The following is a 71,598-nucleotide window of genomic DNA, read 5'->3' as shown; positions in this document are numbered from 1 at the left end:
TTAGCTCAGTCCTCCCTTTCGAACCTCACGAGGGCTTGGTGCTCTGCGCCGACAGGTCCCAGTCCCAAGGCGGCTTCAGCCGTCGCTGGTATGCCAGGTCGCGATGCCGTGGTCAAGGCCAGGAGGTGAGCGACCCGGAGTCCGGTAAGAGCCCCTGAGTCGCGATGCTCAGAAGGTCCCCTTTGGCGCCCAAGCAGCCGTCGTTCGGTGAGAAAGGAGAGCGGCGTCGCTAACATGGGATAGCATTAGGTGCGGGGATGGTGCCACGGTAGCTGGCGCTTCCGGGCGATGACTTATCTCGAGGATCAGGGGCCGCTCCCTGGTGTGTCGCCGGGTCCGTGCATCGGCAGGCGCGAGGTTGCTTGGCGAGGTCCTCGTGTATCTCTCCCCTCTCGCTTTTGCTCCCCTTTATGCTCTACGTCCTCGGGTCCCGGCCCTCGAGCGAGTCTCAGCCGTCGCTGGTATGCCAGGTCGCGATGCCGTGGTCAAGGCCAGAGGGTGAGGGCTGGAGAGCCAGTAGGAGCCCTGAGTCGCGATGCTCAGGCACCCCCCTTTAACGTGCAAGCGGTTCGCGCGGACGAGAGCGAAGGAGACACCGCAAGGGCCTCACCTGACGCAGCTCCTTCTGAAGGTCCTGCAGGTCCATCATAGAAAAAGCAAAGGGTTGCCATGACAATTGACGGTCAGCCGTGGGTTGCTTCCGAGGGGTAGTGAGGCGCTGAAGGCTTGATGAGGTGACGCTATGCGGGGCTGCCGCGGCCAGAGCTCAGCCATCCAGGTTTGTCGGTGTTGCAGGGACGGACCCATGCGCAAGCGTCGTGCCGTTTGGGAGCAGCTTCGTTAGTTGGCGTCAGCTGAGCAGGCAACTGGGTAAAACACATTAGCCGCGAAGGAGTGGATTCGTTCAAAGAGATGTTGGGAATGCGGACATCACTGGGTCAGGCCCGAGCGACTTGGGGGGGGGGTCATGCAGCCCGAGGGGCGCCCCCAACAAGGTAAGCTAACAACATGGAATAAAGGGATACATGCCGCAGGGAGGCACCCACGCGGCCTGGGAATAATGCAGCCCTGGGGGCGCTCCCAGCTGGAAGTAAAACTCGAAAGATGTCACCTGATGATGTTGAGGACGAAGGGGTGTTGGTGTAGCAGGTGCGGGAGCCGATCCTCACGAGCCCCCAGGCCCAGGGGCCTCGGGAGGCTCCGGAGGCGCTGGCGGCTCCTCGCGGGCCATCTCCATCTCTGCCAGGGCTGCGGAACGCCTGGCCTCTTGTGCCTCCATGATGCCCCTCATGAGGCGCTGGTACGCGTCAGCCGCGTTCGGCAAGCCGTAAGGCATGCGAACGTAGCTGTGGGGTGGACCTCCGCAGCGCCCCACTCGCGAGGGCCAGAGGCGCTCCAGAGAGGCGACTCGGTTGAGCCCTGGTATGTCGATGCAGACGCGCAGCCCACCATCCTCGCCTGGATGGGGGGCCACTGCTGGCAAGCGGCGGCCGCCTTTCATGACTCTTGACTCCTGTAGCTCCTGAATGGCCTTGCTGACGAACTCCTGAGGATCTGGATCTCCTTGCCTTGCTCCTTCTCGAGGGAAACGTGCTTCAAAACACGCCTCCATGTGGTGCCCAAGCGCCTCCCTCGTGACCCTAGCCAGGTCGGTGGCCCTCCAGGGGAGAGCCCCCGAGCCCTGCCTGAGGAGGGCGCCGGGCGCGCTTTCCTATGCGATGGAGGGAGGCTCCCCCTGGGCAGGCGCGGGCCCAGAGGGGCCTGCCTCCTGAGTGGTCGGGCCGGACGATGTCTTCTTCTTCTTGGGGGTGGTCTCGGGAGGCCTCCTGCTTCCACGATCCGGGTCTTCCAGTGACGCGGCCTGAAAGGCTCGTTCCAGGGAACACACCGCGTCCTTCTCTTCACAGGGCACCGTGATGACTCCGCCGCTTCCTGGCATCTTGAGGACGTTGTAGCCGTGGTGAGTTACGGCCATGAACTTGGCCAGCGCTGGGTACCCAAGGATGGCGTTGTACGGCAGGTGAATGTGAGCGATGTCGAAGTCGATGAGCTCGGTGCGGTAGTTGTCGCGTGCCCCGAAGGTGACAGGGAGGCGGACCTGCCCAATCGGGACTATGGAGCCGTCAGTGATACCGGAGAAGGGGTTGGTTGGCTGAAGCTGGCTGTAGGGCACTTGGAGGTTGTTGAACGTCTCCACGGACAGGACGTTGAGCCCTGCCCCTCCATCGATGAGGGTCTTGGTGACCACCATGTTGCTGATGATTGGGGAACAAAGCATCGGGAGGACTCCGGCTGTAGCCGCACACTTGAGTTGATCTGCTGAGCTGAACGTGATGGCGCACGCCGACCACCTGAGGGGGCGCGTGGCTTCGAGCCTGGGGAGGACTGCATTCACCTCGCGGGTGAACTGCTTGAAGATGCGCTGAGAGGCTGGGGCTTGTGCTCCGCCCAAGATGCAGGCGATCGCGCGCGGCTCCTGGAAGCCCCCAGCCTCCTCGTCCTGGTGGCGGTCCTCGTTTCTCCTTGGCTGCGGCGGCAGCGGTGGGAGGCCTGTGTTGCCTAGCGGGCGATCCTCGCGAGGCTGATCCCTCCATCCTCTCTTGCGAGGTGGGTCTTGCCAGCGATCCTCGCGAGGTTGGTCGCGCCACCCTTGGCGCGGCCCATGGTCTTCCCAGCGTCCTGCGTTTCTTCCTCCTCCTCGGTCGTAGCCCCGGTCACTGCGGTCGGGGCGACGGCCGATCCTTCCTTCTCGCACGGCTCGGAGTTCTTGACATTCGTTGGTGTTGTGGGTGTGGAGGTCGTGGTACACACAGTACCGGCTGCCCTTGGAGGGTTCGGGCTGATCTCTGCCCCATTTGGTGTCTGGTTCTGTCGCGAGCACGGCTGCCCCCTTGCGCTTCACGTCCTTGGCCTTGGGCTTCTTCTCTTCTAGGTTCGCGGCAGGCAGCTCGAGGAGGGAGAGACGCCCTTCCTCAGCCCTGGCGCACTTGTTTGCCAAGTTGAACAGCTCCAAGGAAGTGCACAGGTCTTCATGCATCGCCAGCTCCTCCTTCATCTTGACGTCGCGCACGCCGTCGGAGAAGGCCGAGATGATGGCCTCCTCAGTCACCTTGGGAATCTTGAGGCGTGCATTGTTGAAGCGGTGGATGTACTTCTGCAGTGTTTCCCCTGGTTGTTGCTTGATGCGGCGCATGTCGCTCACGGCGGGTGGCCGGTCGCGAGTGCCTTGGAAGTTGGCGATGAAGCGGGTGCGCATCTCCTCCCAGGAGGAGATTGTGCCTGGAGCCAGGTTCAGGAGCCAGTTCGCCATGACCTTCTCGTCTCCGTTGGCAGCTTCGATGCCTAGCTCGTAGAGCTGGAGGAACTCTGCAGGGTCAGCCGTGCCGTCGTAGCGAGGAGGCAGGTCTGGCTTGAACTTGCCGGGCCACGCTATGCTGCGTAGTTCGGTGGTGAAGGCGCGGCAACCTGCTATGGCCACGGGAGGCCTTGGGTGACGGAGAGCCTGGTCTTGCATGTCCCCATGCGCTGCAGCTGGGAGCAGTGCAGGGTCTTGACACGCGGGAGCAGGAGCATGGTCGCGACGTGCTGGAGCAGGGAGCGCCCGGGCAGCTTCTTGCGGGCGAGGGACTTCCTGGCAGCTCTGCTCTTGCCGCGCTGGCGCCTGACGGAGCGGGTTCCGCCCAGGGGCCACGCGCCTTGGGGCCATGGCGTCTTCTTGAGGAGGAGGAGGCCGGGGCGCCGCCGGGGCCTCGTCGCCCGCGCGGGGCGGGGTGCGGTGCAGTGGAACGGACGGCGCAGGAGAGCCCCCTGCGGTGCGGACGAGCTCGGCGACGCGGTCGAGCCATTCTTCATAGACGTCGTCAACGGGACGGTAGCGCAGGAGCTCGTTTGCCGCGATGAGTGCAGCTCGAGCCTCCATGGGCGCGCGGAGCGCGCGGGACGAAGAACCAGCTGGGGTGAGCGAGGGAGTTGCGGTGCGGCCGTCTTGCCGCACGGACGGATGCTGGGATGATGCTTGCCGCTCGTCCCCCGCCGGGCCGGTGGTGGCGTTGACGGCAGGTGACGGGGAACGGCGTGGATGCCCGCCGACAAGGGCCGTCTGGGCGACGCGGGAAGCGAGTGCGGCCCGGCGCTCGACGCGGGCCCGACGAGCGTCAGACATGGGCGTGACGGTCGGAGGAGAACGGGGCGGTGGAAGACGAATTCCGGCGCACCCCTACCTGGCGCGCCAAATGTCGGATTTCGAGTTCCGGCAGACCCTTGAGGTTCGAACACTGGGGTGCATGCGGAGATTTCGCCTCCTACCTATCTGCACCCCTCCGCCATGCTAGGATCTAAACTAAGGAAAGAACAACACAAGAGACACAGGGTTTATACTGGTTCGGGCCACCGTTGTGGTGTAATACCCTACTCCAGTGTGTGACGTGGTGGATTGCCTCTTGGGCTGATGATGATGAACAATACAAGGAGAACAGCCTCGCGAGGGTCTGTTCTTGGCTGGGACGATGAACTGCTTGGAGGAGTTCAGTCACCTTTCTCTCTCTCTCTCTCTCTCTCTCTCTCTGCATTCTCTAGCTAACCGACCGAACGACCGAACCCCCTCCGAGAGTCCCTTGCTTTTCGGGTGGCTGGCTCTCAGTCCCTTCTCCTTCTCTCCCTCCATGGGGGTCGCTATTCCTATTTATAGAGGCCCTGGTCCTCTTCCCAAATATTGAGCGGGAAGGGAGCCAACAATGGCGGGCTAATTTGAAGGGGGACAGCAAGTATCAGCTATCCTGACAAAAGCAGTCTTCGCCTGTGCAAAGCTCTGGTGATGACGCCGTCTTGGGCTCCATGGTGACCTCCATCTTGTAGTCCTCCTGGTCTTGGTCTCGTTGCACCGAAATGGCAACCTTTGCCTGATGCCTCGGTACTCCGCGGCTGCGCTTGCCCCCTTTGCACCAAAGAGGGAACGAGGATGCTGCGCGGGCTGGCACCCGCCTGGCACCCTGAGTCGTCATGGCTTGCGTCACGGGCACCTCATGAGGTACCCCGCCTTGGTCTCTCCGCCTCCTCGTGAGCCAGCCTGACAAGGCCGTGCCTGAGGAAGCTCCGCGTCGTGCGCCCCGCGAGGCTTGGCCCCTCGCGAGGGTCTTGGGTTTGTGTTGGTGAAGATGGGCCGTGCTGGGCCCCCCTTTGAGCCACGCCGCAGGCCGCAGGCAGGCAAGTCTGGGGACCCCCGTTCCTAGAACGCCGACAGTGCCCCCCTCCCTGCCTGTGCCCATGGTATTTTTAATGCGTAATTATATACATGTGGCACGAATTTTGCCGTTTGGCTGGGACTGGGGTGGGGGCCGCATTGCTACGCGAGCTCAGATCGTGCCAGGCGGTCTAGTTGCCGATTACTCCGAGCGCGCTTGAAGGTGTGCGGGTCTTGAAACACCGAACTGGTGGATTGCCTTGAGAGGCTGCTTTGCGCTTCTGCTGCGAGGGCCGTAGTGTGCTCCTCCATGCGGAGAGAGCGCTCTGTGTTTCCGTTAACTGTGATGACCCCCCGAGGTCCTGGCGTCTTGAGCTTGAGGTATGCATAATGCGGTACTGCATTGAATCTTGCAAATGCGGTTCGCCCGAGCAGTGCATGATAGCCACTGCGGAACGGGACTATATCGAAGATTAATTCTTTGCTTCCGAAGTTATCCGGGGATCCGAAGACCACTTCCAGTGTAATTGAGCCTGTGCAATGGGCCTCTACACCTGGAATGACGCCTTTAAAGGTCGTTTTTGTGGGTTTGATCCTTGAGGGGTCTATACCCATTTTGTGCACTGTGTCCTGATAAAGCAGGTTCAGGCTGCTGCCTCCATCCATAAGGACTCGAGTGAGGTGAAATCCGTCAATGATTGGGTCTAGGACTAGTGCGGCAAATCCGCCATGATGGATACTAGTGGGGTGGTCCCTGCGATCGAAGGTGATCGGACAGGAGGACCATGGGTTGAACTTTGGGGCGACTGGCTCCAACGCATATACGTCCCTGAGCGCACGCTTCCGCTCCCTCTTGGGGATGTGGGTTGCGTATATCATGTTCACCGTCCGCACTTGTGGGGGAACCTCTTCTGTCCTCTGGTGTTCAGCTGTCGGGGCTCTTCCTCGTCATCGCTATGTGGCCCCTTATCTTTGTTTTCGGCAATTAACTTGTCGGCCTGCTTGAATACCCAACAATCCCTGTTGGTGTGGTTGGCTGGCTTGTCGGGGGTACCGTGTATTTGACACGAGCGATCGAGTATACATTCCAAACTGGACAGGCCCGGGGTGCTTCTTTTGAATGCCTTTTTCCGTTGACCAGGTTTAGAGCCTTTGAATCCGGCATTGACTGTCGTATCCTTGGTATTATTGTTGTTAATGCGGCGCTTATGTTTGTTGCGATGTGACCTGCTATTGCCGTCCTTGGTATCCGAAGTACCATGGTTCTTTGATATGTTATTACTACGAGCCAGCCAGCTATCTTCTCCCGCACAAAAGCGGGTCATGAGTGTCGTGAGGGCTGCCATAGATTTTGGCTTTTCCTGACCAAGGTGCCGGGCTAGCCACTCGTCGCGGATGTTGTGTTTGAAAGCTGCTAGGGCCTCTGCATCCAGACAGTCGGCAATTTGATTTGTCTTTGTTAGGAACCGAGTCCAGAATTGCCTGGCCGGTTCTCCTGGCTGCTGAATTATGTGGCTCAAGTCGTCGACATCTGGTGGTCGCACATAAGTGCCCTGAAAGTTGTCGAGGAATGCGGTCTCTAGATCTTCCCAACAGCTAATGGACTTTGCTGGCAGGCTGTTAAGCCAATGCCGTGCTGGTCCTTTGAGCTTTAGTGGGAGGTATTTGATGGCGTGTAAGTCATCACCGCGGGCCATGTGGATGTGGAGGAGGAAATCCTCGATCCATACCACATGATCTGTTGTGCCGTCGTATGATTCTATATTTACGGGTTTGAAACCCTCTGGGATTTGATGATCCATGACTTCGTCTGTGAAGCATAAGGGGTGTGCGGCGCCTCTGTATTGGGCTATATCACGATGCAACTCGAATGGGTCTTGCCTGTTGTGTTCGGCTCGGCCGGATTTACTTTTATTGTATCCGGCGTGATGTTTATCGTCTTGCATAGTGGTGTGCCCTCATGATCCGTAGATCAATCTTGCATGTTTTGCTTTGTCCTCCAATATGTCTCGCAGGTCTGGCGTATTTCCCCATGCCTTTTTATTTGAATGGCGTCGGGGTGCAGGCTGAGTTTTTGGCTGGAATGCCTCTCTATCGCGGCCACGAGGTGGCCGATCAGACACGCCATACGCTTCTTCCTCCAGTCAGGGTAGCAACCTGCATTTTGGGTAACTCTTGGAGGGGTGCTCGAGTTTATATTCCTCGGCCGCGAGGACTTCAGTCCATCTTTTAGCTACCAGATCTTGATCAGCTTGAAGCTGTTGCTGCTTTTTCTTAAGGCTATTTGTCGTGGCTATAAGCCGGCGCTTAAAGCGCTCTTGGTCGACGGGATCCTCTGGCATGACGAATTCGTCATCGTCGAGGCTTGCCTCGTCTTCGGAGGGGGCATGTAATTATCATCCTCCGCCTCTCCACCTGCCGCTCTCTCTGGAGGGCTGGCTCCTCCATCCTCCTGCTCTAAATCTTGCTGGAGGGGATTGTTGTTGTCTTCGGCACTATCGGGAGTGTTATTATCTCCTGTGCCGAGCGGCGCGATTGGGTTGCTTCTTGGAGGGGTCATCCTCCGCTGTCTCATCTCCATTGCCTTCTTTGGGTGTGTCCACCATGTATATGTCATATGATGAGGTGGCTGTCCAGTGCCCTGTGGGCAGTGGTTCCTCTTCGTCTCCCGCATCGTCGTCCATACCGTCGATGTCTTCGGAGTCGAAGTCGAGCATGTCGGTTAAGTCATCGACAGTGGCTACTAAGTGGGTAGTGGGTGGGCCGCAAATTTCTTCGTCGTCCGCATCCCAATCCTGCCGGACATAGTTCGGCCAGGATCTTCCTGACAAAGAGAGAGACCTTAATGAGTTCAGTACGTCGCCAAAGGGCGAGTGCTGAAAAATATCTGCGGAGGTAACTCCATGATCGACGCCCAATCGGACTCGCTAGGAACGGGCGCAGGCGGTTCGGAGTCTGTGGCCGGAGAAGGATCCAACAGTTTGACAACACGGCTCTCGTGCAGGGCAAGGTCGATGTTCGGCTCGATCGCCGATGAGGATAAGGCTTCCGTGGCGGGGTCCATCCACCCGTCCATGGACAGCGCAACTGGCTCCGAATTGATGGTCGGAGCGGCTGCCGGTGCGATCTCCTGAACACTTTCTGATGGTAGAGCTAAATCATACTCATCGTGACCGCGTGACGCACAAGGAAGAGGCTCGAATCCATTGAAGATCAAGTCTCCGCGGATATCGGCCGTGTAGTTTAAGCTTCCAAACCTGACCTGGTGGCCAGGGGCGTAACTTTCGATCTGCTCCAGATGGCCAAGCGAGTTGGCCCGCAGTGCGAAGCCGCCGAACACAAAGATCTATCCGGGGAGAAAAGTCTCACCCTGGACTACATCGCTATTGATGATAGAAGGAGCCATCAAGCCTAACGGCGACGACACAGAGGAACTCTCAATGAAAGCACCAATGTCGGTGTCAAAACCGGTGGATCTCGGGTAGGGGGTCCCAAACTGTGCGTCTAAGGCGGATGGTAACAGGAGGCAGGGGACATGATGTTTTACCCAGGTTTGGGCCCTCTTGATGGAGGTAAAACCCTACGTCCTGCTTGATTAATATTGATGATATGGGTAGTACAAGAGTAGATCTACCACGAGATCAGAGAGGCTAAACCCTAGAAGCTAGCCTATGGTATGATTGTATGTTGTCCTGCGAACTAAAACCCTCCAGTTTATATAGACACCGGAAAGGGCTAGGGTTACACAAGGTCGGTTACAAAGGAGGAGATATACATATCCGTATTGCCTAGCTTGCCTTCCACGCCAAGTAGAGTCCCATCCGGACACGAAACGAAGTCTTCAATCTTGTATCTTCATAGTCCAACAGTCCGGCCAAAGGATATAGTCTGGCTGTCCGGAGACCCCCTAATCCAGGACTCCCTCAGTGTCCCCTTATTACGGGATCCTTATCAATACGGGCATGGATAACCCAACCATTCCGTTGGCATGATCCCTTGGGAATAGGCAGGATTTAAGGCCCACGAGGAGGCGTTTGATATTCATCGCCTTTATAAAGGGGCACGGGCCCGTCTTTCTCCTCTACGCCTACCTCTTCTTCAACCTTTCCAACCTCGAGTCCCAGCACCCAGGTCTCAACTTAATTGCTCCTAGCCTCCCAGTCATGTCCGGACCCAGCCTTCAAGGCCGGTGGGTGGCCTCCTCTGTCACAGAGGAGGATATCACGAAGCTCCGGGCGACAAGATACCTGACCGCAGAAATCCCCCATAGGTTACCTGCTAAAGGATAGGTTATTCCTACTCCCAGACCTGGCAAGAGGGTCGTTTTCATCTCTCACGTCCTCCGGGGGCTAGGGTTCGCTCTCCATCCCTTCGTTCGCGGACTCATATTCTATTACGGGCTAGATTTTCACGATCTAGCTCTGGACTCCTTTCTTCACATCTCGGCATTTATTGTCATGTGCGAGGCCTTTCTCTGTATTACCCCTCACTTCGGGTTATGGCTCAAGACCTTTAATGTGAAGCCGAAGGTAATCAAGGGGAAGCAAATAGAGTGTGGTGGTGCTACGGTGTACAAGCTCACCAATGCTTTTTGGCCCAAAGGCTCTTTCACGGAAGCTTACAACCTATGGCAGCAGGAGTGGTTTTACATCACCGAACCCCGTGGTACCAAGTGGGCAGCTACACCCACGTTCCGATCTGGCCCTCCATTACAGCTTGCATCATGGATTAATAAGGGGCTGCACTGGGAATCAATTGATGAAGTGTAGATGCTACAAAGCCGCATCTAGAGCCTCCTCGAAAAGGACACCGGCCTCATCAATGTAATCCAGGTAATGCTAGTCTGCCAGGTCCTGCCGTGCCAGCGACGGCCTCTCCGCATGTGGGAGTTCAATCTGAAAGGACCACGGACCCTTCATCACTTCTTCGGCACTATGCACAAAGTAATGTGGAAGTTATTCTTCGGGACACGAAATTAGTGGCCGGATACCACGGAAGACATCGGCCTCGACTGCAACCATCCGGATACCTCGATAAGCACTCGACTCCTAAACACAGCTTAGTTAAATATCCCATAGCACTGAGAAAACCATCTTCGAACAGGGCTGGGTAAAGAAGGTGGAATGAATTAGGTGTTCGGCCCCTCTTCTCGGAGACTCGGCCGATCCTGTGTTAACAAGGATGCTGGCTCCGGCGCCATGTCAAGTGTCGGCGAAGGAGGACAAGGAGGAGAGAAAGAAGGCCAAAGGTGGCCTCCATTCTAAAGGTACACCAGACGCTATGTCCGGGGAGATTGGGAATCCCTCATCCGAAGATAAAAGAGAAGGAGAGGCTGACATCCCTTCCCCGCATGGGAAGAAGAGGACCGCCTCCGAAGATTTGGAGGTAGAGGCTCCTAAGCGAGGGAAGATGTCCTTGCCAGACAGTTCGGGTTCGGAAGACGATGTTGACGCGCAATTCCTCCATAAGGACAAGCCTTTAGCCGAATCGTAAGTGAACAAAGGTGTCTTAAACATATCTCGTTCCTTTCTGCTTACAAGGGTAACATCTGAAATATATGTTTGCAGTCTGGCATGCAATCTTCCTCAACAGTCCTCCTCCTCGGGAGATCTTCTTTCGGAGATGCTGGAAAGCGAGACGCCTCCACAGACCCTCTCGCCCAATAGGGTGGACGACTTTGAGGTGTCGTCTCGGAGGATTTCTCCTCATCAACAAGTGATGCGAGGGACAATGAAGACCACGCCCGAAGGTGATCCTTCGGCAGTCCAGGGTCCGAGGCATGCAGCCCCTTCGGGGACCAACAATAAAGGCCCCGAACTATCTGGTTTACAGTCGGAGACGACTCTAGGGTCGAGTAAACACATCTCTTCGAAGGGATTCCGTACTTCCACCGCCGCTTCTAGGAATTAGGAGGCGTCGGATACATTAATGGACGTCTTGCGACATGCGCCCATCTCAGAGGAACATCGTACCTTGATGGGTACGATAGTTGAGAGGATTCTGTCCGCGAGAAGCGGATTGGATGAAGCCTTCATGGACCTGCTAAGAGGCTTCGAGGTATGCAATGTAATATCTTCAATTGCACTCTACATGCAAAAATGCACCCGATAGTAGCCCCTGAGACTCTGGTTGGCGTCCAAAAGGAGGCGATCAGAGGATCAAAAAGATATGCCTAGGAAATAATCTAACTAATTGGAACAAAAGTTGTTTCATCCATGGCGACCGCCCGTGCTACAGATGTTGCAGATCTGAAGCAGAAACTTGATGTGGCGGATGACGACATTACACTTATTAACAGGCAGCTCGACAAGACACAAGGTATGTTTTGGGGCAGTTAGTATATGTATGTATAATAATATGAGCATGAAGCTGAGAATTATATATTGAGATATGCATAACTACAGATGGTGTTGCCGTGGTTGAGACCCTGCGGGCTGAGCTCGTTCGAGCCAAGGAGCAAGCCAGGATGAGTGATGCGGTTGCCAAGAAGGCAGCCGTTGGGTTAAAAGCCAAACAGGCTACTCGACGCCAATGCGAGGAGAGAATATCTACCATGGCGCGTGAGCTAAAGGATGCCACTTATCGATGTGAATTCCTCAAAAAGGATAGCAAAGTCAAGACGACCGGTCTCGACAAGGCCTTACAAGAGGCGAGAGAAGCACGGTCCGAGTCTATAGCGGCTCGGGAGGAGATCCGGCAAGCTAGGGAGATAGCGGCCGGTAAGCCCTTCTTATTACAGACTAAATTCAGTGATCCGAAGTATGCCCTGCTTAATCAAATGTGAAGTTCTCCACACACATTCTTGGACTTGCCGAAGAGTGTCTCCGATGTGGCGCAGTTTTACCAAGCGCAAGAAGGACATGCAACAGAGAAGCTTTTCTGGTCGCAATTCAGCATGCCAAAGCGTCCGCTGTTGCTGAACGAACAGATGGCCCAATGGGCCGAGCTCCACAGAATATCCAGATCTGCCATGAAGGACGTCGTGGTCCGGCTATGGCCGACAGAGCCAATTCTGAATAGTTATTTCAGTTTGGTACGGAGACTTGTTGATGCGGTGCCGCGTGTCGACGCCGTTAAGAGGTCAACATGCATTGAAGGTGCACGGATGGCCCTTGCCCACGTCAATACGTACTGGGCGAAGATGGAGGCCACCGATATTGCAACAAGGAGTCCACCCGGGGGCAAGGACCATCACACGCCGGAGCATTATTTTGAGGATGTCCTTGAGGGCGCCCGCTTAATAGAGGGCCAGTGCTCGAAGGATATGATATTTGAGTGATTGTACCGAAATTGTAAAAACAATATTATGATATATTATAGGCTATGCTTTTTGCCTGAATATTTTGGTTCCTCCTGTGCGGCCTTTTTTGTATAATCTGAAAGCTTTCCAGTCGTCGGCTTCAGCCCCCTCACATATAATACGGGGGTGTTCGTAAAAGCACTTGATCACTCTTGACACAACGTCTTGGTCCATGCAAGAGGTGTCAATGCAGCGAACTAGGCAATCGGACTATAGGGCTTTAACACTTTCACTTAGCCATAGGAGTTTGACGGTGGGTCTACGATATAGCCCATGGTATGTACGCGGTTATTCGAATATGGTGCGTTACATAGGTGACCAGAAGAATGGTCCTTCGTGTAATACGGAAGGAATCGCGAAAGATTCTGATAAGTCATCGAGTGGTTGACCAGCTCTCGCCGCATCATGACAGTCAGTTTTCGGCTTTCTCTACTGAGGTGCTTCACCAGATGAACCGGAAACACAATCGCAGTAGTTCTCCCTTTACTACCTTAGCCGATAGGGCGGAACGTAAGGTAGTAAGCACAGGAGCCGGGCAACCCAACTATTGACCAAGGACATGATTCGAAGCTGATGCATATAAGGCCAAACTCGTGACGCCGAAGTATGCTATAAAGTTGTTCAGACTTGTCGGAAACTCATATGTTGCCATATCAATCCCCTGGCAATTTGTGCCGAGGTGCGTGTGTGAAACAACCGAAGAAGCAAAATTCAGTTCTTTGAAAAAGCAAATACTGAATACGGACTATGTTCACTAGAATCTGATTGACACGTATCTTTCATATTACAACGCCACTACCCGGACTATTTAACATGTCGGGGGTCGAAGGCTGAGGAAAAAGGCACTTTACAGGTTTGAAGTAAAGAGTGCGGTCTACAAAAAATTATTTGGACCTCCTGTCGTACGTCTGCGTTGCCTTGCCTCGATGAAAGAACTCCTTGACAGGAAGAGCCTTTGGTTATCTGTACGAAGCCGAACTCGGAAAGAGTATGTAGGATGACCAGGCTTTGAATCACCTATGATAAAAGATAGGTGATAGTTAGAAAAAGGGGGAAAAGGCTATGGGAGTGCGGGCCGTATTATAGGCATGTCCGTATTGTGCCTCCGCCAATGACCAGGGTATTTTAAGTGCATAATTATGTATGCACAGTACAAACTTCGCAGCTATATGAGGCGAACGATGGAGGTCGAGCTGCTAATCCAGCTCTAAGATTGATCAGTCCTGTTTAATAGAGACCAGTGGCTTGATTGCCGATGAGATACGCGGCTTGATGGGGCCGCTTTGTACTTCGACTGCAGTAGTCGTAGTATGCTCCTTTGTATGAGGGGAGGGGGGCTTGTGATGACGCCGCATGGACCGAGTATCTTAAGCTTTAGATAAGCATAGTGTGGGACCGCGTAAAACGAGCAAAAGCGGTATGCCCAAGCAGTGCATGGTAGCTACTGTGGAACGGGACAATATCGAAGGTCAAGTCTTTGCTTCGAAAGTTGTTCGGCGAGCCAAAAAAGACTTTCAAATTGAGCCCGTGCAGTGAGCTTCTATGTCGGGTACTGCTCCCTTAAAGGAAGTTGTGGTGGGATTGATTCTTGAATGATCAATGCCATTTTGCGGATAGTGTCCTGGTAGAGTAGATTAAGGTTACAGCCGCCGTCCATAAGGACTTTCATGAGATGGAACCCGTCGATAATTGGGTCGAGGACCAGAGCTGCCGAACCTTCGTGACGGATACTGGCTGGGTGGTCTTTGCGATCAAAAGTGATCGGGCAGGCCGCCCATTGGCTAGATTTTGAGGCGACCGGCTCTATGGCGTAGGCGTCCCGTAGTGCGCATTTGCGCTTCCACGTAGGAATGTGCGTCACGTGTACCATGTTTACTGTTTTTACTTCGGGGGGAAATTGCTTCTGACCCCTGGTGTTCGGTTGGCAAGTCTCTTCATCGTCGCTGTCACTGGGCGGCCCCTTCCCTTGTGTTCGGTATTAAGCTTGCTGGCTTGTTTGAAGACCCAACATCTTCTGTTGGTATGATTGGCTGGTTTATCGGGGTGCCATGAATTTGGCAGGGTCGATCCAGTATCTTGTCTAGATTGGATGGTTCGTCTTTGTTTGCCTTGAATTGCTTTTTCCGTTGACCGGGTTTGGAGCGCTGAATCCGGCGCTGACCGCCGTGTCTTGCGTTCCTTCATTATTATTTCGACGCTTGTGTTTATTGCGTCGTGGCTTGCCGTTGCTGTCTCGAACTTTGGAAGTGCCCGGATCACTGGTGTTGTTGCTTCTACGAGCGAGCCAGCTGTCTTCTCCCGCGCAAAAGCGGGTCATCAGAGCGGTAAGGGCTGCCATGGATTTTGATTTTTCTTGTCCGAGGTGGCGGGCGAGCCATTCGTCTCGGACGCATCATCCGGAGAGTTGTTGTCTCTCGTGTCGGTATTGTTGTCTTTGCTGCGGCGTGATTTAGAGCGGCGCCGTCGGCGCTTTGGTTGTATCTCGGAAGGTTTATCCTCTACTGGATTTTTCTCATTATCGTTGTCATCCTTCATGGGTGTATCCACCATGTACACGTCATACGAAGAGGTGCTCGTCCAACATCGGGTATACGACGGTTTTTCGGCTTGCTCCTCTCCGGCATCATCGTCCATACCGTCTATGTCTTCGGAGCCATAATCGAGCATCTCAGTTAAGTCCTCAACTGTGGCGATGAAGTGGGTGGTGGGAGGGACGTAAAATTCCCCGCTCTTATCCCTTAGTCCGGGTTGGGCTTAGTTCGGACGTTGCTCCTTTGTAATCACGAGGGACCGCATCAAGTCCAAAGCCTCGCTTAAAGGCGGGAAGGGAATTCCTCGGCCGAGCTCACACGATGCTGACTCCGAGAGTTCAGAGCCAGTATCCGGGGAAGGGTCCGGCTTTGTGATCTTTGCGGGCGACACTGCTTCCTCCGGCTCTCCAGTACTGGGCCTAATGGCCACAGATAGTCTGGCGGGTTTAGAAATCCCGTCTTCAGTCCTGACGAGGCGCTCTGGCTCTAAGGCCAGAGCGGAGGTTGGGGTCGTGAATCCTTAGAAGATCAAGTCTCCTCGGATATCAGCGACATGATCCAGGTTTCCAAAACTAATCTGGTGACCTGGGGCGTAGCTGTCGATCTGCTCTAGATGGCCAAGCGAGTTGGCCCGCAGTGCGAAGCCGCCGAATACGAAGATCTGGCAGGGGAGAAAAACCTTCCCTAGGGCAGTATCGTTGCAGATGATGAATGGAGCCATCGAACCTTCTGACGGCGACACAGTGGAACTCTTAATGAAAGCACCAATGTCGGTGTCAAAACCGGCGGATCTCGGGTAGGGGGTCTCAAACTGTGCGTCTAAGGTTGATGGTAACAGGAGACAGGGGACACGAAGTTTTACCCAGGTTCGGGCCCTTTTAATGGACGTAATACCCTACGTCCTACTTGATTGATATTGATGAGTATGGGGGTTACAAGAGTTGATCTACCACGAGATCGTAATGGCTAAAACCTTAGAAGTCTAGCCTATATGATTATGACTGCCTCTACGGACTAAACCCTTTGATTTATATAGACACCGGAGGGGACTAGGGTTGTACAAAGTCGGTTACAGAGAAAGGAATCTTCATATCCGAACGCCAAGCTTGCCATCCATGCCGAGAAGAGTCCCATCCGGACACGGGAAAGAGTCTTATGTCTTGTATCTTCAAGACCCATCAGTCCGGCCCATGTCCAACAAGTCGGATGCCCGAGGACCCCTTAATTCAGGACTCCCTCAGCACCCACGAGACTATTCTCCTATAAATATCACTGCAACGACGTGCGAAACATATTCCAGCCAGTATCAAGATAGTGAGTCCTCTGAAGCAGTTGCACGAAACGCTTTCCTCCTTCCCAAGAAATGACTCCCGGGCATCTAGCGCCCCTCCACCTTATCGGCACCACCGTCGCCAGTCCGCCCTGTCTCAGATGGCCTTTGGGCAATGAAGGTGCGGAGGACCCTGGCCCCTCGCCGGCAGGAGGGACTCCACTCTCACTCTTGCTTGGTTCAATGACTTGATTGACACTATGTGGCGACGGTGATGTCCCCTTGTAGGAATAATGCTTCCCACATCTGATCCCATCTTGATGGTGCGCCCAACATCATCGGAGGGCTTACGGTTGTGTGTCTCCGCCGAATCTTACGGGATTTAGTCGGTGCTGACCTTCGGTGGATCTATTTGGATCCAATCTCCATTCATCTTCGATTGTCTGTTCACGGGTTTGATCACTCAGATCTACGCTTCTCATCATCGACGCCGATTGTTGTTCTGGTGGCCCTGTGGGGGATTATCACGACAACCTTTTGACTTTCTACCACAACAAGGTTTGCATGGCTTCGGCGAGGGTGGATCGAAGGGGCGGTGATAACGACGCGCCTTTGCCTTGCTACAGTGCTTGTCGCCGTTGCTAGGTCATCCACGGACCTGATTGTAATTTTTATTACCTGCGTTCTCTGTACTACACCATGATAAACGATGAATAGATTAAAAGTTCCTTCGCAAAAAAAAGCACCACACCGGTTAAAATAATAAGGACAGTAATATTAGCTAGCATCAAGTCATAAATAAGAGAGCAAGCTGGTGAGACGGGCCGGAATGATGTGTACGCACGCGCGAGCGAACTGATCTCGACCGAACTACCTCCGATGCAACACACACTAGTAGTATTATTACACAACCGCTTGAAATGAGTGGTTAGCCATCTCAAAAACAATCAACAGTGTAGTATTATTACCCACAAACGCCCTTCGGTGGGAGTAATCATCACCCTCTGAGTGGCAAGCATGCCTGCGTCTTGCAAATTCTACCACCAGAGCTCGGTTCACTCGCGACTTTTGCTAGCGTTTCCGGGCAGGCTCCCCACGTCAAGACGCACATGCGCGCGCGCCAAGCTGTGTAGTGTAACGTGCGCGCACTCATGCGCGCAGCTAGGCGACGCCCCAAAGCACCGGCATTTCAGCGCCGCCCTCAGTAATCCGTATGGGGCTCTAGGCCTAATTAGCTAGAATATGATTCTGCGCCGATCTGAGGCGCGAAAATCATACAGTAGAAAATTTTGGGGTCAGAGAACGCCCGGATCTGTGTGTTGCACAGCTAGTGGTAACACCTAGTCTAGTCTTATACTGTGATCAGATTAGTAATCCACCATGCAAGTGGGGAAGAGAGAGAGAGAGAGAAGACTAAGCAAGATCGAATCTGTCCGGCCTCATGTGCAGCAAAAAAGGTTTAATGGATGGGATGAACATGGCATGAGTATCTAGCTAGCATATGTCGATGCATTGCTTTTGACGCATGTTCTGCAATACTTGGCTTTTCCATCCAGCTTTAGCTCGACCATTTTCACGGTATAAAATGGTGAAGACTTCTCGGAATCCACAGCTATGGTCTATAAATACGTCCTCAGATCCATCTCACCCTGCCCACTGCCCAGCCCAGCAGCCGCTGCTTCACTAGCCAGTGTCTTCTCTTTTGGCAACTCAACTCGCTTGAGCGAAATGGCCCTGGCTGGTAGGCTGCTCGTCCTCCTCGCCGTCGCTCTTCTCGCCGTGTCCATCATCGCCGAGCACAAGGTGAGATCTCTGCTGATCCGCGGTACCCAGGACGACGGAGAAGCCAAACTGTTGGTCTTGCTTGGGATGCTTATTACATCGCATATTTTGTGATCAGGTGTTTGCCTCAGGAACCGAAGAGCATGAGGATAATGTGTACCGAGTGAGCAAGGTATATGTTTCCACGGCATCTGTTGCACATTTTTAAAGATATTTTGGGGATAGATCTGTTACTGATCGTGTGTGTTCTCCTCCTTTCCGAATTCTTTCTTCAGGGAGGACAGGGCAGTCTCAAGATATACCGTGAGTTACCCTTCCCTGCTCATATCTGAATCTGAATCTGCTGGTTTCGCCTGAAATGAAATGAAATGAAATGTAATGTGAGTTGGACTGGTTGTTGATCCTGCGGTGCATGGATTGCAGAGTGCAAGCCGGCGTGCGAGTACCGGTGCAGCGACACCAAGTACAGGAAGCCGTGCCTCTTCTTCTGCAACAAGTGCTGCAACACGTGCCTGTGCGTGCCGTCGGGCCTCTACGGCCACAAGTACGAGTGCGGCTGCTACAACGACTGGAAGACCAAGGAGGGACGCCCCAAGTGCCCCTAGTTACAAGATTTGGTCTTCTGACGGCCCGCCGTTGATGCCGTTGCTCGATCAGCCTAGCCGGTAGTTACATGTAACAGGTGTAAGAAGAACTCGATCGAGATCTGGGTTGTCTGTAGTATGTCGCGTGCGTCCGCCTCTTCTCTGCGACTCCAGAGGGCGGCGCACGCGGTTGTATCGTGGGATTCGCCGCTCGGTTCACGACCTGGAACACGCGTAAATCACAGTTTGTTGCATGTTGGAGGAGGCACGCCGTCGCAGTTGTTGTAGCACCACACCAGAGTGGGGCGCCGGTCGTGTTGGTTGTTCTGCGCTCTGCACTCGAGATGACGCCGGTCCACCGAGCCCCGGCATGAGAGGAAACCAGGGCAACTTGCCGGAACCCCCGCCTCGAAACGAGATGCGCCGGGGGGCACTGCCCTCGAAGAGCGGCCTTTCTACGAAAAAAAATGGTTAAGACCATCGGCCTATGCATCCAATGATGCGTACACCCATCTTTATCGATAAAGTCTGACAAACAAATACATAGATCAATCTAAATTTATCTTTCTGATACTCCCTCCGTTCCGAATTACTTGTCGCAGAAATGGATGTATCTAGAACTAAAATACATCTAGATACATCCATACCCGCGACAAGTAATTCGGAACGGAGGGAGTAGATGTCTGGCGCTACACCTGCAGGTCTGTTGGTGTGACCTGACCTCGTACCAACACACCATCTAATCTCATGACCGCACCAAGCCGTCTTACGGTGAGTCGAGAGCACCAACTGGTCTGACACATCCTTAGCGCGCACCGCATGCTCACGCTCTAGAATCCGATGCTGACATCTTCCGTCGTCCTATCTTCAGGAAGGATCAACGCATTGACCTTACCAGACCCAACTGCAGTCGATGTCGCCACGACGCCAAACAACGCCATCATCCTGCGTGTGTCTATCAACACGCATCCATCGCTGATACTCCACTACATCATTCCACCGAGACCCGTCATCGTTGATGTGGTAGACGCAACATCGCTCCACCTCTTGACCCCTCCAGCCAACATCTACTTTAAAACGATGCACCAGGAGGGAGGACGGCACTGAAGGCACTGCAATCCTCTGATCTGGGACACCCAGATCTAGGGTTTCCCCCTGGAGTAGTCGGAGCTAGGTGACGATGATGCCTTTGACAAGGGAATGACGACTACAACATTGCCAATGTCCGCCATGACCCGAAATTGGCACGGGCAGACGCGCCACTCTAAACCAACACCTGACTGGACCTATATGGAGCTACAACGTGGAGGCGCGTGTGGCCGCCGAAACGTGGGCAAGGAACTCCATCATCCCTCGTCGGCCCCTCTACGATCATCAATGCAGTTACAAGAATTATTAGCCCATAAAATTTAAACTACACTTGCGTTGTTTACCAACTTGTCAACTAGAAAAACAGAAGGATCACCAACCCCGTTACAAGAATAATTATTAGAAGCAAAAATTAGCTAGCTCATGAATCGCACAACTAGTTTCTCGACCACAATGTTTAAACAAGACCCTCCCGTTCATAGTAGCTATATTGATGCATTACGTGAAAAACAGCCGCTGCAGAGTTATCACTGAGTTAGCACCGTGCAAAATCTGATAACTTCCAAGGAATCAAACTCTGCCTCCATGACATGAAATCCAAGTTCTCAAGAAAAAAAGACATGAAATCCCAGAAGTTTCAGCACACATGAAGTTTCGGCTTCCCTAAAAAACATTTCAGCACAGGAAACGTATGTATATTGCTTGTAGCAAGGAATAAACGGCTGGAATTTAGTCTATTTTGGACAGCCCAATAACTATTTCAAAAATTCCTAATAAATCCTAGAGGTCCACTTAGCTCATTTGTGTAAGGCAAGGGATACTACTAAAGCTTAGTCCCACATTGCTAGTTTAGTGGGAGTTGAACCTCCTTATAAGGGAGATTCTTTCCCCACTTGTACGAGCATGAGAACAAGAGGGATATCCACGCGCGCTTCTCCTCCACCGCCCGCCCCGCCGCGCCGCGCCGCGGGTTGCGGGAATGAGCCAATATCTAATTTTTTGCCACGCACTACGGGTATACAAAAGGTCACACGGAAGCTAAAAAGATTTTCGCCTCCCGTCGTTGCCCTCTCGCCTTCTTCTCTTGCGCCTATAAAATGAAGGTCGCTCCTCCCAGAGAGATGCACCAGAACTTCTCCTTTCTCTCGCCATTGGTTCCAATCTCTGAGCTGCTGCTGTCTTCCTCATCCCGGCGGCGTGCAACGCAGGTCGGGACAGTAGGCCTCCGAAACCGCACCTCTTTGAGTCCTGTACGTGAGAAGGGTGATAAGGTTTTTGGGGAGCGCTCTGTGCGACTATTGGCTTCTTCATCACAGACTCCGACGACTACTTCCCCGACGACAACTTCTTCCCCGACGTCGACTACCTCAACAACGACATGGCTAGAGAGGATGTCGACCCCAAGTCCAGTGCTTCTGCTGCTGTTGTCCCGTATGTGTTCTTCTTCTTTCTGTCAGATGTCCTGCCACAGTTTCTCGTACTAGTTCTTGCCCTACATGTGTTAGGTTCTACTCCATATATGCAACATGATCTAGTGTCTGTCCTAGATGTGTTCAGTTCAAGTTCATATATGCAGATGCTATTTACTTTCTCTCTGTCAGATTGCATGACTTGCTTTATCGCAGCTATATTAGTCATGCTTTATCTAATATTTTTTTAATAAAATTATTTGATAAATTGCTCATATTTCCAACAATCCAAAAACCTTATTATAGGCAATTTACCCCAAGTGGTTTTGCTGCTTCCATGAGACCTCCTATGTTTGAGGGTATCCACTATAAGAGGTGGCGCGTGAGAGCAGTCTTACGGTTTCAAACCATGAGTTGCTATGACGCCACTCTTGGCAAACCTGAAGGGGAGCTTGATGCTCAACAGGCACAAGCCTTTCAGAAAATGGATACTCTGTTTAAGGCTGCTCTCTTGAGTATTCTTGGTGAGAACATACTTGATGCTTATGCGTCAATTGATAATGGAAAAGATATGTGGAATGCACTCGAGGCCAAGTTTCGGGTCTCGGATGCTGGCACTGAGCTATACATCATGGAGCAATTCTATGATTACAGGATGACTGAAGAGCGCTCCGTGGTTGAGCAAGCTCATGAGATACAGTCATTTGCTAGAGAACTTGAGCACTTCAGTTGTATGCTACCGGACAAGTTTGTTGTCGAAGGTATCATCACTAAGCTTCCTCCTTCATGGAGGAACTTTGCTACCTTGCTGAAGCATAAGAGGCAGGAGTTTTCCGTCCCGAATCTCATTGGCACTCTTGATGTGGAAGAAAAGGCGAGAGCAAAGGACACACGTGCTCGAGGTATTGAGGGAGGATCTAGTGCCAATGTGGTACAGAAGCAGAACTTCCAGCCCCACAAGTTCAAGAATAAGGGCAAGTTTGATGGAAAAGCAAAGTTTGATGGAAAGAATAAGGATGTGCAACACACGAACTTCAAGAAGAAGAATGGCAAGAAGAAAGGTGCTTGCCATGTGTGTGGGGATCCTGATCATTGGGCTCCTAGTTGCCCTAATCGCTATGGCAAGCGTCATCCTGGGAAAGGCGGCAAGACCGCTAATGTTGTCATTGGAGACACTGACATGAAGGATGCTGGGTATGGTATATTTCTCACTATTTTTTCAGTATGTCATTCTCCTGACTGGTTGATTGACACGGGTGCTAATGTGCATGTATGCGGTGATATTTCCATGTTTTCGTCTTATCAGACCGCAGGGACTTCAACGGTGCTGATGGACAACGGTTCAAGTGCTTCTGTTTGTGGTGTTGGCACGGTCGATCTAAAGTTTACTTCGGGAAAGGTCGTGCGGCTGAAGAACGTGCATTATGTCCCCGCCGTCAATAAAAATCTTGTTAGCGGATCTCTTCTGTGTAGAGATGGTTACAAGCTTGTCTTTGAGTCGAATAAATTTGTAATATCCAAGTATGGAACCTTTGTTGGTAAAGGCTATGAGTCAGGAGGCTTGTTTCGTTTATCCTTATCAGACGTTTGCAATAAAGTTGTTAATCATATTTGCAACAATAGTGAATCCAATGTGTGGCATTCACGTCTTTGTCATGTTAACTTTGGTTGCATGTCGCGACTAGCGAAGTTGAACTTAATCCCTAGTTTCACCACCGTCAAGGGATCTAAGTGTCAAGTGTGTGTGCAAGCTAAGCAACCTCGTAAGTCTCACACGATCGCGGAAATAAGAAATCTTGCACCACTAGAGCTCATACATTCAGATCTATGTGAAATGAATGATGTGTTGACAAAAGGTGGAAAGAAATATTTCATGATGTTAATTGATGACTCCACTAGATATTGTCGTGTGTATCTTCTGAAATCTAAGGATGGGGCTTTGAACTTTTTCAAGATCTATAAAGCTAAAGTGGAAAACCAACTTGATAGAAAAATCAAGAGGCTTAGGTCCGTCCGTGGTGGAGAGTATTTTTCTAATGAATTTGATACTTTTTGTGCGGAACATGGTATAATCCATGAGAGGACGCCTCCCTATTCACCTCAGTCAAATGGGGTAGCCGAAAGAAAGAACCATACTCTAACTGATTTGGTTAACGCCATGTTAGACACATCGGGTCTCTCCAAGGCATGGTGGAGGAGGTGATATTGACGGTATGTCATTCCTAAACCGAGTTCCCACAAAGAACAAAGAGATAACTCCATTCGAGGAATGGGAGAAGAAAAGGTTAAAACTCTCTTATCTACAAACATGGGGTTGTATGGCGAAAGTCAATGTTCCAATTTCAAAGAAGCGGAAGCTTGGACCAAAGACTGTGGATTGTGTTTTCCTGGGATATGCTTTTCATAGCATTGGCTATAGATTCTTGGTTATAAAATCGGAGGTACCCGACATGCATGTCGGTACGATCATGGAGTCCAATGATGCAACTTTCTTTGAAGATGTCTTTCCCATAAAGGATATGGCTACCTCATCTAATCAGGAGATGCCTAATTCATCGAATCAGGAACCAGTTACAATTACCGAACCTACAATTTCGATGGAACACTTTGAAAGTCCTGTGGAGGAGAACAATGAAGTTCCTATTAGGAGTAAGAGACGGAGGACTGCAAAGTCCTTTGGTGATGATTTTCTTGTGTATCTCATAGATGACACTCCCAGTTCTATTTCAGAGGCCTATGCATCTGAAGATGCTGACTACTAGAAGGAAGCGGTTCGTAGCGAGATGGATTCCATCTTGGTGAATGAAACTTGGGAGATAATTGATCGTCCTTATGGGTGCAAATCTATAGGGTGCAAATGGGTATTCAAGAAGAAGCTTAGGCCTAATGGTACTATAGAAAAGTACAAGGCTCGGCTCGTGGCTAAAGGTTATACCCAAAAGGAAGGTGAAGACTTCTTTGATACTTACTCACATGTGGCTCGACTGACCACTATTCGAGTTCTACTTTCACTAGCTGCCTCACATGGTCTTCTCGTTCATCAAATGGATGTTAAGACTGCTTTCCTAAATGGAGAGTTGGACGAGGAAATTTATATGGAACAACCAGATGGGTTTGTAATAGATGGTCAGGAAGGAAAAGTATGCGAGTTGCTGAAGTCTTTGTACGGACTTAAGTAAGCACCCAAACAGTGGCATGAGAAGTTTGAAAGAACTTTAACAGCTGCAGGCTTTGTTGTAAACGAAGCTAACAAATGTGTGTACTATCGTCATGGTGGGGGCGAGGGAGTTATCCTTCGCTTGTATGTTGATGACATACTGATTTCGGAACAAATCTGAATGTTATTAAGGAGGTCAAAAAATTCATATCTCGTTGTTTTGAGATGAAGGATTTAGGAGTGGCTGATGTCATTCTGAACATCAAGTTGTTGAGAGACGATGATGGTGGGATTACATTGTTTCAATCTCACTATGTGGAAAAGATCTTGAGTCGCTTTGGCTACAGTGACTGCAAGCCCTCTCCAATACCTTATGATGCAAGTGTGTTACTTCGAAAGAATCGAAGAATTGCTAGAGACCAATTGAAGTATTCTCAGATTATTGGCTCGCTTATGTACTTAGCCAGTGCTACAAGACCTGACATCTCTTTTGCTGTTAGCAAACTAAGTCGGGTTGTCTCAAAACCAGGAGATGTGCATTGGAAAGCTCTAGAGAGAGTTTTGCGTTATTTGAAAGGCACTGCAAATTATGGAATTCACTACACCGGGCATCCAAAGGTGCTTGAAGGGTATAGTGACTCAAACTGAATCTCAGATGCTGATGAGATAAAGGCCACGAGCGGTTATGTATTCACTCATGGAGGTGGCGCTGTTTGTTGGAAGTCTTGCAAGCAGACCATCTTAACGAGGTCAACAATGGAAGCAGAACTCACAGCACTAGATACAGCTACGGTTGAAGCAGATTGGCTTCGCCGGCTCTTGAATGACTTGCCGGTTGTTGAGAAACCTGCACCGGGTGTCCTTATGAACTGCGACAATCAAACTGTGATCACGAAAGTGAGCAGCTCAAAGGATAACATGAAGTCACCAAGACATGTTCAGAGAAGGTTAAAATCTGTCAGAAAAATGAAAAACTCCGGAGTTATTGCGTTGGATTATATCCAAACGTCTAAAAATCTGGCAGATCCTTTTACCAAGGGTCTATCACATAATGTGATAGATAATGCATCGAGGGAGATGGGTATGAGACCACAATATGAGTTGTTCAGAGTGGTAACCTATTCTTTGTGATCGGAGATCCCGTGAATTAGATGTGGAAGACAAGTTGTTAGTCAACTGAGAGGAGAGTATCCTTACTATTCACAATACGACTCCATGAAGATGCAATACTCTCCTAATCTGCATGGCAGGTTGATGTATATCTTAATATGTTCTAAGTGGCTTATTTAAGCAGAGATGTTATCCTACAGAACATCTTTTGAAGAACACACCTATATGAGTCTGATTGTCAAACGTCGAAATCTATGAGAGTAGGGTTCTCTCTAATAAACTCATGAAAGGTCACGAAGTATGACGCATAAACTCCACCCGCGAGGAAGACCCACGGTAGCCACGTACCGGTCAAGGCTTTATGTGAAGCTAGATTCGCAGAAAACTTGCAGTTCAAGGCCCAGTCCACTGTTCAAGTTGCTTACTAGTGTAGCATAGAGTTCTAGGTGGAAGTTCAATTTAACAGTCTCCACTGCAGTACCGGTATATAAAACAGTGTTTTGGAATGAAAGGCAAATTTATGTGTGCCTTTGGGATCTGGTGGGGGATTGCTGGAATTTAGTCTATTTTGGGCAGCCCAATAACTATTTCAGAAATTCCTAATAAATCCTAGAGGCCCACTTAGCCCATTTGTGCAAGGCAAGGGATACTACTAAAGTTTAGTCCCAGATTGCTAGTTTAGTGGGAGTTGGACCTCCTTATAAGGGAGGTTCTTTCCCACTTGTATGGGCATGAGAACAAGAGGGATATCCACGCGCGCTCCTCCTCCGCCGCCCGCCTCGCCACGCCACGCCTCGTCACGACGCGCCGCGCCGCGCCGCGCCGCGGGTTGCGGGAATGAGCCGAGCCGATATCTTGCGCCTATAAAAGGGAGGTCGCTCCTCCCAAAGAGATGCACCAGAACTTCTCCTTCCTCTCGCCACCGGTTCCAATCTCTGAGCTGCTGCTGTCTTTCTCATCTCGGCTTGCGGCGTGCACCGCAGGTCGGGACAGTAGGCCTCCGAAACCGCACCTCTTTGAGTCCTGTACGGGAGAAGGGTGGTAAGGTTTTTGGGAAGCGCTCTGCGCGACTACTGGCTTCTTCATCACGGACTCCGACGATTACTTCTCCGATGTCGACTACCTCAGCAATGACATGGCTGGAGAGGATGTCGACCCCAAGTCCAGTGCTTCTGTTGCTGCTGTCCCGTATGTGTTCTTCTTCTTTTTGTCAGATGTCCTGCCACAGTTTCTCGTACTAGTTCTTGCCCTACATGTGTTAGGTTCTACTCCACATATGCAACATGATCTAGTGTCTGTCCTAGATGTGTTCAGTTCAAGTTCATATATGCAGATGCTATTTACTTTCTCTCCGTCAGATTGCATGACTTGCTTTATCGCAGCTATATTAGTCATGCTTTATCTAATATTTCTGTTAATAAAATTATTTGGTAAATTGCTCATATTTCCAACATAAACTCGGCTCGTCTATAGGATACATACTAAAAAAATATGCCCATGCATTGCAACAGAAGGAAAACAATCAGATTATGTAGATATGGCAGAGATAATAAAAGTTTGAAACATATGCCAGGATGAGGTAAGGACTTTTGAAAGACTGAAGTTGTGTCAATTTTTTAGGGCTCAACGTTGTACAGAAAAGCGGAAACCATTTTTGCGACCCGCGATGTACTATATAAAATCATAAAACAACGTCCATAGATCCAAAAAAAACTCTATTTAAGCAGGTTCATTTTGTTTGTTATTTACGGATCTGGTTGAATTTTTGTGAACATCTTCTATTTTAAAAAATCCCAATTATGTTTTCAATACACAATAAAAACATGAATATTTTTTATCTGTGAACATTTTTTCCGAAATCATAAATTCTTTTATAATATGCAAAGAGTTTTTTTTAAATACCAGACATTTTATGATTTTCAACTATTTTTTGGATTCGTGAACATTTTATGATTTCTCAAAATATTCCCTAATTATCAATTTTTGGGAATTTAAAATTTTAAATTCTTTTATAATATGCGAAGATTTTTTTTGAAAATACCAGACATTTTATGATTTTTCAACTATTTTTTGAATTCATGAACATTTTATGATTTCTCAAAAAAATCCCAATGTCGCAATTTTTGGAAATTTAAAATTTTGAATTCTTTTATAATATGCGAAGAGCTTTTTTAAATACCAGACATTTTATGATTTTCCAAATATTTTTGAATTCATGAACATTTTATGATTTCTCAAAAAATTCCCATTGTCGCAATTTTAATTTTTTTAGAAATCTAGAATTAATTTAAAGAAGAAAAAACAAAAACATAAATAAGAAAAGAATAAAAAAGGGGTGTCACACCCCGGACATGGGCCAGCCCATCAACACGTCCGGGGGTGGAGGAAGCTCGCTCAAGCCATTGTGGTACTTGTGGGCTTTAATAAATACATTGGTGTCACTGTATAAGAACCGTATCCGACGAAGACGACTTTGAGAAAAAACAAATCTTTTTTTGCCACTTACAGGTGGCATTGATGGGTAATTGTTACCAACTTCGAAGGTAATTTAGATGACGTTGAACGGGCAGAACACTCCGTGCTTTATTATTAGGGAAAGATATTAGGCCGACTCGCAAAGCATGACCATCGTCCAGAATTGTTCCCGTATTTGACAAAATCAAAGTCATGTCAATGTTTTGCACGATTTTTAAGCGTTCCTCAAATTGCAAAAAAATGAAAAAAAGGAGAAAATATAGAAAAACATGCTGGGAAGAAAAGTGAAGAAACCCAAAAAACCCCAATAAAACTATCCTAAAGGAAAATAGTTATTTTTAGGGGTCCTAAAGGAAAATAGCTTAATATACCCTGTCCGAATATTTTTGAGGGAAAACCGTTCCCTATGAGGCTGGCCCAACTAGGGGTTCTCGTAGACAAGCACGGCTTTGTCACTCACAGTGGGCTGGGCTATTCATGGTCTTCCCAGGGGGCGGTGATGTTTGTGGACACATTTGAATGTGTCCGCACACAGTCAGATGGATGGAGGCCATCCAACCGAGTCATAAAAAATTCGGAACCATATGTTTTTCTTTCCAGTTTAAATATTGAAAATAATCAAAAATAAATACCACAGTGCATTGTTAACTCAGAGATAGATATTCTCATGCAATAATAAATAAAATAAAATAATTACAATGCAAATATTAAGTTTTGAATTCAACTTATTCAGACACATGTTCTAGTTGTCTATACGAACGTCGAAAAATGTTCAATCATATTATTCTGAAACTATGTACGAGTTTGTTGACTGCAAATCTGATAATGTAATTCGAGAAATTCCTCGAACGTTGTCGGATCTAGATAAGATCACACATCTATTGAAACTCCAAACTATGGTGAACACCCTCACCCTCATCCTTCGCAATCATGTTATGCATGCTCATACAAGTTGTCATGACATCTCATAGTGTCTCTGGATCCCATTATTTAGCATGTCCACGTACAACTAAAAATGGGCTTGGAGCACTCTAATGCTCTCTTCACATCTTTTCTAACTACTTGTCTTGCAACAAAATGTCACTTTTTTGTTACCTATTGTCTCAGAGGTGGTCTTGATAAAGGTCATCCATGAAGGATAGATACCATCACAAAGATAGTACTCCATATTGTACTCATCCTCATTGATGGTATAGTTACACGCAAGAGCTTAACCCGCACACAACATTAAGAACGATGAGGTCGCTGCAAAATATTGATGTCATTGTGAGACCATCACATCCGAAAGGAAGAGTTCTAAATGCGTATGTCTTGTGATGCAACTGATTCAAGAATGATGATGACCTTTTTATGATGCCCCTGGTATTTGCCTTGTTGAGCATATAGTCAATCCCTCCATTTCATGTGCATGCAATCCAGAGATCCACGCATACCCTAAAACCTTCTTGATTCTCCAATTGCCACGAGCCTTGTCGTGTCTTTTGGTTCTCAATGCAATAGCAAATCTAACCATGGCCTCCAAGCATGCGTTTTCAGACATCCGGAGGTACTCGTCCCACGGATATGAGGTTGTGTCGTATACAAGCATCCTCATAGCAGTTGTGCACTTCTAGAGACTTGAGTACCCAATGCGACCAATGACATCCTTCTTCTGCTTGAAGTAGTCATTTTCAACCCTGTCATCTAAGTAGAGGCACATGAACAATGGTCACTGCATCCAAAATCGATGTCAGAAATAGCTTTTGAATAGTGCAGCGAGTAATTTTAACATGCTCCCTCTTACCCCTTCTTTTCACATTAGAGCTAAGAAGGTACTCCCTCCGTAAAGAAATATAAGAGTGTTTAGGTCACTACTTTAGTGATCTAAACCCTCTTATATTTCTTTACAGAGGGAGTAAGAGTTAATCAGACCACTAGTTAATCAAATCAATGGTTTAGATGTATTATGTACTCTGGCCTCTCATGTGAAAAAGGGAGGTAAGAGGGACCATGCTAAAATTTGCCATAGTGCAGCAAGGGCAACAACACCTGATGTCACTTTGTTGAAGCCTTGAAGCTAAGAACATGCTAAAATTTGCCATAGTGCAGCAAGGGCAACAACACCTGATGTCACTTTGTTGAAGCCTTGAAGCTAAGAACATGCTCTCCGCATGCTCCGTTTCTTCAAGAATCGCCCTCATCATTGCCATTTCATACTCATATTGGTCATCATATGATGAAAACGAATCCATGAACTTAGCATAGAAGTACTCATCATCTGAATCCATTGTGTTTGCCTCAAAGTAAATAATGAGAATGTAACAAAATGCACCACGTCATGTGTTTGGACACTTGCTAGGTGCGGTGTCGTCCATGGGTGGTGTCCATGGGGCGGAGGATACCTGAGCGGTGGCCGAATCCGGGAGAGTACGGCATCCATGTACGGAATACTTGGGGCTTCGTCGGCAAGGTTCCTACAAGACCTGGACGGCGTTCAGGGAAGGGGGGGAGGGTACAAGGACAACTTTGAGAGTGAGAGATAGATAGCGCAGGATGAGAAAAAGGGTTGTGAAAGGCCTCCATATTGGATTTTGAGTGGGACACAGATGTTGGAGTCTGACGTGGTGGCCATCTGAACTCCCTAAGGCTCCCTTGATTTGGAGCCGTTGTAGGCTTTCAGATGTTCGGACTAGTCCCGACCAATTTGATGATCTGCATTGAACGACTAAACGTGTTAGGATAAACTAAACATTTACAAGTGTTTCAATGATCCACATTGGAGATGCCATAAGGAAACTATGGGACCTCCTATTTGCCGATTTTTGCGGCAAATAGAGTAGCAACATAGAGAGGGAAGCCTGACTGGGCTGGACCATCAACAAGCCCAACGCGCGACACTGTAGCGAGTTTTTTTTTTGCATCACGGGCGGTTATTATTTTTAGCATTACAGTGTCGTCTTTACTATAGCAGTCCGGCAACAGTAACGTCTGGTTCACTACAACGGTCCAGCTATTGAACCAATCACAGTAGCAAATCAATTTTTTCCATTTCAGACATTTTTTTACAAACATGAACATTTTTTAAATTCCCAAAAAATTCAAAATCACGAATTTCTTAAATTTGTGAACAAAACTTGGAAAGAAGAACAAAATTTGAAATTCTGAACAATGTTTGAAAACCTGGATAATTTTTGAAATTCTCGAATATATTTTTTAAATGCACATTTTTATATTTCTGAACAAAATATGAGAACATGATTTTTTTTTGAAAAAATCAAACATTTTTTGAATTTCCCAAACAGTTCTCAGAAACAAGAAGATTTTTATCTATGAAACAAAATTGAGAAGATGAATATTTTTTGAAATTCTGAACATTTGTATGAATAAGCCATTTCCCCAAAATATATAAAAAGTCAAGAACACTAATATTTTTTAGAAAAATCACAAATAATTTAAAGTCTTGAATAAATAAATAGAAATAAAATAAAATTGAGAAGGGGGGAAATAAAAATAAACATAAATAGAAAAAAGAAATGGAGAAAAAAAACCCGGAAAACCGGTTCAAGAACCTCGTCGAAGGTTTGCCAAACTGGTGAAAACCCAGACTGTAACCTTTGTTTTTTGAGATAACAGACTGTAACCTTACAGAAGGTTCCAAAAACAGGATGGCAGACCGCTTGGTAGATCTAAACTTGGCCGGCCCATGTACTCGCCGGATGCCCTTGTCCCTGTGCGAAGCGTGGACAATTCCACGCATTGTGCGTCACATAGGATTCGCCGTTCGCGGCAAACGGCAACGTGCTGGCGGAACAGATTCAGGCCCCTGCTTGGACATTTATTTTTTGATAACTTAAAACTTTATTTCTCATATGATAGCCAAGTCATTTACAATAAGGTGAGAAACAAAGTCAGGTATAGAACTTTCCCAAAAATCGGAAAATCTATTTTTGAAAGAGAATTTTGCTAAGCTATCTGCTACTTCATTGGCCTCTCGGAAGCAGTGGACACATTCCACATTTGTAAGATCTGCTGTTAATTGTTTGCATTCTAGTACTATGGCAACATCTGGTCCAAAGAACTCATTGAAAATCTGAACTGCATTTGTACTATCAGACTCAATAACCACTGAGCTGCAACCAATCCGGAGTGCAAGGATTATACCGTTGTATACTGCATGAATTTCTGCTGAGTCCACACTGCTAACATGGGGAATGAACCAGCAAGCAGCAGCAACAACATCACCTTTATCGCCTCGAGCAATAGCTCCCGTAGCCCCTGACATGTTTTCAGAACAAAAGGATGCATCCACATTTATCTTGACCATTCCCGCTGCTGGTTTCCGCCACATATGCTCCCTCTTACGCACCGTAAATTTGGGCGGTGATGCTCGGATAAAATTAGTACATAGTACTTTGATCGATGTGGCTGTACGATCAGGGGATTGTATGCTTACCCCCCTCACAAACTGACGGTGTTGCCACCAAATATACTATGTTGAAACCGCGATCAACTCTGCCTTTGGGAGCTCGTTCGAAACACCTTGAGCCCTGCATAGAATCTCCATGGTTACAGGTCCTGACCGATCTTCAGAAATAGCTCAACAAATGTCGTCTTCAAGGCCAAGTTCTGACCAAACTTCCATCGCTCGAGGACACGCAAAGAGACAATGTTGGATATCTTCCATACCAATCCTACAATGTGGACACTGTGCACTTAACGGAATATGGCGATTAGCTAAGGTTCCAAAGCAGGGGAGGACTCCTTTTAATGTTTTCCAGATGAAATGCTTCACTTTCTCAGGTAAAACAAGGGCCCAAATGGTCTTCCAGATATCATTCAATTGAGAACCACCCTGACCGTCTCCCCAACGCCACTGGTGTCCGAATTGGTGTTCAAATTCAACATGGTAAGCGGATCTAACTGAGAAAGTACCAGACCGCGTAGCATTCCAAGCTACAAAATCATCGAACACCTCAACCCTCAGTGGTATTTGTAAAATTCTTTGTGCATCCACAACTGAAAAAAACTGAACGAATAAGTTCTTCATCCCACAAACCTGAGTGTGGATCTATTAGTTCTTTCACTTTATTCAACATTATCCCTCCTCTAGGCGTAATCACTTTCCTGGATTCACTAGAGGGTATCCAAGGATCTTGCCAAATGTCAATTCTTGAGCCAGTTCCAACACACCATATACAGCCCCTTTTGAATGTTTGAATGCCCGCAACAATGCTCTGCCATGTAAACGAGGAACCCTTCTTGGGGTCCGCACTGAGAATATCACCATCTGGATAGTACTTAGCTTTCAGAACACGTGCACACAAAGAATCTGGATTTTGGAGAAGTCACCAACACTGTTTTGCTAATAAAGCAAGGTTAAAACTGTGAAGGTCTCTAAACCCCATACCACCCTTCCTCTTTGGAATGCACATCTTCCATCATGCAAACCAATGCAATTTCTTTTTCTCCTCATTATCTCCCCACCAAAACCCCGCAATCTCATCAGTTATATTTTTGCAAGTCCCTTTTGGGAGTTTAAACACAGACATGGCATAAGTAGGGATCGCCTGTGCAACTGATTTTAATAAGATCTCTTTCCCTTGTATAGATAGAGTCTTCTCCTTCCACCCTTTCAATCTCTGACAAATTCTATCAATGAGATGCTGGAAGCAGTCACTTCGATCCACTCCAACCATTGTAGGCAAACCTAAATACTTGTCAGAAAGGGCTTCTGTTAAGATATCCAGTTCCCTGCAAATCTCTTCTCTGACATGGACATTGGTGCTTGGACTGAAAAAACACTTGATTTAGCAGTGCTAATCTACTGCCCAGAGCTACTGCAATATGTGGTAAGTATTCTCTTCAAGGTGTGTGCATTATGGGCATTGGCCCTCATCAATATCAAGGAATCATCAGCAAACAAGAGATGGGATATAGATGGAGCATTTCTACATACGAGAATACCTTCAATTCTGCCAATATCCTCCTCATGGGCTAACAAGCAAGATAAGCCCTCTGAGCACAACAAAAATAGATAAGGGGACAGAGGATCCCCCTGTCTCAGTCCCCTAGTAGGTATAAATTCTTCAGTCTCGGTGTCATTAAATCTCACTCTGTAACTTACTGATGTCACACATTCCATGATCAAATCCACCCAAAAAGAGTGGAACCCCAACTTCAGCATCATTTGTTTCAAAAATTCCCATTCTACTCTGTCATAAGCTTTCAACATATCAAGTTTCACTGCACAAACCCCGTTTGAGCCGTGGGTCTTTTTCTTAAGGGAAAACTTTGTTTTTGCCACTCTAGTTTTTGCCTACTTTGCTTATGCCACTCTAGAATTTGACATATCACTTTTGCCACTCTTAGTTTTTGACAATACATCACAAATGCCATTCCGTGGCAAAAGCAATAAATTTTCATTTCACTTTTGCCACTCTTAGATTTTGACAAGTATCACAATTGCCACTATAAAATTATTACTTTTGCCACGGAATGGCAATTGTGATGTATTCTTAAAAACTAAGAGTGGTAGAAGTGAAATGTCAAATTCTAGAGTGGCATAAGCAAAGTGGTCAAAAGATAGAGTGGCAAAAACAAAGTTTTCCCATTTCTTAATTGCATGGAAACACTCATAGGCAACCAACATATTGTCCGTAATTAGCCGACCCGGAACAAAAGCACTTTGGGTTGGTGAAATAACATCTGGTAGGATTTTCTTCAACCTATTTGCCAGCATTTTGGAGATGATTTTGTACACAACATTGCACAGGCTAATATGTCTGTATTGAGTGATTACCTCCGAGTTCTCAACCTTTGGGATCAGGACAATATTTGTTTGGTTCCAACCACTAGGAATTTTTTTATTGTTAATCGCATCAAGAACCTCGTTTGTTAGTTCCTCTTCAAGAATATGCCAAAATCTCTTGAAAAATAGAGCATGCAGGCCGTCCGGACCAGGGGCCTTCATGTCTCCAATCTGAAACAACGCCTTCCGCACGTCCTCCCTTGAGAATGGAGCGATTAGCATTCTGTTCATCTCAGCTGTGATCCGGGGTTTTACTACCTGCAGAATGTCCTGCTGAATGACACCCGAATCAGACTTAAATAAATTACCAAAGTAATCAAGAATGAGAGGGCCGAGGTTAACATTCCCCTCGACCCATCCATTATTATTATTCCTCGGTTTTTTGATCAGGTTTCTACGTCTCCTAACTGACGCGAACTGGTTGAAATATTTAGTGTTGCGATCGCCGCGTCGGAGCCAATTCACATGGCCCCTCTGTGACCAGTATATTTCATTTTGATCAAGTAAGTTCTCAATCAGAACTGAGAGCTCTTTCTGCTTCATTTTGACCTCTTCATTATAAGGTGCTCGCATCAATTCTTCAAGGTCTCTCTGAGCTTTCTTCAGCCTTGCTTTTGGGCCTTTCAAGACTTTACGGTCCCAATCATGCATGTCTTTATGGACAGATTCTAGCTTTTGTTTACTGAATCTTGAATGGTTGCTTTGAGCCAGGCCGTTTTAACTATCTCTTCAAGAGTTTCCTCTGCCAGCCATCTTGCTTCAAATTTGCGTGCGTATTTTGGTCTGCTAGTAGCCACCCCTGCGAGATATTCAGTATCCAAACAGATTGGCCGGTGGTCAGATTTCCCCATGTCCAAATTACTCAGACCCGCCATAAGATGCAAGGCCATCCATCCAGAATTTGAGACGGCCCGATCAAGCCGCTCCTTCAGTCCACCACGGAACCAGGTGAACTTGTCACCGGTATAACCTACATCCTCCAAAGAACAGTATGAGAGCGCGTCTTGGAACGCCTCAAGTCGAGTCTGCTGTCGGGGAGCTCCTCCCTCTTTCTCCGAGGAGAAGAGAATCTCGTTGAAGTCCCCAATAACCGCCCACGGCAGGTTGGACTGATCATGAAGGTCTCTTAGGAGCTGATATGTACGTTCTTTATTATCCCAGCCAGGCTCTCCGTAAATACCAGTCAGCCTCCATGTATCCCCGTTCTGTTCTTGTACCGAAACATCAATGAAATCTAGGGTGAAAGCCCGGGAGTAGATCCTAACCTCCTTCTTCCAGACTAGCAGCAGTCCGCCCCTTCTTCCATCAGGACTTGGTGCCACAATCATCTCATCCACCCCCAATTTCCTTCTCACCGTTTCTGCCTTATCAACATCCAAGTGCGTTTCAGACAGAAAGAACGCATCTGATCAGTGTTGCCGTTGGATGTCTAGCAGCGAGCGAACTGTCGGGGCACCGAGGAGTCCCCGACAATTCCAGCTTATGAGTTTCATGGCTCGTGGCGATCCCCCTTGAGATCAGCACATCATCACATCCAGTCACACATACGCTGAACCATACCTTCACTCTGAACCCATCAAGCCCCGTGCATGCATGTTCCTCAATCCTCACGCAGAGTATGATGGATCAAAAATTCAGATCTACTCACGAACACCTAGGGTGCAAGCACCTGGAGACTCGTAGCAGAGAAACGAAGACCAGCGACAGCACCACCGGGCGCCGACCTGGGAAAGAGAGACCGGCGCACTCGCCGCCGCCACGGAGGCGGCCGGCGGCGGGCCGGCTAAACCCCAGTCGCCTTAGGTATCGCCTCCAGCGAGAAAAACTCTTCAGGCCTCCCCTGCTTGGACATTCTTCGCTAGCTGGACTGACGCACTTCTTCTAAAAAAAAAAGCTGGACCGACGTACTGTTTTTATTTTTCGCGGGTTGACGGACGCACTCACCGGACGTCGGCGCTCGATCAGTTCAAACCCCACCGTGCCCACGAGGCGCGCAGCAAGCTCATGCTCGACAACCAAACCCACTCACTGTCACTGCCTCACTAATCACTCGGTACCCAGTGGGCACGTGACCCCATAAGTGCTGGTCACCGGCCAGGGACCCCACACGATTTAAGTTCGTGCGTTGGCGCGTTTGGTTAGGTCATGGCGCAATCTCATCGTACTGTTGCTGGGTGCTAGTACTACTAGGAGCAGGCAAGTCAAAGCGTATGGGAGTTTTTTCTCACCTCCACGTTATTGGTACGGATGCCGGATCCCTTGTACCCTAGTAAAGAATTGAAAAATTCAAGAAACAAAAAGTAGTAGTACCTCTAGAAACGGAGCGCCGGAGTTGCTCTAAACAAACGCGCGCCCATGCCTGACCCGAACCCGTTACCAAATGCTCTCCCCGTCTCAAAATTCTTGTCTTAAATTGGTCTGATAGGGTGTTCTAACTCTAAACATGACTAACATCCGGTTTTTGGACAAATGTAAGACAAAAAATTTTGAAACGAAGAAAGTATTAGTAAAGATACCTTTTAATTTTATAAGTCAAACTTACCAAAAATTGATCACATTTTATAAGATTTTTGAGTGAATTTCATTTGTTTTACCTCCTAGATTCATGCTTGTGACAACAATCGCCCATTTATCATTTTCTCTCCACATTTTTATCCAATTCAAACAAACTTATGCCATAAAAATATTATATTTGATCTGGTGCTTACTCTGTATGCCACGGTCGTTGATTTAGTTTACCCTTTGCCTTTTTGGTTTGTTTTGGTTTTGGGATGATCGAACGGAACCCAGCCACGTCCGTCTGCACTTAGCCCAACCACACATCCCATCTAGTTGAGCCGCACCCAGCCGAACCGCGCACCCTCACCCAGTGAGCCGCACCCAGCCAAGCCCCCCTCCCCCATGGTTCAACTACGCCCAACCGTTGCTCCAGTTCTTTTTTCCTTCTCTTTTGATCCTTGTATTTTTCCTTTTTCGGCGATGGAGTAGCCGAGGCAATCTTGGCGATGCTGATGGTTTGTGATCACATGCATTGAGTGAGCCTCCAGTATCCTTGTCTCATGCTCCTCTACAACCTCTCAACGCTTGCTCTATTTTGAGACGAAAATGAGATATTTTGGCCGGCCAGGGATGGTTTTTATTGAGAAGTTGATTTTCTTGGGGGAGGGGTTGAGGCACTTGTAAGGTTCAGATCATTCATGGTGCGTGTTGCCGCCTGTCTAATTTGACTCTTAATTATTAGATATACACATTAATTTTCATACATTTGTTTGCATTGTTTTGAATTATTTTCCATCCTGATAGCTTGTGCTTGTCTCCTTCATTTAACTATATGTAACTGAAGAGTGTTATCAAGTTGTTTGCCAAAGAATTAGTGTTTGAGTTTTTTCTTCTTAGGTTTAATAGACTTGTAGTTGGTTCAAGCTGTGGTATCAAGTCCTGGTGCTTGCATTTATTCTGGATTTATTTCAGGATATCCGGTGATGCACGTTCAGTGGGAGATGACGTTCCGTCGACTGCGAGACGTCTACGGTTACTTCGTAAAATCTCAAGATGATATGCCGGCTGAGTCTTTCGGAGGTGCTCATAGGGATAGAGTGTGCATGTACGCGTTCATACCGGGAGGGTATGTGAGTATATATGAGCGCTTCGTCTGTACTGTGATAAAAAAAGTGTTTGGGTTTTAAATTTAAATGGTCAATGCAAAAAGAAAAGTATCTTCCAGTCGTTTTTTTTAATCTTCCAGTCGGGTAAACGGGCGTGCATGATCCGCGAACCCCGTAGGGCGGCAGCAGACAGATCTGTATCCACGAAAGCGACGGCCCCACAGCCCAAGATTTCTACCGCCTTTCCGCTTTATTCTCCCCAGAAATCCAACGGCGAAAAACATACTCCCTCGGTTCTCCCCGACCCGTCGGTGGAGGTGGAGCAGAACTGTCAAGCTCGGGGTTGGGCGAATCCCCACCGCCCTCGGAAAATCGGGGGAAACGCAGCTCTAAAACCCCGAGATTTTGGCCCCGGTTCTCTCCCAGCCGTTGCAGCTGCTGTTCGCCTAGGAGCTGGCGGTAACCCGGGATCCGGCCGGCGAGCCATTCTCCCCCCGCGAGCCATTCTTCCGCAGCTCCGAGCTCCGTCCTTCCTTCCGCCGCGACATCGCAATCCTTCGCCATTGGGTTGTGAGGTATGAGCTTGTTTTGTTTTCATCCCGTGGTTAGTTCGCCCCTCCACTGATCTCGACGCCACCTAGATCCGAGCCTCGCGCTTCACCTCTCCTGCTGCCGACATGGTGTGGGATTTTAGAGATCTGTTGTTTCAACAATTTTGGTAAAGTTTGGTGGTTAGGATACACCTGATGTGATACACGAAAGCCACATGCTTTCTTTCCTGTTTATTATCGTCCGTCTATGATTGCCTCAGGTGAAATTACGGTTCCCCGCAAAAAAAAAAAGACTTGAAATTGCGGTTGCGTCAGATTTAGGAAAAATATATGTAATGGACCATATAATTTAGTAGTATAAAAAAGACAATCTTATTCAGTGTGCAATTCTCAGGATAAACCATAATGGCCGTCAAGGGGGGTCCTGCGGACAACAGGACTAGAAGCACTGTGTCTATATGCATAGTGATTGGCTTGTGCTGCTTCTTCTACATCCTCGGGGCGTGGCAGAAGAGTGGCTTCGGAAAGGGGGACAGCATTGCCCTGGAGATCACGAAGCGGACCGATTGCACTATCTTGCCGAACCTCAGCTTCGACACACACCATTCTAAACAAGGCAGCTCCGGCGATCTTGTTTCGCCGGTGAAGAAGTTTAAACCATGCCCGGACCGCTTCACGGACTATACACCTTGCCAAGATCAAAATAGAGCTATGAAATTTCCTCGGGAGAACATGAATTACAGAGAGCGGCATTGCCCACCGCAGAAAGAAAAGCTGCACTGCCTCGTACCACCGCCTAAGGGATATGTTGCTCCATTCCCATGGCCCAAAAGTCGGGACTATGTTCCTTTCGCGAATTGCCCCTATAAGAGCTTGACGGTCGAGAAAGCCATACAGAACTGGGTGCAGTACGAGGGCAACGTCTTCAGATTCCCCGGTGGAGGGACACAGTTCCCTCAAGGTGCTGATAAGTACATTGATCAACTGGCATCAGTTATACCGATTGCCAACGGGACCGTCAGGACTGCATTGGACACTGGTTGCGGGGTAAGCGGAGATATCAAACTGTATATTGCTTACTGCTACTTCGTGAGCTTCTTCTGACTTTCTTCATGTCCTAAAATTCTGATTTTTTTCAGGTGGCTAGCTGGGGAGCTTACTTGTTAAAGAGGAATGTTTTAGCCATGTCGTTTGCACCCAGAGATTCACACGAAGCCCAAGTACAGTTTGCTCTGGAGAGAGGTGTCCCAGCTGTTATTGGTGTTCTTGGCACAATTAAACTCCCTTATCCAGCAAGAGCCTTTGATATGGCCCATTGTTCTAGGTGCTTGATTCCATGGGGAATGAATGGTGAGCCTCTAACCATGTATCCTTCTATACTGTGCATCCAATATATGGGTTTGATACATTTTGTTATTGCGTAAATACCTTGTGCCATTTTGATGGAGTTCTTGTTCTACTTCTCATTTTTTTCTGTATTTGCTGATATGCAGATGGACTCTATATGATGGAAGTTGATAGGGTTCTAAGACCTGGTGGATACTGGGTGCTGTCAGGTCCTCCAATTAACTGGAAGGCGAACTACAAGGGTTGGCAACGTACAAAGGAGGATCTTGAGGCAGAGCAGAACAAGATAGAGGAAATGGCTGAGCTTCTATGTTGGGAGAAAGTCTCGGAGAAGGGTGAGACGGCAATATGGAGGAAAAGAGTAAATACCGAGTCCTGTCCTTCTAGGCTAGAAGAATCCACTGTGCAGATGTGTGAATCAACAAATGCAGATGATGTCTGGTATGTTTCTACTGTAGTTTTGTGAAACAATCTATTGGACAGAATTGCTAACTTTAGCTTAATATCCTTTAGCAGGATTCAGAGTATATATTACGATAGTCTAGCATCAATAGGTATACTGTCTGGTCAATGCATTATTTTAGCTTTGCCTACTTAGATGTGTTGATGTATTAACATGTTGTTAGAAGTTCTGGGTAATAATTTATATAACCTCTCTCCTATCCTATTTTTCACTTATTCTCGCAACACCAGGTACAAGAAGATGAAGGCATGTGTTACACCTCTTCCTGATGTAGAAAATCCAAGTGAAGTTGCCGGAGGAGCAATCAAGCCCTTCCCAAGCAGGCTCAACGCAATTCCTCCAAGAATTTCTAATGGGTTAATTCCAGGGGTTTCATCTCAAGCATATGAGAAAGACAACAAAATGTGGAAGAAGCATGTGAAGGCTTATAGCAATGTGAACAAGTATCTACTTACTGGTAGGTACAGAAACATCATGGACATGAATGCAGGTTTTGGGGGTTTTGCTGCGGCGATCGAGTCCCCAAAATCTTGGGTGATGAATGTGGTGCCAACCATAGCAAAGATTGCAACCCTGGGGGCTGTTTATGAGAGAGGATTGATTGGCATTTACCATGACTGGTATGGCTTGTTATGCCTGAATCTCGGCTCAGTAAAGTTGTTGTCATGAACTTACTGATATGTCTCACAATTCCATGTCAGGTGTGAAGCGTTCTCTACTTATCCAAGGACCTATGATCTTATCCATGCTAGTGGCCTTTTCACCTTGTATAACAATAAGTAAGCTGCTCCTGTCCCATGGCATCAGTTCTGTCACCTGGTATAACAATAAGTAAGATTGCCACTGCTGATTCATTTTGTATGTTAAAACCAAACAGGTGCAGCATGGAAGACATCCTCCTTGAGATGGACCGCATCTTGAGGCCTGAAGGTGCTGTTATAATGCGTGACGATGTCGATGTCTTGACAAAGGTGAACAAACTCGCTCGGGGCATGAGATGGAACACGAAGCTAGTTGACCACGAGGACGGCCCCCTAGTGCGTGAGAAGGTCTTGTATGCTGTGAAGCAGTATTGGGTTGGCGGAAACCAGACGGCCGCATCGTGAAGAACATATTCTAACACGGGGAATTCTGGGATCCACCTTTGAAGCTGGCTTCCTGGAATTGAGATATGGAGTCATCAGGTGCGAACAAAAATGGCCTACTCTTCTCCGGGGTAGCAATGAAGCAACCAAGGTTGATCGAGAGCAGTATATTGTTGTAGCAGTTTTGTAATTTAATTTCATTCGTCACTCGGCATGAAGTTACTCTGGTTAATTGAAGGATGTATTCTCAAGAAATATTATTGCTTTAGTTTCTGTAATTTTGCTCATGCTGCAACTTCTGAATGTTTGCTTCATTACCGGTAATCCCATCACTTCGTTGTTTCTTAGTTATGTACAGTTATTTCTTATGTAGCTTTACTGTGTTGTTACCTGAATGAACTGAATGTTTTCTACTCAAGAATGTATTTAGAAGAGATTTTTATTTTTTAGCAATTTTAGAAGAGATATTTTCTTCCTGCTTGGATCTTAATGGAACAATGGATGGGAGAACCTCTTGGTGTTGTTCCTGCTCAATCCCATTATGTGCATGCTAAATGTTTGGTATTCCTGCTCCATTCCACCATGTGCAGTTGTGAGTAGTCTAAAGAGTTGATGTATATGTTTTAGTGCAAGATGCTGCATATCTACTGTTACATCCGGAAATAAAATACAGATTGATATGCCGGCTGAGTGCCTATGCTTTAGGTTGCTTTCTTGCTGGATTACATTGCAGATAATGTTACCGTCCTTGTGATTCTTGTCGGAAGGGCCTATTTTGAAGATTATGCTGGCAAGCCTTCATTACCATTCATAGCTTCACACAACAGGCAAGACCAAAGGTTCAGTATGAGTTAACGGTATGTTCCTACTTCCTCCAAAAATTGACCTACTGTTTTTACTTACTTGGAACATAAAATATATCTTAAATTGCTTTACTGCAGTGCATAAATTCTTAGGTAGCTAAGCTTCCTCACAGGCCAATTTCGGCTGTACGTGCAGGAAGAGAGAAATGGTGGATTTAGGAACTGAGTAAATGCAAGACTTTGTTGCTTGTCCTAAACAAGTGTTATGTGGGTGATTTACTCCCTCCAGTTTTCTTCTGCGTGGTGAGGACGTGGTTACACGCTGGCTGTTGCTCCGCCAGCTCACAAAACAAGTAACGTTTTAGACATAACTTCAGTCGTACTTTTAAAACTTTGATTACCAATATAGTTTAAAAAATATTTGGACAGGAAACTTGAAAATCATCGATCAAAAAAGATTTTCAAATTCTGATAGTTTCCGTTGGTCTTATACATACATTATATTAAAATTTAGTAGTCAAATTTACATCTTAAGGACTATGTCGAGATGTTAAAAAGTTGCTTATTTGTGAACTGCAGTACTGTCTCAATCAATAGACAAACTGCTCTCCTACCATTAGTTCATTACCGTTCCCAGATATATATTACTATAACCTCTGTATCAAAATATAAGACGTTTTTGTGGACACGGAGGTATTAGATAAAGCTTTTCTTAGCGTCACTTTGGGAATAATCACAGGTTTTGATTCTAACTGACCTGTTGTATTAGAAAATGATTTCGTACGCACTAAGTCACATGGCAACTGCAAATTGTGGTTATCTGAACTATCATTGGTTTCCACATGATGACTGCTTGGTTTTTCATCATCAATCATTCGGTCACATTTCTTCAGAGTTTTTCTATGAGATAGATTGCCCATATGATTAGTTCTCTGACTCATAGGAAACTGAAATAGTGAAAGTGTCCTTCGAATCCTGAGCTCAAATGCAACCTTATGAACAGTAAAATAAAAAAATAGTTACAAAATTCAAAACATTCCAATTTTGGTCTAGGCAAAAACAACAAAATCTGCTGTCCAAAATGCTTTCAGAAGTAGAATTTTTGGAGCATTTGTTTTATTTTTCCCCGGAGCATTAGGAATATTTTCTCTTCATGGAAAATTGTAGGTGTGTAGAACATTCAACAATGTTGTCAAAAGAAATACAGAAGTTTCTAAATTTATTTACTATTTCTTTTGATTCACAAGGGTGCATTTGAGCTCGGGAGCAGAAACTCCATGTCCCTGAAATAGTAACTTCTTGAGTTCCATGAAAGAAGGTGAATCAGAATATAGGATGAGTCTTTGTTGTAGTAATTTAGTGCTTACTATTTCTATTCAAGTTGACCTTCTACTATGCTACGCATGTGCTTACATTTTAGTTCCTAAGCTTTTGTGGTGTTTTTTCAATATTTTTGAGCTGTTTCGACATTCAGTTGTAGGTCCTGATATTTTATTTTCTGTCTCTGTCTGAGTTAGGTGTAACATTAAGTTCTGTCTTTTGAAGATGGGTCCAGTCGTAGATCGATCAGCAGATGCTAATAAATGTTTCTCGGTGGGTTTCGCTAACAGAACTTGTGTACCCTGCCGACGTGCCCCTGGTAGAACGCACCATCTAACTACAATCTATGACTAATGCCACTTGCTCAGTTTAAAATATCGGCAATCAGTTTGTGCATAACAAAGTTCTTTACCTCGTGGCAACAGCTGATATGAGCTGCTTACTTTTGTATGGTATTACATCAGTGTGATACTAAGAGTATTATTGTGACCGTGACCTATCAGGTCGAATATACAAAGAGCTTTATTACCTTCAGCGACCTATCATGTCCAATATTCCCTCTGTTTCTTTACTCTGCATATAATTTTGTCTTAAGTCAAACTTCATCAAGTTTGACCAAGACTGTAGAAAAAATATATAAACATTCAGAATATCAAACCAGTATCATTATATGCACCATATAATTATTTTTTATGTTGTATATCTTTAGTATTGTAGACGTTGATAATTTTCAATATAAATTTGGTCAAACTTTACAAAGTTTGACTTGAGACAAATCTTATAAGCGGAGTAAAAAGAAATAAGGGGAGTACATACTACTTCTGTTCCAAAATGTAGTGTGTGTTAGGTTTTTTAAATTAAACATGTCAAAGGTTGACCAAATTTGTATCAAAAAACAACATCCACAATACAAAATTAGTATTTTTGGATCCACAATGAAATGCACTTTTATATTTTAACTATTTAATATTGTAGATGTCGACATTTTTAATACTCTCGATGTCGATAGTTTCTTCTATAAAGTTGGTTAAACATAAATATGTTTGACTTATGCAAAACTTTATATGCACCACATTTTGAAATGGAGCGAGTACTATTATATTGTCATTCGTGTTGCTAAAAAGTCATCACACATGATAAAAAAATGTTGTGACAAATGGGGTTTTCAGCCGTCAGCCTTTAATGGTCAATAATAATATGAGGTTTTGCAAACGATCTTGAACTTTTGGGGCATTTTTTACTCATTAATTTTGCAAGACTAAGTAAACATTAACTGGTTTAACAAGGATAAAGGATTAAGAAACAAATGACATTTTGTTATCTTGTTGGCTAGCTTTTTCTTTAAGTTTTTGCTGGCTACAATAGATGATGTCCAGTTCATGGCTCAAAAATCAGAACCTCTTGTAGCGCATTGGTTGCAATTTAATTGTTTTTTATTGTAAAAAGAATCAAGTGAGTGTGATGCTCAACAGATATTGTGAATGTGACCTATCAGGCCCAATACCTATTATCATATTGTTGTTTGTATCGACAAAAAGCCATCATAGATGATTAGAAAATGTTATCAAGTATGATTTTTGAGATGTTGTCCGGCTTTAATAGTCGGTGATAATAGTTTTCGCAGGGATAATATGACGTCATTGCAGACGTTCGTGTGATTTTGGGGCCATTCCATATTCATTACTTTTGAGGTTGAGCAAAACTGCTCTATGTCTAAAGACAAACCTTGCCAGGTTTAGTATATTGGCAATCGGTTTGTGCATAAAATGGTTTTTCACGTCGTGGTGACACCTGATATGAGGTGCTTATTTTGTAGGGTAAAAGAAAACCACGTAGGTGTGATGCTTGTGACTGTGACCTATCAGGTCGAATATATGAAGAGCTTTATTACTTCCACCGGTCTACCAAGTCTTATATGTATTACTGTATTATCCCGCATGTTGATAAAAAAGGCATCCAAGATGGTTGAAAAATCTTGTCCCGGGCGGGTTTTTGAGCCATATGCCCATATCTAGCTTAGATGCCAGTATAAATATGAGGTCATTGCAAACGATCGTGTACTTTTTTGGGCCATTTCTCACTCATTAGCTTTTGAGACCGAACAAATATTACGCGTGTTAGCGGCGACAAATGGCATTTTTTCGGTTGAGAGAAAGACATTCTGTTGCCTCCCTGGCTAATTTCCCCCTTTATTCTTTGTTTTCCGGGAACATGCCAATAGGGCATGAAGCTCAATGCTGGAGCTAAAACTTGGTTTGCTTGCAAGAGCAGCAAGACATGTATGGCATCGTGCCCGAGCACCCACGGAGATGTCCCATTCGAAAGCCTCGGGCATCCGATCTAGATCGCGCTCGTAGCAGCTAGTGCATGCATCTCGCTCACGCCTTTCTCCCAGATAGGACAGACGATGGCAAAGCAAAGGGGATGGATGCTCATTGGACAACGATGCACACGATGCGAATTCCAATAATTCAGTTCCGTTGTCTCGTCAGGATAACAATAATATATCACGACCGTTTGCCATGACCTACTAGCTCACCACCTGCATGCATAGTCCATGGACGAATCATCATTTCATCGTCCGGCACACGCACGAGATCTGCTACGTACGTCAAGATCGTAATCATCGCGGGCGTAAAGGCTCCCCACGAGTGTCCGGGATCCACGACGGGTCACTGGTGGTCCGGTGGACGAACTGTTCTTCTGCCCGAGTGTCCGTCCCACAAACCCGGCCACGCACTCGCTGGCGGAACTTGCCCCGTTGGGGTTTCAGCGGGCTGCATATGCTTCCCCGAAACAGGACTCCGCTCCTCTCAGAAAAGAGAAAGAAACGACAGAACAGGGTTCGTCTGGGAGAAGTGAAGGACGGGACGGCACCTCACCTCACCTCAGCCAGTGCAGCCAAAGCCAGCGCACAATGGGACGTGACACCACGAGGCGTTTTTCTTGCCAGCAACTCAGCATCGCATTATTGGTAACCACACGGTGCGGGACAGCAAAATAGCGTGTGGCTCATCGGAAAATGCGGCTTGGCTCTCGGGTGCATAGTCACCTGAACTCGACCTTATGTTGTACCCTTATATAAAAAAAATTCATGGATGAATAACTGTCGTCCTCTCCACCAACCGACGGTCCTCCTCCGCCTGTGTTGATATCGCCCTAGCCAGCCGCCGCCTACCCAAAAACTAGGGTTTCTCTGCCTCCCGCCGGCGCTGTTGCCGGTCCGCCCCGTCTCCTGTGGCCTTAGTGCCATGGGGGCGGAGTGGATCCCGACCCTTGCCGGTGGGAGGGCTTTGTTTTTAGATCTTTTTTCGAGATTTGTTAGGATTTGTGTTCTATTCAGGAAAACAAGACGGCGGCGGCTCTCTAAAGATGGAATAAAGGTCTCGCGGCCTTAGCCCCCGTTCCGGTGATGCATCTAGCATTGTTGGTGAACGTGTGGAGGTGTGTCTCTGGTGGATTTGTCTTTGATAGATTTGCTCGGATCGGTTCGTCGTTCGTCTCTGTTCGTGCGTCTTTAGGTTGGATCCTTCTTATCTACAATCTTCATCGCCGGCGGTTGCTATTCTGGTGCGTTGGTTCTATGGGGTCTTAGCACGACGATTTCCTGACTGTCTACTACAATAAGGTTTGCCCGGCTCCGGCGAGGAAGGGGCGATGACAGCGGCGCGCCTTCGGCTCGCTTCAGTGTTTGTAGTCGTTGCTAGGTGGTCTACGGATCTGGATGTAATTTTTATTATTTCTAGTGTTTGTTGTATTACCATGATTGAACATGAATAGAATGGAAGTTTATCCCGCAAAAAAAAGAATAATTGCCATCGACTTTTGAGCAAAAAGAAAAGGAAAAAAAGAAAATTTGAAGGACAAAAAGTGTGAATATTAACTTCATTATAGTGTTGCCTTTTTTACCCGCAAAAAAATGTTGCTTTTTTCTTGCCCACATTACCGTCAAAGTCATTTCTCGGTGTTTTTTTTTGCAGAAGAACACTTGATCCCTTTTTGCCAAAAAATAATCATGAATGTTTGACTATTTTGCAATTACTCTTTAAAAAAACAGGCGCATCTACACCCAGGTTACAAACGTCTACCTCCGTGACTCATGCTCAATCACACAGGGTTGTGGATATCGGATGAGTTACAAGGCATGACCAGATGAGCTTCACAGAGTTAAGTGGATGTTAAATTTTTTTTTAAATAGGAGGGTAATCCCTGGCCTCTGCATTGTTACGATGTACACAATCATATATTCTATTTATTAAAGTTCCAGGTAACAAGCTCCAGTAACAAAGTAAAAAAAAATAAAAATAGCCACAACCGGCAAAAATAAGAATATATGTCTACACACAAAGGGGTCGCTATCCAAACTGGTTATACATATTCTGTGCCACCGTCTCTCGTTGGTTGCATTCAGATACCAAACCAGGTTAACTAAATCAGGTTTATCATCCTCTGTGAATCCCTTGTATGATTATCTTTTCAATATTTTCTGTTCCGTATGAGCTTCCGTGGATTCTCAAGACCCATTTGAGAATCAAGGTCTTCTACTGGCTGCTAGCTGGTGATTAGGAATCATATCTGGATCAAAGAATAAGATAACTTAAAGAAATATATGGAAGGAACATAAATCTTTTGATATGATAAAACTCCGGAGCACCTATTTTTTAAAAAAGGGAGGCAAACGCTTTGCCTTCATTCTTTAATTAAGAAGTGTTTTGCAGAGAAGTACACATGCCGTATAGAAACAACACATTCAAGAGTTCACTTTCATGGCATCAATTAACTCAAACATTTGGCCTCCGCCAGCCCCACAAAGTAGCTTTCGACCTAATCTTACCTGCGATGATGCACTAGTAGAAAAAGGACCATTTGTCCCGGTTCATAAGGCCCATCTGTCCCGGTTGGGGAACCTGGACTAAATGGTCGTTACTAATGCCCTAGGCTTTTAGTCCCGGTTCTTATACTAACCGGGACAGATGGGCCTCCACGTGGCCGCTCCGGTGAGCTCAGGCACGAGGGCCTTTGGTCCCGGTTGGTAGCACCAACCGGAACCAATAAACTTCTACGCGTCAGCATTTCAGGGGCTGTTTTTTTTTGAAAGGAGGTGGTTTAGGGGTTTCGGGGGTTAATTTAGGTTGGTATAGATAGCTAATAGAGAGACGTGTCCTCTCTTATCTCCGTGCTACTGCTACTGCTATGCCTAAACATGACTTAGATTGAAGTGAGGCAACATTTGGTGCATGTCAAAAGTAATACTAATCCTAACTTGATCAAATTTAGATTGTACTACTTTTGACATGCACCACATGCATGTTGCCTTCACTTCAATCCAATCCATGTTCATTTCACCCGCTGATATATAATAACTCTTCATGCTCGCATCATGCATCATCATATATAATAACAAGTCTACTAATCATCATCATACAACTTCTACTCGTTATTAATAACAAGTCATACGATCATCATCCTCATAGTCATCGAACCAACCCTACTTAATTGTTCTTAGCACATGATCATCAGTATTAGGTAGGACCTAAATACCCTCTTTAAGATAAAATAGCATAAAACAATATAGACCCCGACTCTCCATTATGGAGAATGGAGATCATCATGTCTCCAATTCTTGCGCTTCGCTTCCTTTTGCTTCCAAGAACCTCCTTACGACTGTCCATACATTTTTTCCATCCTTTGATTTGCATGTCTCCATTTCTTTTAGAAATCTGGTATGGACAGTTGAGATTCATAGGATGACCTGGCTGTATGTTCAAAACATTAAGGCTACCTTTTTGATACATCAAATGAGGCACACAATTCTCTGGGATTATCTGTTGAAAAACATAGTAATAACTTCATAGTTAGCAATGATGTACTAGTTTTAGAAGTATGCAAAAGATGCACGGATGTCGTAATAGTAAAAAATCTTACCAGGGTATCTCCATGGTAGTTACCATAGTTCAACACATGCACTAGTGGCACATATTGACCATAATGTTGAGGAGTTTGATTGTAGATATTGTAATTCTCAATGTCAGTACAAAATCCGACCAGATGATTTTTCTCCTTGTAAGTTAATTCGGAGCCATCCGTGTAGTGAGTTTTGTCTACCATCTCCCGCACATTCTTTGAATAATGAAAATAAGCTGTCAATGGAAATAAGCTGTCAACTATTTTGAAATAAACAATATAAATTAGCTAATAACTATGTTTGAGAAACTCACATAGCGGTAGAATTGGAGGCATATCAACAAGGACCCAAATGTCCATATTGTGTTGCTCGATTTCAAGATCACCAAGATCCATGGTGACAAGCATACCCTCATCAAAACCATACATCTTGCAAAGTGCTTCCCATTTTTTGCAACCAAAATGGGTTACGCTCTCAGAATTGTACAACTTTACTTCAAAATCCACATCATGATGAGTCCTTAGGTGATTTTTCTTTGTTTCGAAACTTTCATGGTCTTCAAAACCCATCCTCTTCAAGACATAGCGCCTTGCATGGCATGGGATAAGCTACTCGAATTGTAAAAGATGAAAATTACACGTTGAAATAGTTGTAGTCATGCTTAATTACGAAGAAACACTTGTTGTCGTTGCGTACCGTTTCAACATCGAAGGTCTCCTCGAGCTTAATGCTGAAGCGCCGATCATCGTCCAGGTGAGGCCTGTCGCACAGACCTCGATCGTCGTGACACCAGCTGCACTCCCCCGGGAGACTTTCGTCGATGACGACATTTCCTACGTTCATAATTCAAAGATTAAACTTGTACAATTAAATATGTGTACTACAAAAACTAAATTAGATCATTATTATTCATCACGGGTTGACTATCGATCTGTCGAATCTTTTCTTGAAAACTCTCATCTCACGTGGTGTATATATTCAACTCTCGGTGATGGTCGCTCTTCACTTTGTCCCCGAGTGCATTACACCAAAATGTCTAGCACACAGGAACGAAGGAGAAGCGACCCCCACGACAACAGTCGAGATTCTTCGTCCTCTCATATATATATATATATATATATATATATATATATATATATATATATATATATATATATATATATATATATATATATGGTGGAACTCTCCCTCACTGATTCCTCTCTGACATTTGCGACCGTCGGTGATGGTCGTTACTCCTTCTTCCCCTAGTGCATAACAAAGGTCTAGCACCCGGAGAAGAAGGAGAAACGACCCCCATGACAACAGTCGGGATTCTTTGTCCTCTCATATATATATATGGTGGAACTCTCCCTCACTGATTCCTCTCTGACATTTGCGACCGTCGGTGATGGTCGTTACTCCTTCTTCCCCTAGTGCATAACAAAGGTCTAGCACCCGAAGAAGAAGGAGAAACAACCCCCACGACAACAGTCGGGTTTCTTCGTCCTCTTATATATGGTGGAGACTCGACGGACTTAAAGTGAACCTGAAATATCATTTAATTATCTTTCTAAAAAGGATTTGGGTGGTCTCACCTCGAGGTCGGAGGGGGTCGGTGACGGGGATGACGGAGGGGATGATGGAGGGGGGCTCCTAGATTTCTGCGAAAACAAAAACCCTATAAGCTATCAACTAATCATATGCATATGCCTTGCATACTGCTCTCCAATTTTAGCATTCAAAGTAGGAGTAGTTTTTCAATTTGAGCATTCAATAAGCAAAATCAAATCGCAAAATAAAGTAGTATTCAAATTAGGATGCATTAAATTATAAGCAAAACTACATCATCTCTTGCGTCCGTACATCGTCTAATATTATCAATACACCTCGAATACTATCATACATATAACATCGCTAGTATAGCTACAACCGTAGCACCCGACGGGTATCGGCACGGGCTGTGGACACCAACAGAGAAGGAACCATCACAGGATCACTCCAGTGAGATCCTCGAAGAACCTGCCCTCCAACGCAACCATGTAGCGATGGACGTGCTCATCCTCCTCGCTGACACGGTGACGTACCACCTCTGTGGTGTCCGGAAGCCTCGGCACCATCACTGGCCCACACGACCGCCACCAAACAAGGATCGGGTCAATGACGGGCTGGCTCCTCACCAACCTACGCCCCCGGAAGGTAGCACATCCCAAAACCATCCCAGCGGAGCCCAGTCCCGGGCATGGCCCCTATGATCAAGCTGGTCTCCTCCGCCGAGTCGACGACAAGGATGCGGGATAGGCATCGTCGACGTCGATGCGGGAATAATTGCTTTAACTAAAAACAATAAAGTAGTTCTATTAATTTTCTTGCTAAAAATAAGCTACTTCTATAGTAAAATAAACTAGTTTTATTAAATCAAGTAGTTCAACTACTAAGCACTTACTATAAATAGAAAAGTAGTACTTACTAAAAATAAAGTACTTCTATATATAGTAAAATAAAGTAGTTTTATTAAATCAACTAGTTCAACTACTAATAAATTAAGCACTTACTATAAATAAAGTAGTTTTATTAAATCAACTAGTTCAACTACTAATAAATTAAGCACTTACTATAAATAAAGTAGTTTTATTAAATCAACTAGTTCAACTACTAATAAATTAAGCACTTATTATAAATAAAGTAGTTTTATTAAATCAACTAGTCCAACTACTAATAAATTAAGCACTTATTATAAATAAAGTAGTTTTATTAAATCAACTAGTTCAACTACTAATTAAGCATTTACTATAAATAAACTAGTTTAATTAGTTCAACTACTAATTAACCACCTCCGTGGTGTCCGAAAAAAGAAAAAATGAGAAGAAGAAATGATTAATAGAGGACAAGATCGAAGAAAAAAAGAACAAAAAAAGAGGAGAAGAAGAAGAAAAAAAATAGAATTCTATTTTTTCTTCTTCTCCTCTTTATTTTTCTTCTTCCTCTCCTCTTCTTCTCCTTCTTCTTCTCCTTCTTCCTCTCCTGCTTCTTTTTCTTTTTCTTCTTACTTCTTTGCTTCTTCATCTTTTCTTCCTTTTCCTTATTTTACTTTTTCCTCTACACTAACCTAAAATGCACTAAACTAAAATCGATATCTACTAACAATCTAAATAAAAAATTAATACATATATGAGAAAAAGGGGGCTCACACCGGGGGCGGCCGGCGAGGGCGACGGCGGGGCGGCGGGCGACGGCGGGGGCGGCGGGGGGCGACGATGACGGCGACGGGGGGCGGCTCGGGGCGGCTAAGGGCGACGGCGACGGGGGGCGGCGGAGGGCGGGGGGCAACTGATTGTGAAATTTTCACAAGCCCTGCTTATATACCCAGAGCATTGGTTCCGGTTCGTGGCAACAACTGGTATGAATGCCCCCCGTTGGTATCGGTTGGTGCCACGAACCGGGACCAAAGGTCAGTTTTCGGCAGCCCAAAAGGCGGGAAGCGGCGGCCTTTGGTCCCGGTTGGTGGCACCAACCGGCACCAAAGGGGGACATTCATACCGGTTGGTGCCACGAACCGGTTCCAATGCCCCCCTTTTAGTCTCGGTTGGTACAACCAACCGGGAACAAAGGCCTCGTTCTGCCCATGCCCAAATGTTTAGTCCCACCTCGCTAGCCGAGAGGGGCGCACAGTGGTTTATAAGCCCCACTGTCGCACCGCTCTCGAGCTTCTCTTTATTGCAGGCTTTCTGGGCCTAATTGTCACTGGTATGCCTGATAGGCCTACTGGGCCTTCTGCGGGCCTGAATCCTGGCCCATGGATGGGTTTCTAGTCGTATTCAGGTCGTTGAGGCCCAGTAGGTGGCATATTTTTTATTTTTTTCCTGTTTTCTTTTTTGCTTTATTTATTTTGTTTTGTTTCTACTTACAACAAAAAACTTATTTATTGTATTTTGTTTCTAATTACTTACTTATTATGTAATTTTGCTATTAAAGTTTTTAACAAAAAAAGTTCTTTATGAAAATTCTTTTTTGCTTTTAATGATTTTGAACAGAAAATACTTTGATAATTTTAGTTGCATCAATTTTATATGTAATTTTAGTTTCAATAATACTAGAGGTTGCTTATAATATTTTGAACAGAAAATACTTTGATAATTTTAGTTTCATAGATTTTATTTATGTTATTAAAGTTTATTTTATTTTGTTTCTACTTATATATTTTATTAAAGTTTATATTATTTTGTTTCTAATTACTAATTTAATTTATTATAATTTTAATTTCAATAATACTAGAGGTTTATAAAATGCAACATTTAAAGCATTTCAACAAAACATTCAAAGCATTTCAACAAAACGGACAATCTGTTTCGAGATATCAGGGTTTCATACGGAAACTCGTCTGTTACAACATGCATTTCAAATGAACTAGGAAAAGGTTGAAAGTTGGATGATATCATCATAATAGTTGTGGAGAGAAAGTCTTCATTTTTTCTTCGCTTGTGTGCTTTGCTTATTGCGCCGTAACCATGGATAATCTTCATCGTTTATCAGGATGCTTGGGTCAGCCTTGACTTTGAAGGGAGGAATTTCATGAAACTTTTCATAATCTTCGGACATGTCTGTCTTGCCCTTCACTCCCACGATGTCCCTTTTTCCTGAAAGAACTATGTGGCGCTTTGGCTCATCGTATGATGTATTCGCTTCCTTATCTTTTCTTTTTCTCAGTTTGATAGACATGTCCTTCACATAGATAACCTGTGCCACATCATTGGCTAGGACGAACGGTTCGTCAGTGTACCCAAGATTGTTCAGATCCACTGTTGTCATTTCGTACTGTGGGTCTATCTGTACCGCGCCTCCCTGACAGATTGACCCATTTGCACTTAAACAAAGGGACCTTAAAATCGTGTCCGTAGTCAAGTTCCCATATGTCCACTATGTAATCATAATATGTGTCATTTCCCCTCTCGGTTGCTGCATCAAAGCGGACACCGCTGTTTTGGTTGGTGCTCTTTTGATCTTGGGCGATCGTGTAAAATGTATTTCCATTTATCTCGTATCCTTTGTAAGTCAATACAGTCGAAGATGGTCCCCTGGACAACGAGTATAACTCATCACAAACAGTGTTGTCACCTCTGAGACGTGTTTGTAACCAACTGCTGAAAGTCATGATGTGTTCACATGTAATCCATTCGTCACACTGCTCCGGGTGTTTGGAGCGCAGACTGTTCTTGTGTTCATCGAAATACGGGGTCACCAAGGTAGAGTTCTGTAGAATTGTGTAGTGTGCTTGAGACCAAGAATGCCCGTCCCTGCATATTATTGAGTCCGCTTCTAGCGTGCCTTTTCTAGCGAGTCTCCCATCATACCGCGATTTAGGGAGACCTATCTTCTTAAGACCAGGAATGAAGTCAACACAAAACCCAATGACATCCTCTGTTTGATGTCCCATGGAGATGCTTCCTTCTGGCCTAGCACGGTTACGGACATATTTCTTTAGGACTCCCATGAACCTCTCAAAGGGGAACATATTGTGTAGAAATACGGGGCCTAGAATGACAATCTCGTCGACTAGATGAACTAGGACGTGCATCATGATATTGAAGAAGGATGGTGGGAACACCAGCTCGAAACTGACAAGACATTGTGCCACACCACTCCTTAGCCTTGGTATGATTTCTGGATCGATCACCTTCTGAGAGATTGCATTGAGGAATGCACATAGCTTCACAATGGCTAATCAGACGTTTTCCGGTAGAAGCTCCCTCAATGCAACCGGAAGCATTTGCGTCATAATCACGTGGTAGTCATGAGACTTTAGGTTCTGAAATTTTTTCTCTGGAATATTTATTATTCCCTTTATATTCGACGAGAAGCCAGTCGGGACCTTCATACTGAGCAGGCATTCAAAAAAGATTTCCTTCTCTTCTTTGGTAAGAGCGTAGCTGGCAGGACCTTCATACTGCTTTGAAGGCATTGCCGTCTTTTTCATGCAAACGTTGCAGGTCCTCCCGTGCCTCAGGTGTATCTTTTGTCTTCCCATACACGCCCAAGAATCCTAACAGGTTAACGCAAAGGTTCTTCGTCACGTGCATCACATTGATTGAAGAGCGTACCTCTAGCTCTTTCCAGTAGGTAGGTCCCAAAATATAGATTTCTTCTTCCACATGGGTGCGCGTCCCTTAGCGTCATTCGGAACAACTAGTCCACCGGGACCCTTTCCAAATATTACGTGTAAATCAGAGACCATATCAAGTACGTGATCACCGGTACGCATGGCGGGCTTCTTCCGGTGATCTGCCTCGCCTTTAAAATGCTTGCCTTTCTTTCGACATCGGTGGTTGGTCGGGAGAAATCGACGATGGCCCAGGTACACATTCTTCCTGCATCTGTCCAGGTATATACTTTCGGTGTCAGCTAAACAGTGCGTGCATGCGTGGTATCCCTTGTTTGTCTGTCCTGAAAGGTTACTGAGAGCGGGCCAATCATTGATGGTTACAAACAACAACACATGGAGGTTAAATTCCACCTGTTTGTGCTCATCCCACGCATGTACACCGTTTCCATTCCATAACTGTAAAAGTTCTTCAACTAATGGCCTTAGGTACACATCAATGTCGTTGCCAGGTTGCTTAGGGCCTTGGATGAGAATTGACATCATAATGAACTTCCGCTTCATGCACATCCAAGGAGGAAGGTTATACATACATAAAGTCACGGGCCAGGTGCTGTGATTGCTGCTCTGCTCCCCGAAAGGATTAATGCCATCCGCGCTTAAATCAACCCATACGTTCCTTGGGTCACCTGCAAACTGAGCCCAGTACTTTGTCTCGATTTTTCTCCACTGCGACCCGTCAGTGGGTGCTCTCAACTTCCTGTCTTTCTTACGGTCCTCACTGTGCCATCGCATCAACTTGGCATGCTCTTTATTTCTGAACAGTCGTTTCAACCGTGGTATTATAGGAGCATACCACATCACCTTCGCAGGAACCCTCATCCTATGAGGATCGCCCTCAACATCACCAGGGTCATCTCGTCTGATCTTATACCGCAATGCTCCGCATAACGGGCATGCGTTCAAATCCTTGTATGCACCGCGGTAGAGGATGCAGTCATTAGGGCATGCATGTATCTTCTCCACCTCCAATCCTAGAGGGCATACGACCTTCTTTGTTGCGTACGTACTATGGGGCAATTCGTTATCCTTTGGAAGCTTCTTCTTCAATATTTTCAGTAGCTTCTCAAATCCTTTGTCAGGCACAACATTCTCTGCCTTCCACTGCAGCAATTCCAGTATGGTACCGAGCTTTGTGTTGCCATCTTCGCAATTGGGGTAAAATCATTTTTTGTGATCCTCTAACATGCGATCGAACTTCAGCTTCTCCTTTTCACTTTCGCACTTTTCCCTTGCATCAACAATGACCCGGCGGAGATCATCATCGGGCACATCGTCTGGTTCCTCTTGATCTTCAGCTTCCCCCGTTGCAGCATCACTATATTAAGGGGGCACATAGTTGTCATCGTCCTCTTCTTCTTCGCTGTCTTCCATCATAACCCCTATTTCTCCGTGCTTCGTCCAAACATTATAGTGTGACATGAAACCCTTATAAAGCAGGTGGATGTGAAGGATTTTCTTGTCAGAGTAAGACCTCGTATTCCCACAATCAGGGCATGGACAATACATAAAACCATTCTGCTTGTTTGCCTCAGCCACTTCGAGAAATTTACGCACGCCCTTAATGTACTCGGAGGTGTGTCTGTCACCGTACATCCATTGCCGGTTCATCTGCGTGCATTATATATAATTATGTGTGTCAAAAGTAAGAAAATTAGACAAGTATCTATCTAAAGTAAGATTTTTTCTTTCAGAAAGAAGATAAGAACAAGAGGCTCACCACGATGGTGCCGGCGACGAGATCGGCACGGGCGATCGACGGTGGTGAAGACGAGGACGGGGCGTGACGGACCGCTAAACCTAGACTAATCTCGGAAAAAATGGAGCTCGGAGGTCGAGCTTCAAGAGGAGAAAGCTTAACTAGTGTGGCTTGGGCATTTCATCGAACACCTCACATGCATAAGAGGTGAGCTAGAGCACCCAAATGCCCTTCCTCGTCGGCCAGCAAAAACAGAGCACTGTGGAGTGCTCTGCTCGCCGGCGATGGGGTATATATAGGCAACTCATTTGTCCCGGTTCGTGGCTGGAACTGGGACTAAAGCCCAGCCTTCTGTCCCGGTTCGAGCCAAGAACCGGGACCAATGTTTGTGGGCCAGGAGTGAGCTCATTGGTCCCGGTTCGTGCCTAGAACCGGGACAAATGGGTCCATACGAATCGGGACCAATGCCCACGAGGCTCCGGCCGGCCCCCTGGGCTCACGAACCGGGACGAACGCATCCATTGGTCCCGGTTCGTGGAAGAACCGGGACTAATGGGCTGGCTAGGCCCGAATGAAAGCCCCTTTTTCTACTAGTGATGGTTGGCATGGTGGATACATTCCGCAAGGTCCTCACATTTCGCTCGTTCATATTTCTCACGAAGTAAGCATAAGGAGGGACGCCATCCCTTTTTGAGCGCTTCCGTTGTTTCTGAACCCCTAACTAAATATTTTGGTGTCATAATAATCTGGAAAACCTAGCTAAATTCATGATGATGGTTGGCATGGTGGATACATTCCGGAAGACCCCCGCATTAATCTTTGAGAAAACTTAGCTAGTGTTTCCTCATGGATTAACAAGAAGGTTAGCAATTTTGCCGATCTTTGTAGCTAGCAGCTAGTTTCCCACTTTCACAGATAGAGATCGCAATGTAGTCATGATAGGGGCTACTATTTTCAAGACTATATTTGAAAAACACAACAAATCATCTGTTCTAGGTGTTAAATCTAGCGACCATACTAATGTAATTCCATTTCCACACCCGTTGTTGAACACTTGGGGCGGAAACTCCCGCAAGGCGACCTACAAAGGCCTTTTTTTCTCTGCGGGAAGTGCTATAAAGGCGCTAGCCGTAGGGGACACCAAAAATGGCCTTGATGTCACATAAGATGTTTGGGTGAATGCATGGCTGGAATCTTGTGTCGAGGAGATTGATGATGTATATATGACTGCATGGCTGAATTTCTTTCTCGCAGAGACTGACAATCTATGATCACATGGCTGAAATCTTGTGTCGAGGAGGATGATGATGTAGCCATCCGCTGAACTCTATTCCCTACCCTAAGAGGTTCCGTGTGAATGTGTATCCATGCTATCATAGCGTGTAGCGACCCCCGGCTCTGAAACAACTATATATAGAGGCTGATTGGTTTGATACCAATATTTGACAAGGCTGCATTATTGAAAAATAAAATAAAAAATCAAACGTTGTCGAAAGTTGACAATATTTTAGAGGTTGACAAAAATCACTTGGTAGCCTATTTTTCATACTTGTCAACATTTGGCATGTCAATTGTTGACAACAACCAATCAGCATCCTAATTCATGCACTTTCCGTTTTTTCTCTCCTGGTTATGGTCTTGCTTTATTAGCGTTCTTGCCGCCCCTGATCGCTATATGGAGCGAAATTCTTTTGGCCTGTACTGGTGGTGGTGGTGGATGCTGTGATGTGCAGCCACTCAATTTTTTGATGAAATTGGGGGCCCGGTGTGGGACTCCTTACATATATATGTACATAATCCAAAAAAAAAGACATCCGGGTGGCAATGTACGTCGACGCGAGGCGCGCAGAGAGCGGCGCCACGTGCACACGCTCCCGCTGAGTGCCTTGATGGCGCGATCGTTGATCGACCGGCGCGAGCTGGCCTAGAGGCCATGTCGGCGTCGTGCGTGTCGCGAACACCTGATGTGATGGCGATGTCACTCGCCCCCGCCACTCCCCACTGCCGTCGCTCCCCTCTGAGGAGCTACAAAAGCTAGCGCCCGCATCGCTTATGCTATGTGTAGAGAGAGCAGTTCCTTCGGCTGAACGTAGGCACACCCCTAGCTTGACTTTAATTCCAGGAGAGGAGAGGAGAGGAGCAGGAGATGGCTGGCAGCATGGCTCCGCTGGGTGTGAAGAAGGAGAGGGCGGCGGAGTACAAGGGCCACATGACGTTCGCCGTCGCCATGGCGTGCATCGTCGCCGCCATCGGGGGTTCCATCTTCGGCTACGACATCGGGATCTCCGGTACGTAACCACCCACCTAGCAGGTGCATGAACAATCATGTCGTTCTATCCTTTTTTTTTATAATCTCGGCTGAGTCACTTGGGGTTGGGTTGTACGAGTGTGGCTGCTTCTCTGCCGTGCCGTAGGCAAAGATGCTTTTTTTTTTCTTTAGCATATCGTGGGCAAAGATGCTAACCTTGCTTAGAGGCCGAAAGCTGCAAACATATGGAGACCTCCTATGGAAGGAAGGAGAGTATTTTGAGGGAGCAAAGGACACTCACAACGCATGCTTTTAGACGACTTGCAGGGGTATCACAACACGCTGCAGTGCCAGTGCGATACCTGAAACTTTGATTTCTGTCCCAAACTCTTCATAATTGCATGGATTTTTTTTCATGAACATCAAGCTATATATTTAAGCGCGAGTGCTAGATCCAGCAATTGACATCACAAGTTGTTATGTCCATGTAAGTCACCATAGACGCGCTCTAGACACAAGGCACGACAACACATGGTGTAAAGAGATCATGTGTATGAGGTTTTTTCCATGCATAAACTAACGTGAAAACCCCAGCTCTCACTCCTATGAGATGGATCCGACAAATGGTTTGAGCTATAAAACAAATTTCCTTTCCTTCTTAATGTGTTGATGTCATTCCGTGTCTCACTCTTATTGCGCATATTGTAACAGGAGTGAACACCATGGACCCGTTCCTCGAGAGGTTCTTCCCGGCGGTGTTCCGGCGAAAGAACTTGGTGACCCTGAATAACTACTGCAAGTACGACAACCAGGCCCTCTCCGCCTTCACCTCCATCCTCTACCTCTCCGGCCAAGTCTCTACGCTTGCAGCCGCACCGGTGACAAGGAACTATGGCCGTCGCGCCAGTATTATCTGCGGCGGCATCAGCTTCCTCATCGGCGCAGCCCTAAACGCCGCGGCTGCGGACCTCACGACGTTGATCCTCGGCCGCGTCATGCTTGGCGTCGGCATCGGTTTCGGTAATCAGGTGTGGTAAGCTCACACATACGGAGAGTGGGTGATTGCATGTGCTTATAGAACTGCCACTTCAACAAAGTTGTTGATGCCATCATAGGCTGTGCCGCTGTACTTGTCGGAGATGGCGCCGGCGCACCTCCGCGGCGGGCTGAACATGATGTTTCAGCTTGCGACGACGCTTGGCATCTTCTCGGCGAACATGATCAACTACGGCACGCAGAAAATCAAGCCGTGGGGGTGGCGACTCTCGCTCGGCCTCGTGGCAGCACCGGCGCTGTTGATGACGGTGGGCGGGTTCCTCCTCCCGGAGACGCCGAATAGCCTCATCGAGCGCGGGCACGATGAGGAGGGCCGGCGCGTGCTGGAGCTGATCCGTGGCACCACGGACGTCGACGCTGAGTTCACGGACATGGCGGAGGCGAGTGAACTGGCCAACACCATCAAGCATCCGTTCCGGAACATCCTCGAGCGGCGCAACCGGCCGCAGCTGGTGATGGCCGTGTGCATGCCGGCGTTTCAGATCCTGACGGGCATCAACTCTATCCTGTTCTACGCGCCGGTGTTGTTCCAGAGCATGGGCTTCGGCGCCAGCTGGTCCCTCTACTCGTCTATGCTCACCGGCGCCGTACTCTTGTTCTCCACGCTCATTTCAATCGCCACCGTCGACCGCCTCGGTAGGAGGAAGCTCCTCATCAGCGGCGGCATCCTAATGATCATCTGCCAGGTGATCGTGGCGGCGATACTGGGGGTGGAGTTCGGCTCAGACAAGCATCTATCGCGGGGCTGCTCGACCGCGGTGGTCTTCGTGATCTGCCTCTTCATGCTCGCGTTCGGGTGGTCGTGGGGTCCGCTAGGGTGGACGGTACCGAGCGAGATCTTTCCGCTGGAGACGCGCTCGGCGGGGCAGAGCATCACGGTGGCCGTCAACCTCTTCTTCACCTTCGTCATCGCGCAGGCGTTCCTGTCGCTGCTATGCGTCTTCAAGTACGCCATCTTCATCTTCTTCGCCGGCTGGATCGCCGTCATGACCGCCTTCGTCTATGTCTTCCTGCCGGAGACCAAGGGCGTGCCGATTGAGGAGATGGTGCTGCTCTGGAGCAAGCATAGATTCTGGAAGAACATCATGCCGGCAATGCCGACGATGCCGCTCGAGGACGGCTGGGGACCCGGTGACGGCCGTGGGGATAGTGCTCTTGCAGGAGCTGATTGCAACGTTCACAAGTGAAGATCATTATCAAAGAACCACGACTGTTTTGATAGGAGCACATGCACGCGTCGTACGTACGCTTATATAGCATGCGCAGGGCGTGATCACCATTTGTCCTAGCGTGCCTAAGGAGACGCACATGCACATATATATAGTGGTACTGGTGTGGTGTTAGTCATCTCCAGTATTTTGTACGGGATGCCAGTTTGTGTATTTGACCTGTGCCCTCTCGGTCTCTTTCGATCGATGGAGGTAAGCACTCCGATCTGTGCATTCTATTAAAACGGATCACTAAGCATGTAATTTAGAGATGACAAAAATGTATGTCTACGATGAGTTATATCTTAATCTTATTTTAATAACTAGCTATTCTTAAAAACATGATGAGATATATTGTCCTAGGAGACCATTTCTTAAATAAGAGAAGACAAGTTTTTTTTTATGATTTCTCTCTCTTTCATCTTAACATTTATTATACGTGGCACTCCTAAAATAGTAACATTATACATTGCCCTAAGGGCATCTAAAACATAGACCTCTAAAAGGACACGGTATTTTATCCGCAGCCAGACCCTTTTTCTCGCTCGTAGAGTTATTTAAACTACTCTTATTTGTGTTGTGATTCAAGGGTTCTGTTTGGGCACGGTTGATATTTTCAGGCTTAACTACGCTGTCATCATCCTCATTCCTAAAGTTAAGGGCGTGGACCTGATCTCTCAATTCAGACCTATTGCCCTTATTAATAACTTTGGGAAGTTCCCCGTCATAGGCTATGCCTCTCGTCTCTCACCTGTTGCACATCGTACTCTTTTCCCTTATCAGTTTGCCTTTGTTAAAGGGCGATTCATCCTGGACGGAGTTCTTTGTCTTCACGAAATTATCCATGACATTCGTAAGAAAGGTAGAAAAGCGGTAATCCTTAAGCTAGACTTTGAGAAAGCTTATGACTCGGTCAGTTGAAAGTTTTTACAGCAAGTCCTACTGGCAAAAGGCTCTGAAGGAGCCTTTGTCTATAGGGTCATGCAATTGGTGTCGGTTGGTCACACATCGGTGTCGGTGAATGGTAGGGTGAGCAATTTCTTCCATAACTCCATGGGCCTCAGACACGGCGATCCGGCTTCCCCTATCTTGTTTAATTTCGTTGCAGATGCTCTCTCCAACATCCTATCTAGGGCGGCTGCGGCCGAGCACATCTCCCCTGTCAGTTCTCACCTCATTCCAGAGGGGATCACTCACCTCCAATATGCTGATGACACGATTATTATGGTCAAATTAAACGACGCTTGCATTACCCACCTTAAGTTCTTACTGCTTTGTTTTGAGACTTGTCGGGGCTCAAGATTAATTCCGTAAAGAGTGAAGTGATTGTTACTGGGGTTTCCGATGCTGAGGCCCTGCATGTCTCTCAACTACTGAACTGTTCTTTAGGCTCCTTTCCTCTAAAATACCTCGGGCTACCTATCTCCTCTGATAATGTTTTGGCAAAAGATTTTGCCCCTGCGATAGCCCAAGTAGGCAATCGTGTCATGCCTTGGAGGGGCAGATACAATACTCAGGCTGGTAAGATTGCCCTAATCAATGTTGGGGAACGTTGCATGGGAAACAAAAAAATTTCTACGCTCACTAAGATCAATCTAGGAGATGAACATCTACGAGAGGAGAGATTGGATCTACATACCCTTGTAGATCGCTGAGCAGAAGCGTTAAGAAACGTGGTTGATGTAGTCAAACGTCTTCACGATCCAATCATGATCCATCCCGCGAACGTCTTCGCGATCCAATCTCGATCCGTCCCGCGAACTCCCGATCCAAGTGCCGAACAGACGGCACCTCCGCGTTCAACACATGTACGACTTGATGACGCTTTCACCTCCTCGATCTAGCGAGCGATGGTGAAGTAGTAGCTCGAGTCCTCCAGCAGCACGATGATACATCTACAACGTATCTATAATTTTTTGATTGTTTCATGCTATTATATTATCCATCTTGGATGTTTTATATGCATTTATATGCTATTTTATATGATTTTTGGGACTAACCTATTAACCTAGAGCCCAGTGCCAGTTTTTATTTTTTTCCTTGTTTTTGAGTATCGCAGAAAAGGAAAACCAAACGGAGTCCAATTGACTTGAAATTTCATGGAGATTATTTCTGGACCAGAAGAAGCCCACGGAGTATCGGAGATGGGCCAGAAGAGTCCCGAGGCACCCACGAGGGTGGGGGGCGCGCCCTACCCCCTGGGTGCGCCCCCTACCTCGTGGCCACCTCAGGGACCCTCTGACTTGTTCCTGACGCCAACATCTCTTATATATACCCAAACTTCCAGAACATAACCTAGATCGGGACTTCCGCCGCTGCAAGCCTATGTAGCCACTGAAAACCAATCTAGACCCGTTTGGGCAACCTGCCGGAGGGGGGGGGGAATCCCTCTCCGGTGGCCATCTTCATCATCCCGGCGCTCTCCATGACGAGGAGGGAGTAGTTCACCCTCGGGTCTGAGGTTATGTACTAGTAGCTATGTGTTTGATCTCTCTCTCTCTCTCTCTCTCTCTCTCTCTCTCTCGTGTTCTTGATTTGGCATGATCTTGATGTATCACGAGCTTTGCTATTATAGTTGGATCTTATGATGTTTCTCCCCCTCTATCTCCTTGTGATGAATTGAGTTTTCCCTTTGAAGTTATCTTATTGGATTGAGTCTTTAAGGATTTGAGAACACTTGATGTATGTCTTGCATGTGCTTATCTGTGGTGACATTGGGATATTCACGTGAGCCACTTGATGTATGTTTTGGTGATCAACTTGTGAGTTCCGTGACCTCGTGAACTTATGCATAGGGGTTGGCACACGTTTTCGTCTTGACTCTCCGGTAGAAACTTTGGGGCACTCTTTAAAGTTCTTTGTGTTGGTTGAATAGATGAATCTGAGATTGTGTGATGCATATCGTATAATCATACCCACGGATACTTGAGGTGACATTGGAGTATCTAGGTGACATTACGGTTTTGGTTGATTTGTGTCTTGAGGTGTTATTTTATTATGAACTCTAGGGTTGTTTGTGACACTTATAGGAATAGCCCAACGGATTGATCGGAAAGAATTACTTTGAGGTGGTTTCGTACCCTACAATAATCTCTTCGTTTGTTCTCCTCTATTAGTGACTTTGGAGTGACTCTTTGTTGCATGTTGAGGGATAGTTATATGATCCAATTATGTTATTATTGTTGAGAGAACTTGCACTAGTGAAAGTATGAACCATAGGCCTTGTTTCAACGCATTGCAATACCATTTTCACTCACTTTTACCACTTGCTACCTTGTTGTTCTTATATTTTTAGATTACAAAAACCTTTATAAACCTCTGCACTTGGAGGCCCAACAACGTCTTTAGATCTTGCAATCGAGTCTTTCAGTCTCTTGTTTTATCACTAGTTTAGTCTATAAATGAAAACTACAAAAAAATGGAATTAAGGTTGCCTCATATGCTTCATCTTTTTAATGTCTTTCGTGAAAATAAGAATTCCGATAATTGTGCCAAAGTGTTAGAAGAAGAATGTATTAAAATGTTTGGCACTAAATCTTTGGATGATGAGCATGATTGCAATGTTGTTAGTATGAATTCTTTGAATATCCATGATGCTAATGATATGCAAAGCCACGAGCTTGGGGATGCTATGTTTGATGAAGATGATATTTTTTGTTCCCCAAGTTTTGATGAGCAAATTTATTTTGATGATAGCATGCCTCCTATTTATGATGATTATATTGATGAAAGTGGGTTTGGAAGAGTGTCAACTTTAGGAAGTAATGATCCCACTATTTTGGAGGGTGTTGAAACTTATTGTGATAAATATGAAAGTGGGTTTAGAGAGGTCATGACTTTAGTTAATGTTAATCCCACTATTTTGGAAGAGTGTCAACTTAGCATACATGTGGATCGTGTTAAGAATATGTTTTGTGATAGCTATATTGTTGAATTTGCTTATGATCCTACATGTAATTATTATGAGGGAGGAACATATGCTTGTAGGAATTGCAATAATATCAAGTGTCCTCTCTATGTGTTGAAAATCTTGAAGATTTGCTTGTTTTACCTTCCTATGCAAGTTGATTCTTGTTACCACAAGTTGTTTGCTCACAAACTCCCTATGCATAGGAAGTGGGTTAGACTGAAATGTGCTAGTCATATTCTTCATAATGCTCTCTTTATGTTTCAATTCTTATCCTTTATGCGAGCATCATTGAAATCATCATGCCTAGCTAGGGGCGTTAAACGATAGCGCTTGTTGGGAGGCAACCCAAGTTTATTTTTGTTCTTTGCTTGTTGATCCTGTTTACTAATAAATAATTCATCTAGCTTCTCTTATGATTGTGTTTTTTATGTTATAATCAGTGTTTGTGCCAAGTAAAGCCTTTAGGATCTTCTTGGGTGATTATTGTTTGATCTTGCTGATAAAAACAAAAAGTATGCGCTCACGAAAATAATTTTCATTTTTACCAGAGAGCGATAAATTACCAATTCCAACTAAAGTAGATGAATATATAAATTTCCTAGGACTTCCTAATTTCTCAGGATTTTTGGAGTTACAGAAGTATTCGAGAGCTACAGACTACTACAGACTGTTCTGTTTTTCGCAGATTCTGTTTTCGATGCATAGTTTGCTTGTTTTCTAGTTTCTATGGCTTATATTGCTTAATATAAATTGTAGAAATGATATGGTACATTAGGAATAATGTGAGAAACATTATTAATCTTGTCTTGACAGTACCTAAGTGGTGATTTGCTTTCTTATACTAACGGGGCTTACGAGTTTTCTGTTGAGTTTTGTGTTGTGAAGTTTTCAAGTTTTGGGTAAAGATTCGATGGACTATGGAATAAGGAGTGGCAAGATCCTAAGCTTGGGGATGCCCAAGGCACCCCAAGGTAATATTCAAGGACAACCAAGAGCCTAAGCCTAGGGATGCCCCGGATGGCATCCCCTCTTTCGTCTTCGTTCATCGGTAACTTAACTTGTGGCTATATTTTTATTCACCACATGATATGTGTTTTGCTTGGAGCATCATTTTATTTTATTTTGTTTTTCTTTCTATTTGAATAAAATACCAAGATCTAAAATTCTTGAATGTTAGAGAGTCTTCACATAGTTGCATAATTATTCAACTACTCATTGATCTTCACTTATATCTTTCAGAGTAGTTTGTCATTTGCTCTAGTGCTTCACTTATATCCTTTTAGAGCACGGCGGTGGTTTTATTTTGAAGAAATAGATGAACTCTCATGCTTCACTTATATAATTTTGAGAGTCCTAAACAACATGGTAATTTTCTTTGGTTATGAAACTAGTCCTAATATGATGGGCATCCAAGTTGGGTATAATAAAAACTTTCATATAGAGTGCATTGAATACTATGAGAAGTTTGATACTTGATAACTGTTTTGAGATATAAAGATGGTGATATTAGAGTCGTGCTAGTTGAGTAATTGTGAAATTGAGAAATACTTGTGTTGAGGTCTGCAAGTCCAGTAGCATGCACGTATGGTAACCGTTGTGTGACAAATTTGAAGCATGAGGTGTTCTTTGATTGCCTTCCTTATGAGTGGCGGTCGGGGACGAGCGATGGACTTTTCCTACCAATCTATCTCCCTAGGAGCATGCGCGTAGTGCTTTGGGTTTGATGACTTGTAGATTTTTGCAATAAGTATGTGAGTTCTTTATGACTAATGTTGAGTCCATGGATTATACGCACTCTCACCCTTCCATCACTTCTAGCCTCTTCAGTACCGTGCATTGCCCTTTCTCACCTTGAGAGTCGATGCAAACTTCGCCAGTGCATCCAACCCCCGTGATATGATATGCTCTATCACACATAAACCTCCTTATATCTTCCTCAAAACAGCCACCATACCTACCTATTATGGCATTTCCGTAGCCATTCCGAGATATATTGCCATGCAACTGTCCACCGTTACGTTTATTATGACACGCTCCATCAGTGTCATATTGCCTTGCAAGATCACGTAGTTGACATCGTATTTGTGGCAAAGTCACCATGCATAATTTCATACATGTTACTCTTGATTCGTTGCCCATCCCGGTACACCGCCGGAGGCATTCATATAGAGTCATACTTTGTTCTAGTATTGAGTTGTAATCTTTGAGTTGTAAATAAATAGAAGTGTGATGATCATCATTAATAGAGCATTGTCCCAAAAAGAAAAAAAGGGGAAGGCCAAATGAAAAAAGGCCAAAAAAGAAAAAAAAGGACAATGCTACTATCCTTTTTCCACACTTGTGCTTCAAAGTAGCACCATGATCTTCATGATAGAGAGTATCTTATATTGTCACTTTCATATACTAGTGGAATTTTTCATTATAGAACTTGGCTTGTATATTCGAACAATGGGCTTCCTCAAAATGCCCTAGGTCTTCGTGAGCAAGGAAGTTGGATGCACACCCACTTAGTTTCTTTTGTTGAGCTTTCATACATTTATAGCTCTAGTGCATCCGTTGCATGGCAATCCCTACTCCTCGCATTGACATCAATTGATGGGCATCTCCATAGCCCGTTGATTAGTCGCGTCAATGTGAGACTTTCAAATTTTTAGTCTTCTCCACGCAACCCCATCATCATATTCTATTCCACCCGTAGTGCTATGTCCATGGATCACGCTCATGTATTGCGTGAAAGTTGAAAAAGTTTGAGAATACTAAAGTGTGAAACAATTGCTTGGCTTGTCATCGGGGTTGTGCATGACGAGAGAATTTTGTGTGACGAAAATGAAGCAACGCCAAACTATATGATTTTGTAGGTATGAGCATTCTTTGGCTATGTTATTTTGATAAGACATAATTGCCTGGCTAGTATGCTTGAAGTATTATTATTTTTATGTCAATATTAAACTTTTGTCTTGAATTTTATGGATCTGAATATTCTTGCCACAATAAAGAAAATTACATTGAAAATTATGTTAGGTAGCATTCCACATCAAAAAAATTATTTTTATCATTTACCTACTCGAGGACGAGCAGGAATTAAGCTCGGGGATGCTTGATACGTCTCCAACGTATTTATAATTTTTGATTGTTCCATGCTATTATATTATCCATCTAGGATGTTTTATATGCATTTATATGCTATTTTATATGATTTTTGGGACTAACCTATTAACCTAGAGCCTAGTGCCAGTTTCCGTTTTTCCTTGTTTTTGAGTATCGCAGAAAAGGAAAACCAAACGGAGTCCAATTGACCTGAAATTTCACGGAGATTATTTTTGGACCAGAAGAAGCCCATGGAGTATCGGAGATGGGCCATAAGAGTCTCGAGGCACCCGCGAGGGTGGGGCGCGTGCCCTACCCCTTGGGTGCACCCCCTACCTCGTGGCCGCCTCGGGGACCCCCCTGACTTGTTCCTGACGCCAACATCTCTTACATATACCCAAACTTCCAGAACATTACCTAGATCGGGAGTTCCGCCACCGCAAGCCTCTGTAACCACCGAAAACCAATCTAGACCCGTTCCGGCACCCTGTTGGAGGGGGGGGGAATCCCTCTCCGGTGGCCACCTTCATTATCCCGGCGCTCTCTATGACGAGGAGGGAGTAGTTCACCCTCGGGGCTGAGAGTATGTACCAGTAGCTATGTGTTTGATCTCTCTCTCTCTCTCTCTCTCGTGTTCTTGATTTGGCACGATCTTGATGTATCACGAGCTTTGCTATTATAGTTGGATCTTATGATGTTTCTCCCCCTCTATCTCCTTGTGATGAATTGAGTTTTCCCTTTGAAGTTATCATATCGTATTGAGTCTTTAAGGATTTGAGAACACTTGATGTATGTCTTGCATGCGCTTATCTGTGGTGACAATGGGATATTGACGTGATCCACTTGATGTATGTTTTGGTGATCAACTTGCGAGTTCCGTGACCTCGTGAACTTATGCATAGGGTTGGCACACGTTTTCGTCTTGACTCTCCGTTAGAAACTTTGGGGCACTCTTTGAAGTTCTTTGTGTTGGTTGAATAGATGAATCTGAGATTGTGTGATGCATATCATATAATCATACCCACACATACTTGAGGTGACATTGGAGTATCTAGGTGACATTAGGGTTTTGGTTGATTTGTGTCTTAAGCTGTTATTTTACTACGAACTCTAGGGATGTTTGTGACACTTATAGGAATAGCCCAACGGATTGATCGGAAAGAATAACTTTGAGGTGGTTTCGTACCCTACTATAATCTCTTCGTTTGTTCTCCGCTATTAGTGACTTTGGAGTGACTCTTTGTTGCATGTTGAGGGATAGTTATGTGATCCAATTATGTTATTATTGTTGAGAGAACTTGCACTAGTGAAAGTATGAATCCTAGGCCTTGTTTCAACGCATTGCAATACTGTCTTCGCTCACTTTTACCACTTGCTACCTTGCTGTTTTTATATTTTCAAATTACAAAAACCTTTATCTACCATCCATATTGCACTTGTATCACCATCTCTTCGCCGAACTAGTGCACCGATACAATTTACCATTGTATTGGGTGTTTTGGAGACACAAGAGACTCTTTGTTATTTGGTTGCAGGGTTGTTTGAGAGAGACCATCTTCATCCTATGCCTCCCACGGATTGATAAACCTTAGGTCATCCACTTGAGGGAAATTTGCTACTGTCCTACAAACCTCTGCACTTGGAGGCCCAACAACGTCTACAAGAAGAAGGTTGTGTATTAGATATCACACGACGGCGTGGTGGCGGTGGTGGCGTCGGAATCTCAACAGAACTTCGCTAAGCGCTACGGAGAGGAAGAAGGCTACAAGCGAGAGGAGGGGCAGCACCGTGGCGTATGAGGGTGTGGCTGCCCTCTCTCTACCTCTATGTATAGGGGAAGGGAGGAGGGGGTGGCATCCCTAGGGTTTCCCCTAGGGGGGCGGCGGCCAGGGCAGATGGGATCTCCCCTAGGGTGACTTTCCCCCCAAGCTGGGTGGAGGGAACCCTAGAGGGGCGCCCCAACCCTCCTGGTTACGTGATATGGGGTGAAGGGGGCACTCAGCCCCTTAGTGGGCTAGTTTGTCCCCTCCCCTTGGCCCATGGGGCCGCCCAACACTTTCCGCCCCCCGAAACCCCTTTCGGTGACGCTGGTCATCACCCGGTACCCCCGAAACAATTCCGGACTCCAATACCCTTCGTCCAATATATCAATCCTCACCTTCGGACCCTTCTGGAGTTCCACGTCATGTTCGAGATCTCATCCGGGACTCCAAACAATCTTTGATAACCACCATAACAACTCAACTATTCTTATATTGTCACCAAATGTTAAGTGTGTAGACCCTGCGGGTTCGAGAACTGTGCAGACATGACCGAGGCACCTCTACGGTCAATAACCAATAGCGGGACCTGGATGCCCACATTGGTTCCTACATATTCTATGAAGATCTTATCGGTCGAACCTCGATGTCAAGGATTCAGCTAATCCCGTATGCAGTTCCCTTTGCCTATCGGTATGTTACTTGCTCGAGATTCGATCGTCGGTATCTCCATACCTAGTTC

The 71,598-nt window shown here is 46.2% G+C and overlaps 3 protein-coding genes across 3 annotated transcripts; all 3 read left to right on the top strand.

Moving 5' to 3' along the window:
- Positions 1–17,907: 17,907 nt before the first annotated feature.
- Positions 17,908–18,930, top strand: LOC123107104 (gibberellin-regulated protein 12). Its single transcript, XM_044529103.1, has 4 exons — positions 17,908–18,083; positions 18,181–18,234; positions 18,338–18,365; positions 18,486–18,930. Exons 1-4 carry the CDS (start codon positions 18,009–18,011, stop codon positions 18,665–18,667), a joined length of 339 nt encoding a protein of 112 aa, XP_044385038.1. The 5' UTR covers positions 17,908–18,008; the 3' UTR covers positions 18,668–18,930.
- Positions 18,931–38,530: 19,600 nt separating this feature from the next.
- Positions 38,531–42,002, top strand: LOC123103889 (probable methyltransferase PMT2). Its single transcript, XM_044525586.1, has 7 exons — positions 38,531–38,853; positions 39,224–39,876; positions 39,969–40,179; positions 40,323–40,617; positions 40,870–41,259; positions 41,341–41,418; positions 41,517–42,002. Exons 2-7 carry the CDS (start codon positions 39,235–39,237, stop codon positions 41,743–41,745), a joined length of 1,845 nt encoding a protein of 614 aa, XP_044381521.1. The 5' UTR covers positions 38,531–38,853; positions 39,224–39,234; the 3' UTR covers positions 41,746–42,002.
- Positions 42,003–59,616: 17,614 nt separating this feature from the next.
- On the top strand, positions 59,617–62,408 carry LOC123103888 (sugar transport protein 7). Its single transcript, XM_044525585.1, has 3 exons — positions 59,617–59,875; positions 60,547–60,863; positions 60,951–62,408. Exons 1-3 carry the CDS (start codon positions 59,734–59,736, stop codon positions 62,076–62,078), a joined length of 1,587 nt encoding a protein of 528 aa, XP_044381520.1. The 5' UTR covers positions 59,617–59,733; the 3' UTR covers positions 62,079–62,408.
- Positions 62,409–71,598: the final 9,190 nt, after the last annotated feature.

This window comes from Triticum aestivum, chromosome 5A (assembly GCF_018294505.1).
Source record: "Triticum aestivum cultivar Chinese Spring chromosome 5A, IWGSC CS RefSeq v2.1, whole genome shotgun sequence".
Classification (NCBI taxonomy): domain Eukaryota; kingdom Viridiplantae; phylum Streptophyta; class Magnoliopsida; order Poales; family Poaceae; genus Triticum; species Triticum aestivum.
Note: the sequence above shows the minus strand (reverse complement) of the source record. Positions and strands in the feature narration are given on the sequence as shown.

Coding starts and splice junctions, on each gene's coding strand:
- LOC123107104 (XM_044529103.1), top strand. CDS start 18,009: ATGGCCCTGGCTGGTAGGCTGCTCGTCCTCCTCGCCGTCGCTCTTCTC. Junction 18,235..18,337: donor ATGTGTACCGAGTGAGCAAG/GTATATGTTTCC, acceptor TTCTTTCTTCAG/GGAGGACAGGGCAGTCTCAA. Junction 18,366..18,485: donor GGGCAGTCTCAAGATATACC/GTGAGTTACCCT, acceptor CATGGATTGCAG/AGTGCAAGCCGGCGTGCGAG.
- LOC123103888 (XM_044525585.1), top strand. CDS start 59,734: ATGGCTGGCAGCATGGCTCCGCTGGGTGTGAAGAAGGAGAGGGCGGCG. Junction 59,876..60,546: donor CTACGACATCGGGATCTCCG/GTACGTAACCAC, acceptor ATATTGTAACAG/GAGTGAACACCATGGACCCG. Junction 60,864..60,950: donor GCATCGGTTTCGGTAATCAG/GTGTGGTAAGCT, acceptor ATGCCATCATAG/GCTGTGCCGCTGTACTTGTC.
- LOC123103889 (XM_044525586.1), top strand. CDS start 39,235: ATGGCCGTCAAGGGGGGTCCTGCGGACAACAGGACTAGAAGCACTGTG. Junction 39,877..39,968: donor CATTGGACACTGGTTGCGGG/GTAAGCGGAGAT, acceptor GATTTTTTTCAG/GTGGCTAGCTGGGGAGCTTA. Junction 41,260..41,340: donor ATTGGCATTTACCATGACTG/GTATGGCTTGTT, acceptor ATTCCATGTCAG/GTGTGAAGCGTTCTCTACTT.